Source organism: Dipteris shenzhenensis, chromosome 19 (genome assembly GCF_047967505.1).
Source record: "Dipteris shenzhenensis isolate YYH24624 ecotype China chromosome 19, Dip_SZ_1.0, whole genome shotgun sequence".
Lineage (NCBI taxonomy): Eukaryota > Viridiplantae > Streptophyta > Polypodiopsida > Gleicheniales > Dipteridaceae > Dipteris > Dipteris shenzhenensis.
The window spans coordinates 35,760,396-35,832,484 of NC_141614.1; the positions used below are offsets into that span (position 1 = coordinate 35,760,396).

General features: G+C 39.6%; 4 protein-coding genes across 4 annotated transcripts; 2 read left to right on the plus strand and 2 right to left on the minus strand.

Annotated features, from left to right (window-relative positions):
• Positions 1-8,376: 8,376 nt before the first annotated feature.
• Positions 8,377-8,946, plus strand: LOC147890402 (dirigent protein 5-like). The gene has a single exon (XM_087390282.1). The coding sequence runs from the start codon at positions 8,377-8,379 to the stop codon at positions 8,944-8,946; it is 570 nt and encodes a 189-aa protein (XP_087246408.1).
• Positions 8,947-34,199: 25,253 nt separating this feature from the next.
• On the minus strand, positions 34,200-34,709 carry LOC147890403 (dirigent protein 22-like). Its single transcript, XM_087390283.1, has one exon. The coding sequence runs from the start codon at positions 34,707-34,709 to the stop codon at positions 34,200-34,202; it is 510 nt and encodes a 169-aa protein (XP_087246409.1).
• Positions 34,710-49,574: 14,865 nt separating this feature from the next.
• Positions 49,575-49,916, minus strand: LOC147890404 (linamarin synthase 1-like). Its single transcript, XM_087390285.1, has one exon. The coding sequence runs from the start codon at positions 49,914-49,916 to the stop codon at positions 49,575-49,577; it is 342 nt and encodes a 113-aa protein (XP_087246411.1).
• A 9,932-nt stretch (positions 49,917-59,848) lies between these two features.
• LOC147890405 (dirigent protein 22-like) lies at positions 59,849-60,361 on the plus strand. Its single transcript, XM_087390286.1, has one exon. The coding sequence runs from the start codon at positions 59,849-59,851 to the stop codon at positions 60,359-60,361; it is 513 nt and encodes a 170-aa protein (XP_087246412.1).
• Positions 60,362-72,089: the final 11,728 nt, after the last annotated feature.

Consider the following 72,089-nt stretch of genomic DNA (forward strand, 5'->3'; position numbering starts at 1 on the left):
AAGAGGATGAAAGGAGCTAAAGAATAGGTTGCAAGAGTTGGATAAGATCTATTACAGACATGGAATACCTAGAGCAAGGAGGAAACTTGTTTGTGTGGGGTTCTTGGGAAGTAATGGAGTTGGAAAGGACTTTGATTGGGATCGAATAGGACTTGGGCTAGTGGGTGGACTAAAGTGTGAGGAAAAGAAAAAATTATTTTTCTTTCTTTGATTAGTTTACCTCATTAACAAGATAATTGTAAGCAAGTTTCTTAGCTCTCAAAGTGCAATTTGAACTGCTGGTGAAGATAGAACTAAAATATATAATCCAATCTATTACAAGGCTTGTGCCAAATGATGTCGGGAATATCCAAGAGGCTTTACAAGTCTTTAAAGTTAAATGATTTGGACAATGTGGAAAAATAGCCAAATAGGATTTACAATGATGGCATGTGTGTGTAAAATCAAGTCATGTGCTATCTACCCTCTAATCAATCAATCAATGCCTATGAACACTCTGAAGTATACTCACTAAACTATGGAATGTCGGGTTTCAGGAAATGTGATGATGCGATACTGCATGTGAGCAAAGGGATTGACTCTAAGTAGGTAATATTTGGGTATTTTTGGGCATGGCTTCAATTGGCTTCTTTGTAGTTCTCTTCGCTATGGATGATCTGATGTACTCTGATCTAGATCTAGACCAACTGTTGAGCAATGAAAAAGAAGCAAATAATTCATTTTCTTTATTCATTTTAGGTGCTGGGTCAGATGCATTGATGTAGAGGCCGATGTGCATGCAAGAAGTGTATTTGCCACCGAGGCTCAAAAGTGTGTGATACATGGGATGAAATATGCTTGCAATGTGATGAGTGCATAGAGCATGTCAAATCGAGATTTCTTTCTTTTTGGAGCACCCTCAAATTCTTCCCAAATCAAGAGATATGGCTTGATCTAGGTGGAGGGGAGAAAAAGGGGTACAAATGATGATGTAACACTTAGAGTCACATGTAGAGGTGTGCCTGCTAAGAGGTGTGCCTTTGGACACTGCTAAGGTGTTAAGAGGGTGCACATGTAGCATGCACAGTGTGCCTACAAAGGGGTTGTGTGCTTGACAAGGGATTGCCAGATGGCAGTGCTGTGGTGGCACGACATGTCATAATGATGACATGGACTCTTTTGAGTTGGTAGGTGGATTGGGCCTATTGATGTGGAAACTAACGTGACAGGTACTGAATAGGTAGTGATGATGTGAAGCCTTGGTGGGATTTGTCGATGTGGAAGCATGCCACATGTCAAATAACATGGTGATGTGGATATGGTGATGTTTTAGCAGGGCCGCCCCTACTGACATGGGAAGATAAGGCTCTATGGGGCTGCCACGTGTTAGATGTGGCACCACAAACACCTTTGGAGATAAGGCATGATGTGGACACCGGATCAAATGCCATGTTTTGGAGTGTAAGAGTCGGTGAAATATTTAGAGATTCCTTTTTATATTCCATAAGAATCTTCAAAGATTCCAATGGTGGTTACATGGAGGAGTTGATTGCCTTACTGGAAGGAGGAGTGTCACATAGGAGCCACTGTTGTATGTAGTCAATGTACATGTGCTTGTGGCCATTGCAACAGTGTAACATCTAATTCAGGTATGTAACATCGATACCCGTTTTAAGATTCCCTAAGAAATTCATTACTTTCTCAAAAACACGTCATATTTTGCGTAGTGAAATTTTTAAAACTTTTAAAATCCTATCAATTTTGGTACATAATTCTCGCAAATTATGAAGGACCTTGACTATAGAACACAATATCAATGTATTTAAAAAAATCAAGAAGTCTATAGTTTCTTCCTTCCTTTGACCTTTTATTTTTAATAGAAAAACTACATGATACAACTTTCATTCCTGCATGTAGTAACAAACCTTACCAAAATTCTTAAGTTAAACTTTGTAGTATCACATAAAGTACTGAAAGAATAAGAAATTATCATCAAATTAATGGGAAAAAGTAAATGCCTCCTTCTTCAAAACATTCAATGCATATGGATTCTGAAATGTCTTAAGAACACTTGTCTATTGAAACAATTCAAAATCACAAAATTGTCAATATAATTCCATAATTGGAGTCTACTCAATTCTCCCATATGTGTCATCTACATTATCTTCATAACCATCCCCAACAACAAATTAATGGGAAAAAACTAAATGTTCAAAACATTCAAAGCATATGGATTCTAAAATATCTTAAGAACACTTGTCTATTGAAACCATTCAAATTCAAAAAACTGTCAATACAATTCCATAACTAGAGTCTATTCAATTCTCAACACCTATTTCATTAATTAAAAAAAAAGAGGCTCTTATAAAACAAAACATTGAATAAAAAAGGAACATAAAAAAAAATCAAATTAGAAAAAATGAGGTGACATGTTATTAAAACTAGAGTACATTAAAAAAAGAGGACATCACATTGTTAAAAGAGACAAAAGGTAAGATTTAAAAAATCAAATTAGAAAAAATGACGTGACATGTTATTAGAACTAGAGTACATTTAAAAAAGATCACATCACATTTTTTAAAGAAGTAGATCATATAACTCAAAGCCATATGGTGTCCAAAAACACCTTACATTAGCTCAACCCTACATGGCTTCTTGCAAAACTAGAGTACATTTAAAAAAGAGCACATCACATTTTTTAAAGAAGTAGATCATATAACTCAAAGCCATATGGTGTCAAAAAACACCTTACATTAGCTCGGCCCTACATGGCTTCTTGTAGAGAATACAAGATAATCTATTTTACAAACTGTATTAGCAATGCAGAGAAAAGTCTAGAAGATCTCATCTTGGTCTCTCTTATCTTCTCAATAACCCAAAATCTAGAAGATCTCATCATTGGTCTTTCTTATCTTCTCAATAACCCAATCTTCCACTACCCAAACTCTAGAAGATCTCATCATTGGTCTCTCTTATCTTCTCAATAACCCAATCTTCCATTGCCTTCCAAAGTCTTTGTGGAACTGTAGTTCCATTTCTTGTCTATTACAACTTTAGAAAACACATAAGTCTCTGTGGAATTAAATTTCCATCACTTGACTATTACACCATTAGAGAGAGCATATGTCCTTGAAAGTGCCTACTATGGCATTGGCTTCGTGAAAACAAGCGAACTTTAAAGCCGCATGCCATGCGTAACCAGGGCTGGCATTGCTCTTGCGGAGCATTGGGAATGTTGTACTTTAAGTGAGTGGAGCATTGGGAATTGATACGTTGAAGTGAAATATTACAAATAATTATTATGTTCTTCTCATCACACATTTAATTCCAAATAATCACATCATCACACATTCATATCATAATTCTCATCACACATTTAATAGTTCCAAATAATCACATCATCACACATTCATATCATAAAATTGTGTGCATGAAATAAATATATAAATATCATGAATAAATGCCCCTTAAGTAATAAGTCACAAATTGGTATATAATCAACAAAAACAACATCATGATTCAATACATTGCAACAAATAAATTTCAACCATAATACTCATGGAATAAACAACATCATGAGAAGTTGCTCCTCATGCATGTATACAAAAACAACATCATACAAGCATCACAACTTTTCTGATGCTTCTAGTGGAGGCTGTGGCAACTCCAATGGACGCTGTGGTGCTCTAGGTGTGCTCTACATTTAGAACAGCACGAGCCTTCTTCAATATATTTTTGGTACTGAGGGGTTTTATAGTAGTGAAGAGCTGCCCAGAGTTCATCCATTAAGGAATCCATCTCTCGTAGCAAGTCACGAGGTCTACGAGGAATAATCTTCCATGTAGCCTCATCCTCCATCTCAATAAACTCTCAATAAAGAAATAGTCCATCAATGGCATTTGATTGCTTTGATGGCCTTCTATAGGAATAGCGAACTAGGTGTGAAGAGCAACGAATGAGGAAAGATAACGAAGAGGGTGAAGGGGAAATCGAGGTAAACAGAGCAAGGGTGAGAGTTTTATAAAGGTGAGAATCCCAAAAGCCTAATGCTTTGGCCGAATCAGAAAAAAATAGTGAAGCGTTGTGCGATGATCTCAAAAGCCACAGTCCCCTTAACACCAGGCTCACATCGCCCATCTTCTACGAAGTAATCCATGCAACACATGCGTGTCCATGCTGTTGTGCTAATACCTCGAAGAAGAAAGTGCTCCTAGCGCATCAATAGAGATGATCAAAATAGGGCGTTTCGACGAGATGCTGGAAAGCGTTGCTTTTTATACCCAATCCTTGTGTTTAGCCCAAACAAGGAAATCAAAGCTGTGCTCTGGTAGATCATCAGAAAAGCATCGCAAATCGTAATAATCAGCAGTGAATTACTCCTTCGTCCCAATTCATAAGCCCAATCCAGCCCTAGATAATCGCACCCAGCTTCTCCAATCCTATACGGCTTAATCCTCCCCTTTTATGATCCCATGGCAAGAGCTTACCTAGCGCTCATGCAATTGCATCATCCATCAACCTGATCGAATCTCCTATGTTAGGTACCTTCCTCAAACAACTAGCTAATCAACAATTCCAAATTCTCATACAATAATCCCAACTAGTCAAATTCCTTCTCTAAAGGCGAACACAAAGGAATCCCAACTAGTCATAGAAATCCAATGATTTCACTAGTTACCAGTGCAACTGCCAACCCCATATGTTCGTCTTGAACAAAAGAGAATATGGAAAATCCTATCAACCGTACCTAGAAATCTCCTACGCTACTTCACCTCTGTACCTGTCTTGAAAGGGCGGCTCTGATACCAAATGACATGACCCCGCAAGATCTTACCCTAGCACTAACCTAGAAACTCGACCTCAATCCAACCAGAATTATAGCGTAGGAATCCTCCCCACCACCCTTGAGCACGTGGGTTACAACTCGCCTCATCCATAGGCCCGTATTTAACCCTAGCGTCCCATACTACCTGAGCCCCGGAGCTTCCATACACCCCCTATGATCTGCCATGTAGATGGCCAGACTCTTGGCCTGAGTCGAAGCCCCATCCATTAGTTGAGGAGCACTCAACTGATCTACACAATAGCACTGGCCCTCCCTCTCTCTATATAGAAGGAAACCTGCTATAGATAGCACGATGCTATGAATAGCTCCCTCCATATAAAGAGAGCACTATATATGAATCAATCTCTATATATAGCAACCCTAACTAGATATAGCCATCCAGCCCTATGCTAACCCGTAACCCATGTTCACTTGCTATCCAACCCTAGGTACACCATGCACATGACACAAAGGCAAGATCTATTACAACATTAAAAGTCTTGTAGGGTTTTGAATGCATAAGGCAATGTTTATGGGTTTATGAGAATCTTGGAAACCTATAATTCTTGTTAAACATTCCTCAAATTTTATTTCTAATCCACCAAGACTATAAATACCAAGTGCAACTTTTTTGGGGAAAAAAAAAACCAAGTGCAACTATTTATCTCCATAATGAATGCGCTTCTTCCATTTTCTTAGTATCTTATGGATGTCCATGCCTTTCACATATTTCTGATTGCTTTCTAATTTAACAGCGAGTTATGAAAAACGACAACGAGTCACAAGTTGTCGTTTGCAATAGGCTATTATAGTTTTTCACTAGTCTTAAATATTGATGAATTTTACAATCTTTCGGAGACATTAATGAGAACTATTTTCATAACTTTTACAAAATAAGCATAGTTTTAAACTTCTTTTAAAAAATGTACATATTGCTAATTGAAAGATGAAAAAGTTTCTACTTTTCACATCAAATGAGAAATTGAAAAAAACAAGATCAATGATACGATCTAATATTCTTGGAAACTACTAATAATTCATGCATGTCTACATAAAGTATAATACATTACTTACTTAGAATTATAAAAATGTGCTTTTTCTTCTACAAAAACTTCATCCCAATCATTGAAGTTCATCCTTATCATTGAATTAGAGAATATATGTAGTGTTAAGATAAGTAGGTATATGTCATCCATAGATAAAGAAGAGCCTTGTTGAAAGAAAATATTTCGATAGATGTAGAAAGAAAATCAAATATTTGAATGGTTGAATTTTAGACAATTGTGAGTAGTACAATTTAGTGGTTTACTTTATTTTGATCTAAATATGAATCATGAAGATGAAAACTATTGTCCTTTTAAAAAATGATATAAATCTACATTCTGGAATCCACTTTGTTGTGATAAAGTTGAATGGATAAAAATTTCCGTTAATGAAACAAAATTTTCATTCGAAAAAAGGAAATTTTCTAACATGAGTGAATGCAAATGTCATTCTTGTATTAGGAAAAACATTTCATCACGTAAAACTTTCATCGACGGAAATTTTCCATCAACAAAAATTTTATGGAAAAAAATTTTCACCGATGAAAAATTTTCGTCAATGAAAGTTTTACGTGACGAAGTTTTTTGAACGATATTTTTGTTCATTCATAAAGTGAAATTCATCTTTTTTCATATGAAAATTTTATTCTATTGACAAAACTTTACTTTTTTTCGGACAAAAAAGTAATTACGTTCACGCTTGTCAACATAGTGGATTCCAAAATCGAAAACTTTATGAATTTTTCAAAAAGACAATTGCTAGCATACTCATGCTTGCAAATCTAGCCTTTTTAAACTAAAAGCTAGATTTTTGCAAAGGCTAGAGCTCCGAATCGAACCAATAGACCGAAACACAGTAAATGATAAATTGTACAAATCAGGACCATTTACAATTTGACCATTGGGCTTTTATCTAAATCTAGAGACAAGCTTGCTTTGAATAAACCTCTTCTATGATCGTGGACTCCATATATACCTACCCATCTTAATGTCAAAACCTATTAAAATTCAACCATTTGATCAACTGTGTATAAAAAAGAATAGTTGTTTTGTTAGACAATGCACTAAAAGTGTTTCATCTAATTGTATTAGATCTTAAAGTCACATCATTTTACGAATTATCAATTTGTGGATAGCAAGCTATGTACAACAAGTATTCTAAAAATGTATACTTATCCATGAGGACAATGTTGTTACTTATGTGGAAGTCAATTCATAAAAAATTCTTTCAACCAATGGACTTTAGGGAACATATCATCTAGAGGTGCTTAAACAATGCGATAAAAGAAAAAAAAAATAGAATTCATCGATGTGTGGACATGCTTGATTTATAGGATGTAGAAATCCTTGTATATGGATTTGAGTTAAAAATATATGGGCACTTGCACAAACAACAATTGGTATTTTAAAGCAAAAGCTCTAACGACTCTCTTAGTTGAATGAAGGAGTTTCTTCTTCTTTGTAATTTGTCGTGTTTTTCAAATTAAAGAAGCGAACACTTTTTTCAATTGATAATACTAGACATTTTTGGGTTCTGGAGTAAAATGTAAGAAATATTTTATGCATTCTTTCTTCATAAAAGTACTAGTTTTTTAAAATGTTTGACATGAAGTGTATATTTCGTCCCTCTACTTTTGACAAAATGCACATTTTTTGGGAATTTTTCCAAAAATGGAGTTGACTTGTTGTTTGCATGATTTTGTTGTCATTTTTTATGACTCACTGTTATTTGCAGAAGAAGCAAAATACTCTTTTATAAGAAAGGGAGGTGGAAAGCCGTGAAAATACAATGCATCTTAGTTCCTTGGAGCAAGTTCATGGAGAACCCCTCGCGGGAGTCTAGGAAAAAGTCTTTGAAAGGCTATACATTTCTTTAGCAACAATAATGACCCCTAATTCAGGGTCAAACATGAAAATCTATCTATCGCCATTTTCTTAGGCACAAGTAGTGAGACAATCTACATGGTTGCCAACATGTGTGTGTCATGATGTAGATTCAAAGCCCATAGTACGAGAGAATTTTTTCCACAACTCAATCTCACTAAATTATTATGTTTTGCCTTTGTGAGATTGAGTTGTGGAGGATTCCCTGTTCATGTACTCATCTCATCCAACGAAGGGTTTAAGACGTGTGGAAAACAACGAGGAAAGATATTCTTTCCCGAATTCCTATGCTGTGAGGCTCCAAGAAGAGAACAAAGAATTCGTCGTATTGTTTTGGACACTTACAAGAGGGCATCATGTACATTGCAAATCTTTTAATTTTTCGTGAAACCCTTGACCTGGTCTTGCGTGCCAGCAGGATACGAGACTAGGTTGCAAGCTGCAACTCCATGCAAGGTGCTAGGTCAACCCAAGCATTGAGTATAACTCTATATATAGCAACTTTCACTTTCTTTCCTATTCAAGATCTGTTGTTTATCACATCCATAGCAGTCTCTGTGCTTCTACAACAGCGTGCTCATCTCCAGCATTCTGTCCTACAACAACAGCTTGCTTCATCTCGCACTCGTCTGCTCTATCAAACCTATGGCCACGCCGCGATCACTTCTCTGGCAGCTTGCTTTTTTCCTCGCTCTCGTCCTTGCCTTCTCGAGCTTACTTGCCCCCGTCGTTTCCGCGTCTCATCACAAGCGCCCCAAGCATTTCACCTTCTACCTCCACAACACCATCTTTAACGCCACCCTCAACAATACGGACTACTTCAACTCCGTCTTCAGTACCCAACCCTCCGGCTTCGGCCCCAACCCTTGGTCCTTCGGCGTGCTGGCCACTTTTGAAGACCCGCTCACCGTCTCTCCCTCCAACACCTCCACGCAGCTTGGTGTCGGTCAGGGATTCTATCTCTATGACAGCCAGAAAGGTTATGTGCTCTTCCAGGCCTTCACCGCTACCATCGATACCGGCAGGTACAAGGGCACTATCGACATCTTCGGACAAATTAAGGAGGTCTTGCCCAAGCGCATCCTCTCCGTCATCGGTGGCACTGGCGATTTCTTCCTCGCTAGAGGGCTCGCTACATGTCGGCTCTTAGATTTGTATACAGGCCCCGGGCCGGCGAGATGGACTCTCGCTTTCGATCTCGAGCTCCACTACTAGACCACTGTCCGGTGGAATACTGCTTCCCGCAGGTAGTGTCTTCGTATCAATGCTCATGGGACTTGTAGTAAACAGCTCCTATTCCGCTGCAGATCTCCATGTAACTTGTAATAAGCAGCTTCCATTCTGATGCGGATTCTGACCGTCTGTCCGACTCATTCCTAATCCTTTTCCTGTTCCTCCCGCCTTCATTCCGAGGAGCAGGCTACATGACCTTCTACGTAGACATGTCTGTTACGCAAATAAACAAGGGCGCACTAATGCTCGAGTGCACTCCTTCTATGGATAAAGGATATATGGTTCAATGAACTTCATGAATTTAATAACAAGGTGAATTACATTCAATAAGCCTCCCAAATGTGGTGGAAGGTTATGAAAGCCTCCCAAATGTGGGTGGAAGGTTATGTTATTTGACCACACTGTGTAATGTGTTCTTATGAGACCGTTATCTTTGAATGTATTTGTCCATATTTGATCTAATGTGGCTAATGTGGAGACATTGATTGTAGTGGGTTGTTGAATTAGTTGTTCCATATTGTGATGTTTCATGTGCATGTTGAGTTTTTGGCTTGCCCTCTGGGTAGCCTTAGCAACGCTTCAAATTTGGCAAAGCAGAAATTAGGCATTTAAAAGTTTTTCGGAAGTGCATTTTTCCTATTGGATAATGTGTTGACTCTTCTTCATTGGACTTGAATGCGGACTTTAAAGTGCTTGACTCTCTCTCTCTCTCTCTCTCTCTCTCTCTTTCTCTCTCTCTCTCTCTCTCATCTCTCTCCCCCTTCTTTATCTTCTCAAGTCTTCTTGCACACCATCTCAACCTTTTCTCCCCTCCCCCCCCCTCCGCTTCTCTCTCTCTCTCTCTCTCTCTCTCTCTCTCTCTCTCTCTTTCTCTCTCTCTCTCTCTCTCCCCCCCCCCCCCCTTTTACCTCCTAAAGTCTTCCTCCTGACCATTTTCGTTTTGTTTGCTTTTTTTATCTTGGACAGGCCTTATGAATGATTAAATGTCATTCACCTTGTTGCATATTTGACGTTTTGAAGTCTTCCAAGATGTATGTAGGAATGTTTGAATTGAAGTTGTTTAGTATGCTATCCAGCAAAGCAAGTAGTGTATTAGTTTGTGATTTTGGTTCTTGTTGAATGTCAGAGATTGCAGAATTACCACCAAGCACTCAATGCCATCATGGAAGTAGTACTCTCGGGGGGTTCACCTCAAAAAATTTAGTGTAGCACGTGTATTCAAAAGGAGGGGTATTTTAATCCCACTTATGCAAAAAATTTAACAAAATTACAATAACAAGAGCCCGGGGGATTCACTCTTCATGAAAGGGGGACGCCACCTGCGTGCATGAACTTCAAGAAAACCCCCTATTTAAGATCCATGTAGGATGATAAAACACCCCTATTTAAGCTTATAAGATACCACCAAAATTCTATTATGTCCCCCCTTTCCTTAAATCTACATTCTTTCTCAAGCATTGAGATCACACAATAAGCAAATTTAGATTACTTTCCCTATGACAATTTAAAACCATACACAAAACCAAACTTGTTTGGACTAGTCACCCAACACAACAACACAAAGCAATTATAGACGCGCTTGGTAGACGCGCAAAATAGCGGGCGTGTCTATAGGCGTTGCTCTAGTAGAGAAATTACGGACGCGTCTATAGGCGCGGCTAAACGCTCGTCTATTTGCGCGTGAATCACCGCGTTTATTTGCGCGTCTATTTGCACGTGTATTTGCGCGTATATTTGCGCGTTTACACTGAGAATCAGACGCGCATTTAGACGCGTAAATAGACGCGCTCCAGAGAATACAGAAAGTGAGATTTTGGTGTACATCATTGCTTTCCAAACATTGCCCATGATTACCAAAGCACATAATTTTTTGCAAGCCCACATATACAAGAATTAAGGGAAATGAGGAGAATGAGACAATATGTAAAATAGTTTTGCCAATATCAATTGTGGGGCTACGGTTCAATCTCATCCTCAATGAGATCAACCCTTGCTAAACTATCTACTTCAAAATCCAAACAAGTGTTTAGATCTACAAATACATTCAACCCACTACTACTTGTGCTACTCATGTGCTCATCAAAATCAAGATCTCCAATGGTAGGCTCGTCCTCACGGGTAATGCCGGCCTCAATATCTATATCTCCTATCTCATGATCATCCTCCTCTCTTGTATCACGGTCATCATCACGTCCATGGCCATGATCATCCTCCATACGCTCCATATTAGTAAATGTACTATACATCACTTTGGAACGTGGCATAATAGGTATGACATGCCACCACCTATTATTATCCACCATTGGTTGATAGACAACCTAATCCAAACAAGTGTTTAGATCTACAAATACATTCAACCCACTACTACTTGTGCTACTCATGTGCTCATCAAAATCAAGATCTCCAATGGTAGGCTCGTCCTCACGGGTAATGCCGGCCTCAATATCTATATCTCCTATCTCATGATCATCCTCCTCTCTTGTATCACGGTCATCATCACGTCCATGGCCATGATCATCCTCCATACGCTCCATATTAGTAAATGTACTATACATCACTTTGGAACGTGGCATAATAGGTATGACATGCCACCACCTATTATTATCCACCATTGGTTGATAGACAACCTAATTCAAACACAAATACAATCATGTTACTTTTCTTGCATCAAATATTTAAAAGCGAGTATTTTTATGTGTGTGCACAGTACCTGTTCACATTGTTGCGGTAGTATTAGTGTGTCCTTCCTACTTTGCCAAAACTTTGTGGAGTCAATAGTTACAAAGCCACTTGCATGGCGTTTGATTGTTGCATTAGGGCCTCTTTCCACCACGTCCTTAAACCACTTTACATCCTTAAACCACTTTACATCCAAAACATACACAAAGAAGCGTCGAAAGTCAAGCATAATGATATCTTGGATTATGCCACAATAATCATCCATGGCTCCATTGGCTCCCTCAAATCTAGCAATGACGCTGCAATCTTGTGTGTTTCTCTTATCATCAATCCGTTGTGTTCGAAAATGCCTGCCCTAACACCATATAGCATTGAACATAGTGCACTACACCAAGAAAAAATCAATTAAATAAGCAATCTAAATTATAAAAAGCTCCTAACTTATGCATAACATTCTATATACCGACCTTGCTCATGCATCCCCTAGCATACTCCCATTCTTCCATTGTGATATGCATCCCCTCGTCTTTCTCTGCTTTCTCCATTTCATCAAGTAGCCAATCCACATGAATATCCTTTGGAAGTGCTCTTAGACGCTGAGGGTATGGCACACGAGATCCGTGGTGTGTACGAAAGAGGGCCCTTTCTTCTTGTCTTCTTGCCTTTGCATCCTCGTATCTTGTCACCCATCTTTTCATCACATCACTATTAAGCACGCAAAAGAGGTTGATACTATTACGCAACTCCGTGTCTATTACTTTGTTGCGTCCTTTTCCTTGAGGCACAATAGAGGTCATCCTTAGGTCTTCATCATCTCTCCATAGTCGTGGGAGAGAGCTATCCACATCAACAAGAAACTCAGAAATATATACAAGTGACTCTTGTACCAACCAACCCTCGGCCATGCTACCTTCGGGTCTTGCATTTTGTCTCACGAAGCCCTTCAACGTCTTCATGAAGCGCTCGAGGAAGAACAACCATCCTCGTATCTTGTCACCCATCTTTTCATCACATCACTATTAAGCACGCAAAAGAGGTTGATACTATTACGCAACTCCGTGTCTATTACTTTGTTGCGTCCTTTTCCTTGAGGCACAATAGAGGTCATCCTTAGGTCTTGATCATCTCTCCATAGTCGTGGGAGAGAGCTATCCACATCAACAAGAAACTCAGAAATATATACAAGTGACTCTTGTACCAACCAACCCTCGGCCATGCTACCTTCGGGTCTTGCATTTTGTCTCACGAAGCCCTTCAACGTCTTCATGAAGCGCTCGAGGAAGAACAACCATTGTGCATGTATAGTACCGCATATAGCAATCTCATCCACCAAATGTACTATGAGATGTAGTTGGCTTGTGAGAATAGAACGTGGAAATGTCTCCTCCACTAAACAAACCGCCTCCACTGACATAACTCGAGCATTCTCAAGCGTGGTGGGATCTATTTCCTTTGAGCTCACATACCTCACAAGCTCGCCCATCTTGTAAATACAATCTTTCACGTCCTTCGATGCACTACGTGAAATGCTAGTAGGTAGTATGAAGTGAACCCGCGAGGAGGTGGTTGTTTAGTTGCTTGTAGCTATTCACTCACAAATTTGAAAGGAAAAAGATATTATGCATATAAAATACTTACTTGGAGCATCTTGTGCCAATCATGAGATTTCAAGCCATATAATTGCTCTACACCTCTTTTCTTGCTCTTTGTAAAGGCTCCCTTCAAACACCTCATGCATCCAGTGGGAGTACGAATTGTAGTAATAGCGTGCTTCACCGTCGCCATCTCTAGCTTTGATAACATCCACGGTGCACGAGGTAAGAAAACATGCCCATTTGGTCTCTCTTGAGGCCAAGCTTCACGCATCCTCCCTGTGGTACGTAGATCCTCCCTTATGCCTGCCGAATCTCGTGTCCCATTCAAATGCTCGCAAATGGTAGATGCCACATTCTTGAAGATATGCATGGGATCGAGCAGGTGATTGATCTTGAGGTGGGATCAATATGGTAAACGATAAAAGATGGAGTATCTAAACAAAATAAAGTGTTAGCGTGCAATCTTCACTTTCAACCAATATAGCGAATCTTTACTTCCAGCCAATAGTTACAAATCCTTACCGGCTCATGCCAAGTGGTGGAGTCGTCGTGGAACCGTCCCAAATTCTCATCCAATCTCCCGCGGTGAGTGATTGTGGGAGGACTTCATTCCAAGGGGCAACATATCTAGGATGATCAGGTGGGAGAAATCGATGGTGATTCTCATAGATGACCTTATTCAATGTGTCTGTCCGTGAGGCAACTAGCGAAGGACCACAAACAGGACATGCATGGTAACCCGATGTAGTGAGACCTGAAACAATAGATGCAATTAAGAGTGGAAGGTGGGTTTAGGGTGCCACGTCCTTTGCCTATTCATAATTAAAAAATGCAATGCTTACCTGAACACTCGCCATAGCCTGGGAATTCATGCATCGTCCACATCAAGACTGCTTTGCAGTTGAAGTCTCGTGACGAGGGAGGCCTGCTCACATCATGCACCTCGATACCTCTCCAAAGTATCTCTAGCTCATCAATCAAAGGCTCCAAATAAACATCAGGGTTTTTGACTTTATGTTTCCCTGGAATTAGAAGGGACAGCATGACATGTCCTTTCTTAATAGCCATAGAGGGTGGAAGATTGTAATTCACCCCAATACCACTGGCCATACACTGTAAGACGTGCTTTTGAGACCAAATGGGTTCACACCGTCCATACCCAATCCAAGTCTCAAGCTCCTAGGTTCTTCCTTGAAGCTTGGCCATATGTCTTCAATATGCTTCCACGCAGGAGAGTCCGCGGGAGTTCTCCACTTGCCATCGGTTGATCGATGGGAGGAATGCCATGACATGAGCTCTGCAATGGATTTGCACTTGAACATATGTTGGATGCGAGGGATTATGGGAAAATGTCGCAATACCTTACGAGGCACGTCCAAGGTTTTGAGATCTGCTCTATATCTTGCCTCTCCACAAGTAGGACACTCTCTTGCATCCTTATGTAGTCCACGAAACAAAACGCAATCGTTGACATATGCATGGATGCGCTTGTAATCTAATCCTCCAAGAGAGGTCACATGTTGCCTTGCCATATCTCTTGAGGTCTGTAATTTATTCTCCCTTGGAAGCATTTTACACAATAGCCTGCACGTGAAGACCATAAATGAGGAAAAGCATTCGAGTAATTGACCCACTAGCATAATTCACCATGTTTGCAAAATCGACTTTAAAGCTTACTTGAGTAATGCATTCAAACTTGCATTGCTCCATCCATAGATGGTTTGCAAGTTTAGTAACTCAAGGGAGGCACATAGAACAGAGAATGTGCACCCCTCAAACAGTGGAGTCGATGCTGCGGTAAAAAGATCATCCTGCTCCATGCTATTATCCCTCCCTTGATGGACAGCACACCATATCATCAAACACCTCCTCCTCCACGGCTTCATGAGGTAATGGTGGAGCCCGCTACTATCACCATCACTCCATGCATCCGTAACGGTCCCTCCTGAAGATCCCACCTCATATCGCCGACGCTTCGCCTCCTCACGACGGGCATAGGGTAACATGTGCGGGTGTGGCACTGCATCCTGTATCAAATTAAAACGGGATCATTATAACTCAAACATATGAACACCCATAGGTATCTCAATCAACCTTAACTTACAAACCCTTACCCTGTTTACGGTCACATCCCATTCTCCATACTTTGAGATATGATTGAGCGTAATCCTGCGTGCACGATACATGTTTCCTCGACATCGATCACACAGACATTTGATTTTTTGCTCCAACCACATTTCGCGATGGTGGATACGGAGGGATTCATCCTCACTGGAGCTGCTTGTTGAAGATGGAGACATCCTACAAACAAACAACCCACCAAATTTGCTCTTCTTCAAATGCTTAACTTAAAAACTTTGTGTTGCGTCTATCGCTGCGTCTATCATCGCGTCTAATGTCGCGTCTAATTGCGCGTCTACACGCGTGTCTACTCTGTGTATTTAGACATGACTATAGACGCGCTAATAGACGCGACTATAGACGCATCTACTCTGTGTATTCAGACGCGACTATAGACGCGCTAATAGACGCGACTATAGACGCGACTTTTAAACCTGCTTTTCGACGCGCCGCTCGCTTTGCTTTTCTTTTGACTACTTAAACTTCGCGAGCGGCTTTCTTCCTTCTTTATTAGTAGTTCTATAGATTCGAAGCTTAAGAGCTCTAGAGCCTCCCATACACAGTTCCAAGCTTTCACTCAAGACAAAGGGACCGTACCTACACTTGCTTCCAAGCCTAAAGAAGAGGAGGAGTACGAACAAGGAGAAGAAACAAGTTTGGAAAAGAAAGATCCTTCCATACCTTTTTCCAAGTAAGTCCTTTTGAAGTTGTTCTTGCTTGCTCTTTCCAGTTTTGTACTTTCTCGCATCCACGAAACGCAGCAAGCATCTAGGTATGAGCGACACGTTCTTTTGTCGGGCGAAACGTCCTTTTCGACTTTTTAGTATTCTCGCCTGTCGGAGCGCGTGTATAGAGGCGTCTGAGGGCGCGTCTAAACGCGCGTCTATTTGCGCGTCTGGCTTGTTACAGACACACACAGACGCGTATGTAGACGCTCTGTTAAACGGAGTTTTAAACGAATGGTTAGACGCGCTTTTAGACGTGTTGTTAGACGGATGTTTAGACGGACTGTTAGACGCGCTGGTAGACGCGCTTGTAAATGCACTGTTAGACGGATTGATGAACGGACTGTTAAACGCGCTTTTACTTGAATTGTTAAACGCTCTGTTAGACGCATTTATAGACGCGAAGATTAGACGGGTCATAGACGCGCTCTGACAAAGCCTCTTTTTTTTTCCCCTTTTTTTTCCCCTTTCTTCTCAGCTCCCAAAGTAATAGATTTGTTTCCTTTTTTCCAGTTTAACATGTGGGGAGGAAGTGCTTCTAGCTCACCTGATCCGCGGGAATCGATATGGAAGGATTTATATAACATTTTAGGGCACCCTCCTAGTCCTGCAGAGTTATACGGGCACATGACGGGTACCCTTAACACTCCCCAGGAGTCGGCACTACAGACTCCGAGCCACCCCACACCGTCGCCTGAGATCACCCTAGCGGAGTCTGCACAGCCGTCTTATGCCCCTTCCCCCGTACCGTCTTATGCCCCTTCCCCCATGTCGTCTTATGTCCCTTCTGCCATCCCGTCTTATGCCCCTTCCCCCATGCCGTCAAGAGGTCCTTCTGTCTCGGCGAGCCGTCGACGTACTCCCCAGTCGTCGAGACTCGGTTCTCCAGCTACGAGTGATCAGCGTAGTCTCGTGCAGTCCCCAGCTACGAGTGGCCAGCGTACGAGCTCGACACGACAGGGTAGCAGGCGTAGTAGCAGGGAGAGCGGTGGTGGATGCATGGCACAGTGCTTTGGGCCATGTGGCGGTGAGGAGGAGGATGATTCAGATGATTTAGATGTGCCTCTGGGTGATGGTACGATTTATTATGACATCACTCAGACAGGAGGCATCTTGATGGATGCGCGGGGGAAGGACATCATGGCCTTCATGCGCTCTGTAATTGCTAACAATTACAGAGATTGCTTTATCCACTATAAAGACCACCCAAAGAGGTTGGCTGATGAGACCCTCGCTACTGTTCGCTCTAGGTATCCTAACCCCCCCAATCGCCAGTTCACAGATAAATGGGGGAAGTCAAAGATTGTTACGATAGTTAGCAATAAAAGATCTTCCCTTAAGAGGCAGGCACTAGCGGAGCTTGCCAGACAGGTCAACCTCCAAGGGGCCCGCCCCACACCGCTCAGAAGCGTGAGTGGAAGAAGGCAATGAAGTCAGCGAGGGAGGAGCCCAGTCTACAGCACGTGGAGGCACGGAGGATCCAGATGGAGGAATATGGGAGCGCGCATTTTGGAGCAGGGGATGTTGAATCATGGGAGGCCCAATTTGTAAGTATCGATCTCAAATTATATTGCTTATGTAGTTTATTAGGAGGTTGGTTGTTTCTTTGTACTAATCCCTCCACAAAGTGTATCGCGGTCATGCAGCTTGAGATCGTGGGCAGATACCCTACTCCAGTGGAGACAGCCTACCACCGCCACCATCGCAGAGGAGATACATGGAGGCACTTCTATGATGACGGGTTGATTACTGAGGAGCAGTATACCCGAGCTACTGGACAGGCCCCCCAGGTATTTGAAAGTAATTAAATAATGCCAAAATTATAAGTAAAGATTTGATTTTTCATACATTGATATATGTTGTCCCTTGTTTACAGGCCGCCCCTGCACAAGACGACGAGGAAGACGAGGAAGGAGGTACAGAAGGGAGCGCAGAAGGCAGCGCAGAAGGGAGCGTGGAAGGCAGCGAGGATTAGTCGTAGAAGTAGTGCTACTATTCTTTTTTGTACTTAAAGCCATTGGCTTGGCTTCGTGCCTCTTGTATATAGACTCCTCTTATTTTTTGTACTTGAAGCCACATGACATGGCTTAGCTTCCTTATTTTTTGTACTTGGAGCCACATGACGTGGCTTAGCTTCGTGCTATATGTATATACAAGCACTTTTTGAGCTTTCAATTTTATTGCGTTTTGGAGTTGTAATATTTTATTTGGAATTGTAATTAAAATGCGGTTGGCTGTAAGAATTGAATTACAGAATGTGGATATGGGATTCTTGTAACTATATAGCATACACAACATACACAGTATTCTGTAAAATTTATAAAAAAAAAAAGGCGCGTCTATCAGTGCGTTTAAAAACGCGTTTATATTCGCGTCTGTCTGTTCGACTTGCGTCTATACATGCGTCTATGAAAGCGTTAATAAGCGCGTCTATTTACGCGTGTGTGTGCACGTCTATACGCGCGTAAGTCTGATATATAGACGCGCAATTAGACGCGGGTCTCCTGACGCGCAAATAGACGCGTAAATAAACGCGCCCGTAAGTTTTTTATTTAGTTCATGAAACGCGTCTGTGCGCGCGTCTATGGGTGCTTTGTCTTGTTGTGCAAGGTAGCCTATACTATGTCCCCCCCTCTTAAATATGGCATGGCCCCCCTAACTTAAATTCAATATTGGGAAAAAATAAAAGGCCCCCCACCCCTAATGTATAAGCTTATGCCTCATTAAAAAAAACCCCCCTATTGTACACTCACATAATATCATAAGTTTCCTCTTGTGAATCCCCCGGGAACAAGAGGGGTTTTTTAATTTGATTTTAGGAAAATATCCATTAGTTCATAGAGGGGTGGGTTTATTGAGGAAAAAAATTTACTTGAGGGGTTTTTTAAATACCCTTTGAACGCACGTGATACCTAGGATTTCTTAGTAGTGCACCCCCCGAGGTAGTAATGTGTGTGGATGAGGTCTACTTCTGCCTTGTAGTAAGTCAAAATTGCATGGCCTTTTGTTCCAATAATCTGTTTGAAGCTCGGGATGTTTGTGTCATCGAAAGGTTGAGGGTGTATTTAATCTTGAAGGCAAAGAATTTGCGAGGCAAGGATATTATATGTCTTCTTTGTGCTTTTGGAATGTCCTATTCAAGGATTGTAGAAATTGGTGGTTTGTGCATTGTTGTGCAAGGTTTATGAAGTCGAACTTTCAGACAATGCTATGTAAGCTACACCATGCGGCTTAATGCCTGTAGGATAGAATGCCAAGTAGTCCATCGAAAGGCCTTGCAACCAATGAATTGTGCGAGTAGCTGCAGCAGGTTGTAATATAGAAATTGTTGTCTACAAATTGTGTTAAGAAGGTTTTTCCCTATTTGAAATTCATGAGTGACTTGGAAGATTGGAATCCATGATGGACTAGTTTTATTCATGTAGAACTTTGTGTTATCTGCTCAAGTCTTCTTGCCAATTTGATTCTTTATAAAACTTTACCCATACAACGAATGGTTTGTTCTCCATAGAGTCCATGAAAGTGGCATCTGCTCCATTAACAAGCCCATCAGCAATATTCAAATTTCCTAAACAAAGCTCAACGTTGGTCACCAGCAAAACCCTTAAGGAATAGCTCAGCGTGTAGCCTTCTTGTGTTCTTGGGGCTTGCTTGGCACAATTCACTACAAAGGAGTACGTCCACACCTCCAAAGGGTTGCGAATGATTGTGCTTTATTTCACGCATACGCAAGTCCACTAAAATAAAAGTGTTTTGCCCAATTAGGGAAACCTCATAAAAAACTATCAAGTCTAAGTTTTTGTAGAGTGCTGAAAGTGTTTGAAGCATTTCCGATGAAAGGGATTTGCCTGCAGAGGTCATGGGCAACAAGTGGAGCATTGAGTGTATGGTAGTTCCATCAAAATTGAATGCAGCTTTGCCAGTGTATGCAAGCACAGTAGAGTAGCCTCCCTAGTGTCATTGTGATAGTAATGGCTTAGCAATGCTTGGATCAGCACTAGTAAAATAAATGTATTGCCAATGCTTGCATTTCCAATTAGAAATATGTGCAACGAGATTGCTTGTTGTGGTAGGCAGTTCCTCAGCAAAATGTCCTCCACGATTGCATGTTGTTCACAATTTAAAGCGCGGATTGAGGCATGGTAGTGATTGTTTGGCTGTGCTTTGTATGCAAGGTGACCATTTTGAAGGAAATGATTTTGCTTAGGAGCTTTGGGGAACTCTACTCGCAAGTCAAACTCATTTTCTTTATCATGTTTAGAACATGATGTTGAGAGAGAAGTTGAAATATTGGACGTAGAATTTGAAGATTTGAAGGAAAGTAGCTTATTAAAGTGTGCTCTATTTATTTCAATTGAGGTCTTATTTATTACATAAAGATCATGCCAAGGTGGAATCTTTGTACTTAGGGAATGCTCATGTGTGAGAAAAGGTAAGTCAAACAAGCATAGCTCTCTGTAATTAATTTCAGGGTCCTTCGTTTGGTTGTAGTTGTTGAAGTGTACAATCTTGTTTCGCTTGTGTTTCTTTGTAGTGTTTTGGTTGCTCTCGTACTCGTTGACAAATGAATCTAAGTAAACATCAACCATGGTCTCAATTTAGGTTGAGCGTACTTAGTCATGACATCCACAAAAAATATGTCATTGCTCTCAGGGTCAAGCTTATCTAGCTAGTGGGCATCGTTTGAGCAAGAACGTTCTTTCTTCAAAGGGACTAAAGTTAATGTATGAGAATTTTGTAGTGCTTGATGTAAGATATAGACAGAGGCACAAGTACATAGCTTGCTGCACGCTTATATGTTGTGTATTTAGGATTGCATTGCCAACCTTTCATATGCGTTCATTTGGGGGGGCGTTCAAGCCTATGCATTTAAAAAACGCTTTTGTAATGGCACCAATTGTCTCCTTGTATACTTTTGTCATGTACGATGTGCAATACGATGCTGCTCCATGTGGATTAAGAATGAATTGAAGGTTTGTGTTGGCTTGCCACACAACCTTGACAAAGCTAGGTTGCAATTATTAGTGAATATATCCTTAGATTGGCGTTTTAAGAAAATTATTGGTTGGCTTATACTTTAGTGCAATGTCAAAATGTATTCTTCTTCAGTAAGCTTTTAATTAGTGGTGTGAAGTATTCATCAAATGTTAGATGAGGTGAACATTGTTGGTTTAGCTAGAAGTGCACATTTACATTTCATTTGCTCTTTCCACGTAGTGTTTGTTTCTTCTTTATTCAGAGGGGCTAAGAGCATTGTTGCATCCTTTGCTAAGAGCTCTCTAATGCATCCTTTGCTTTCAACTTACGCCCATGCAATTACGCTTTGCGTATATGCACCCATGTAGAGGAGAGAAATTGGCGCACTGGGAATTTTATTGTTAAAAAAAAAAAGGTTTTCTATTAGAGTACTCATTTGTGTGGGGCAATGGTATGTTGAGGTGGAGGGATGGCATGCATATAGAGATCCCCTATTGGCTATTCCTCTTACATTGGGGACCAACCAAACCATCCTCCCCCCCCTTAACCCATGCTTGACCCTCCTCCAATGTGCACTAATTAACTACCAACCCGGTGGAATCTTAGCCACGATAGATGTGGCTGATGAGAGCCACTGTGACACAAAACTGGGGGTTTGGTTTTGGTCACGTCTCAACCCACAAATTGAAGAAGAGAGAAGAGATTTGGGCATTAGATGAAGCTTAAAGAGACACTCACTCTATCTTCTCAGATCAAAACAAAGATATAGATGTCAAAGGTGAGGTTGTACTCTAGCATTGGAAATAAGAAAGGCTGAGGGGAAGCATTGATTTGAGCTAATCGGTCAGCCCCAAAAGTAAGGGCGAGCCATTGTTGTTGGAAGAACATCTTTTGACTCAACACAATGTGAACTGATGTGAAAGGCGTGAATTGATAGGGCTGATTTGGCTGAATGGACGAAACATAGATCTCAAAAAGACAAAGATTCTAATATCAGATTCATTCAAAATGGAGCTTGGAACAGAAAGTTATGATGGTTTTACGAAAGGTTCTCAAAACTGCTCCAAACAACAGACCCGACAACTCAGACAACAATAATCACCTATTTCATTAATTTTGGACTAGTGCACTGTCCAAATTCGTTTTGTGAGATAATTTTGGATAAAGCATTTAAAAAAAAGAGGCTCTTATAAAACAAAACTTTGAGTCAAAAAGTAAGATTTTAAAAAATCAAATTAGAAAAAATGACGTGACATATTATTAAAACTAGAGTACATTAAAAAAAGAGGACTTCATGTTGTTAAAAGAGACAAAAAGTAAGATTTTAAAAAATCAAATTAAAAAAAAAACTAGAGTACATTTAAAAAACTAGAGTACATCAAAAAAAAAGCATGACACATTTGTACAAGAAGTAGATCATATAACTCAAAGCCATATGGTGTTTAAAAACATCTTCCATTAGCTCAGCCTAGAAGATGTCATCTTTGTCTCTCTTGTCTATTACAACTTTACATTAGAGAACTAAAAAGTCTTTGTGGAACTGTAGTTTCATTTCTTGTCTATTACAGTTACTTTAGAAAACACATAAGTCTATGGAATTAAATTTCACAGTTACTTTAAATTTCTATGGAATTAAATTTCCATCACTTGACTATTAAGTCATTAGAGAGAGCATATGTCCTCGAAAGTGCCTACTATGGCATTGGCTTCATGAAAACAAGCAGACTTTAAACTTGCAGGCCATGCGTAACCAGGGCTGGCATCGCAAATCTCCTCACAGACTCTCTTCACAACTTGTTTCGAATCTTCCGCCGACTTGTAAACATTCAACAACTCTTCTTTGGCCAAATCTTTTCAAAGCACTAGGGTTTGGGGAGATTTGCGTGCAGTCAAATCTTGCTAGCTTCTTTCTAATCACGAGGGTCTCTTGGCGTTCCTCATCTTCACCATTTTTTTCAATACAGCTTCTAGCCAACGCCATATCCTGTACGAAAATTTAACTCATTCGCATAAGAAGTACGTGATTAAAAGAAGCGAAAAAGAAAGCTAAGGATATTCACCTCTTCTGCTGAGTTCAAATCAAGCAGCCATGTGCGTAACATATCCTCCTCGAATGATTTTCCCTTCATTGGTCCATACAAAAGAGATCTAGGACAGAATTTGAGTTCAGTAAATGAAGTCGGGTAGTAACTAGTCATTGTCTTAGAGGGAAAGTGGGAGAAGGAGAGTGAGGGAGCGATAGCGAGGGATGCACAGTGAGCTGCCCCTCCTTCAAGAGTGATAGAAAGTGAGGGAAGACATAAAGTGAAAGACGAATACAAGTTAATCAGAAGGACTAGGATGTAAGAAATAAGAGAGTGTTTGTGGAAGGACTACGATGGAAGAATACAAGTGCACTAAGGCATAATGTGTTCGCTATGATAAGGATAAGGGTTGGAATAAAGTGAGAGAAGCATTGGAAATGATCTACTTTAAGTGAGTGGAGACTGTCCAACTGAATAAAATTTTGCAGAGCATTGGGAATGCTGTACTTAAGTGAGTGGAGCATTGGGAATTGATACTTTGCCATGAAATATATTACAAATATTACATCATCACATATTCATATCAAAATTCTCATCACAGAAGGTTATATTTCCTAATAATCACATCATCACACATTCATATCATAAAATTGTGTGCATGAAATAAATATATAAATATCATGACTAAATGCCACTTAAGTAATAAGTCAGAAATTGGTGTATAATCAACAAAAACTACATCATGATTCATACATTGCAACAAATAAATGTCAACCATAATAAATTCATGGAGTAAACAACATCATGAGAATATGCTCCTCATGCATATATACAAACACAACATCATACATGCATCACAACTCTTTTGATGCTTCTAGTGGAGACTGTGGCGACTCTTCTGATGCTTCCAATGGAGGCTGTGGTGCTCTAGATGTACACTCAGTCTCTATTTCTTCTGTAGTATGTAGTGTTTTCGGAGTAGACTCAGTATCCTCTTCCTTAAATGCAAGCGGAGGCTGTGGTAACTCTTCTGATGCTTCCAGTGGAGGCTGTGGTGCTGTAGGTGTACACTGAGTCTCTACTTCTTCTGTAGTGTGCAGTGCTTTCACAGTAGACTCAGTCTCCTCTTCCTTAAATGCAAGCTCTGATATTGCTTCAGTTGCACGTTGTATTCTAATGGCAGCAATTAGGTCTCGAATGATTTCAGCCCTAAACAATTGTATATCCTCCTCTGAATACTCGGGGGGGTCACTCATCATATGTAACCCTATCACGTGAGTTCAACAGAAGGATTTTTATAATTTCCAAAATTTACAGAAATAAATATACATAAGGGACTATTTAAAATAGTTTTGAAAAATAAATATGCATAAGGGACTATTTAAAATAGTTTTGAAAAAAATTTACAGATTTGTATAGAAAAGGGGTACATTTTATTAATGAAAAATTTACAGATAAGGGATTTTAGAAATAGGCCTTGAACGCACGTGATATAGAGGGTTTATACATAGTGACCCCCCCGAGTCTGAATATTTGAGCTCCAAAGAGTCTTCCGATGAGATCTGTGGCTTAAGTGAGAAAATTTCTTTGAAAATCAACATGCAGTTGTACGCAACTCTCCACCCACAACTATGCCCATCTTCCTGCTCTACTACTAGATGCTTTTGGAAGTCTAGCGAGTCTTTGTACTGTCCTGTTTCTCTGATAGCAGATACCAACTTCTCAATGGACCTGCTCATCATGACATATTAAAAAAACTTAGTGTGTCTATTACATAAGGTACATAATATAGAAGTAACAATAGATTAATAGAATACTTACGTTTGCACTGAGCCATGAAAGCCTGCAATCGAGTTAACAAACCAACAATAGTTGTCTTCAAGGTCCCAAACCACCAGACTCCAATGTTCCCTACATGAATAATTAAGAAACATTATTATTTAACACAATGTTGCCAGTATAAGATGAAAATAAAGGTTGCCATGATACTTACATCTCATGATATGCCATAAATAGGACTCGCACGCCATGTAAATGTAAAGGCTGTAACCATTTACAAACATCGGCTATCATCTTTCTGCTATCGCTAAGTATAGGAGAAAGGAGGGAATCCAACATATACACACGGTTTTGTACGGCTCTACCAAATCGTGAGATAACTATACTGCACCAACAAATAAATGAATATTAGCTTATTAGATTTAATCAAAATATTGAATTATCAAGCAGAGAAAAAGTTTGTATCAAACCTGAGAATGGCCATCATAACGTTGTTATTGACCTCATTTGAAGCTCTAGAGAGGATTGAAATCTCCTCTCCCCCAAATAAAAGATACTGAGGTCTATGTTGAATCATAACCCTAACATTAAAAGAGCTTCCCAATTCTTCCAATGAAGCCATGTTTGTAGAGTTGAGGTCTTCTATCCCCTTTGACTCTTTGACGACATTCATTTCGCACTCCTCTGAGCCATTATCTATTTGCCTTGTGGGAGGGTCCATAATGTCGCCCTTAATGATTGCTCGAATGGTACATGTTATAAATGCATAGAGATGCAAATTCGTATATGTTGACAGTGTGGTGTCATTTTGTATCTCAAAAATTTGACCAAGTACCAAAAAGCAATTGTTGCCCACCCTCCATCCACAATTATAGATGTGGCTATTCTCTTGATGTGATACCTGACATGTTATATACTCTATTTGTTGTGCCAAGTCACATTGCCACATTACTGTGTCGATAGCACCTAATAACTTTCGAGCTGATTTGCACATCAAAACATATAACAACAGTGAATATGTGCATTGCATATCAATCTACATGTCAAGAAGTGATAACAAGTGTAGTCTATACTTACTCTAACACAGTGCCATGGACGGATGTCATTGAGTTGGCAAAGAAGCACTTCTTCGCAAAGATGTCCACGACTACCAGACTCCAATGTGAGCTGCATTATCAATAAAGAATAATTACTGTGTTTGAGACAATTCTAGCAATGCAATAGAAAAAACAATTAGGGTTTGATGCTTACTTCTCATAATATGCTGTAAAAATAACTCGTGCGTCATTCATAGGAACGTGCTTCAACCACTTGCAAAGATCCTCTATGGTTTCTTCTTTGTTGCTAAGCACTTCTGAAATACGAGGATCGAGCATATATGAAACGCTTTGTATATTTTGAGAAAAATTTGCTATAACATTACTATATTAAAAAAAAAAGTATTAGCTTCTTGGGTTTAATTAAAATAAGCAAAGTATAAAGCCAAGGAAAAGGCTGTATCAAACCTGAGGATGGTTGTAATGACTTTGACATTAACCTCTTTCTTAGGATTCAAGAGGATTGAAATCTCTTCTTCACCTAATTCAAAAAAATGAGGTTGTTGTCGAATTAACAACATAGCGGTGAATGAACTTCCAATCTGCTCCAATAGATTCATATTTTCATGACTCATCTTATTGAGTGAGTAGTCTACATCGTATTCTTCTTCCCTTGCTATGTCTTCTACATCCTCCTTCTGCTATAAAAATATAAAAAAGTTATGCGATGTACACATCCCAAATAAAGGCTTAATCAATCAGATAAGGTTTCATACATGCTTAGGTGGCTGCTCGCTCGGTATAAGTCTACTCCCACTTGTAATCTCACTTTTGAAATTGTTTTATTCTTTAAGTTCCAATCTAATTTTCAATTAATATGGTTTCCCTCTTACGATGTAAGGTTGAATGTCCCATCAGTGGAGGTGAGCAGTGATGACAAGGAGGCAGGTCTCGAGGGATTTGGCTTACACGGCTTTGAAATTGGTTTGGGAAAAAAGTTCAAAACAAGAGAAAAAGTCCAAAATTTCTATATACTGCGTTGTTGGTTCTGGTTCTCCTCAATCTTTTTGGGGGATCCCTCCTCACAATGCTTATCACACCTGCAATTACAAGCATGCCACACATACAAAACTCAACAGGCCTAGACGTTTGCTGGTGACTATGCTTAAAAGTTTTAAAACAACTGATTAACATGTAAGGGTCTTCCAAAATTCTTGTCACAAGTTCAGGAAAATATGGGTTCGGGATCAAAAGATTGTATCAATAATTTGCATCCAATATTCATACAAATCATATTTAGAGATACTGCATGGATCTTTGTCCAGGCCTCTTATGCATGTTAAAGCATCAGGGAATTCGAGCCCAAATTTGTTTAGATCCATCATTCCTGCAAGAGCATGGTTTTCTTTAGGCAGTGGGAATAGTTTCTCATATATTTCAAAATCCATAGCTTGGATGGGAAAAGCCACATTCATGAATATTTCGAGAGAGAGAGAGATACACATATGATAGATAATGTGAATTTCCTTTCTTGCAAAAAGAACAAGGTGACAAAGAAACCTTATATTTTAAAGTAATTTAAGACAATAAGTAGTAAGAAAGGCCTCGTAAGTTTCCTTTGATTACTATCCATAAAAAGAGATGGGAGGGAAGAGTGCCTATATTTCTTAATGAGACTATGTAGCTTGGAAGGTGAATGGATGAAGGGAGTTATGAAAGGAAACTTATGCAAAATTTCAACACAACATTGCTTAAACAATAGCAACACTTTTCCCTTCCATCTCTTATTATTGAAGATGAAGGGATGAGGGTAGTTATGAAAGGAAGCATAGGCAGAGTTTCAGTACAAGCTGTCCATGGTAAAGCGAGTCATCTTTAGGGAGTATCACATTCGAACTATTCTCGTATTATATTGAGGTTTTACTATTCAAAGATCAAGCATAGTCTTAGAAGGTTATAATCATGGCAAGAAAAGGAAGTTAGTTGGAGCAACTTGTTCTATTGAATTGGTGGCACATTCCTCACTTGCATGATGGGAATGTATGTGCGAGCAGTGATCATGACTTTTCTATCAAATTAGTGGCACATTTCTCCCTTGCATGATGGGAATTTCAATGCAAGGGGTGATCATGAGTCTGCTCAAGCGAGTTGGACATGCACAACTAGTGGCTTGTGGAATACATGGACCCTATCAAAGACATCAAGAGTCAAGGCAGGTGGTGCATCCCATTGGCAAGTTGAATCTAACAAGAATGTAGTCCCTAAAGTTTTCCAGTGAGACCTCATAGGCTTGATTAGCCATAAGTTATTGGGATGTGAGACCTTGCAAGCATTAGGGCAAAAGCTATCCAAGTAGCATTATTTTTGGAATTGGTGTAGTAGCCTATGAAGATGCACACTACCATCCTAATAAAATATTGCATTAAGATGCATGTGGTTAGGAAAGGGAGGCCAAGTACATCTTGATTGGTTTAGACTTGGCATCCATCCATATAGCAAATGGGTTTTTTAATAATAAAAACTTAAAAGGTTTACAAAAATATTGCTATTGTAGGGGTAGTGGGGTAAAAAGTTTGTATGGGAAAGCGGGTGATTTTAAAGCACTAATATGGGGCTTTTAATAAAACCCCTTATACGCACATATAGAGTAAGTGGCACATTGGTGTTCACATGTTTCCCTTGAGCTTAATTGTGTGCATTCGGGTGAGGGTGTGGACTTCCATTTTGGTTCATGCGAGGCTTTGATTGATGGGTGCGGTGGCGATTGTAGCATTTGAATGCCCAATCGAGTCCAACGATTTGTGTTGGACTCCTTTGCCTATCAGTGTAGAGTTTGTACGGGGCTCTCTGCTCACCCAATCCATGGCCTTCTCCCTCTGTTTCCTGTCCTAGTCTGTAGCATTTCATCCATCTGCATCTAGCTCAGCAGCGTGGGGCTTCCCACCCTAGATACATTCAAGCTCGAGCAAATGGGCATTGCATCCAAGTTTGTGAAAAGAGACCCTAGCCTCTAGGTTGAGGGTTTCGAGAGTGAACTTTGACCAACATGAAAGATTTGATTTTGCTAAGGTAGAGTCACCCAACGCGTCTAAAGTCAAAACTGCTAAAATTGTCCCTTCTGCATCGGCAGCGAGAGAAGTGGAAGATAGAAATGTCAATAGCATGCTTCGGGAAAATGTGATTCCTACTGTCCGCGACCTCAAGAGCATTGATGGGAGCATTGGATTCATGAACGGCGTTACGTAAACGTAAAGGAGCAGACGGCTCTCATTGAAACGGATGCTTGTTGTAACTTGGAAGTATATGACGAGAGAAAATCGTAGAGAGTCTGGTCCAAGGTCTTGAGTGAAGCGGGGGTGGAGACTGGCGTCTGGAGAGGCTACATCACAGGGGAAGGTGTGCAGAATCAATGACCACGCGTTTTTCTTAGAAGAGAACTGCAGCCTCGGTCTTCGGAGACCTGTTCTCGGGGGGGTCACTCATCATATGTAACCCTATCACGTGAGTTCAACAGAAGGATTTTTTTTATTTCTAAAATTTACAGAAATAAATATACATAAGGGACTATTTAAAATAGTTTTGGAAAAAATTTACAGATTTTTATAGAAAAGGGGTACATTTTATTAAAGAAATTTTTTACAGATCAGGGACTTTAAATATAGGCCTTGAACGCACATGATATAGAGGGTTTATACATAGTGACCCCCCCGAGGACCTGTTCTCGTCTACCGACATCTTTAAAGATAGACATTTTGGAATATTTAATAGCACTCCCTCCGCCTGTAGAGATGAGTGGGTGAAGCAAAGGAAGACTGTATGATACCTGCTTAAGAAAGGCACCTTTACCAAATTCAAACTAACAAGGTGGCAAAACGGTCTCAAATACAGAAATCAAATTCACTGTAATGCAGATAGAGAAAGGCTATGCTTTTTCGGAGAATTAAAAGTTTGTCATGCTGAACCTAGACTTGGAGAAAGCTTACGATAGACTGAGCTAGCAATTCATTTTATTGACCATGCAAAGGCTTTTATTGGAGAAGGGTTTGGCAAGATGACTCGCCTGCTTTTGAGTAATGCTTCGATAATTTGAATGGCTATTCATATCAGGAATTTACATTTCATAGATCAATTCGGCAAGGGTGCCCTCTGGCTTCCCTTTTATTTGCAATCACAACAGAGGTGCTAGTGTGTCAACTTGATATAGATCTAGAGATCCACACAGAGATCTAGAGGTAAGCAGCATAGAGATCTACATGAAGACTTAGAGTTACCTGAAGTAGAAAGGTTTTAACCACTATCTTCTAGATAGATCAGAGCTATCCCCTATCACCTTGGAGCAAAGAAGCAAACCAAGATAAGCCAAGGCTACAACATCACCATCGCCATCACCAATAAGGAGCAATCATTCTCGAGGGTCCTCTACAATGGAGCAGCAGCCAAGAGGTAAGAAACTTGTTTGAGTTTTCAAAAATGTGCTTTGTAAGAGAGCAATTTGGCTTGTTGTTAGGGAGAGATGTCGCTTGTTGCGGAGGCTTTCAATAGAAAAGTGCTTAAGTAAGCGATTTGGGGTGTTGAAAACCTCCCCAATAAGCTAAATCATTTTCTTAAGTACAATTTTTAGTAAGTATATTAATCGAGATTGTATAAGAGGCTTGAAACTTCCATTCGCTCACAGTTTTTTGCAAGTAATAATTACAGTTAGTTTTCTTGCAACCTTTGAGAGAAATATCAAGCAGTTTCTTAAAATTATTGGTGCCTTAGTTGTGTGTCAAATTCCAAGGTTAATGCTCTCAAAATTGCTATAATAATGCTTGGTTGGGAGGACCCACCTAAGTGGACGAGCGGGTTTTTCTTTAGATGGATGAAACTAGGGCAAATTCTCAAATACTTGCATTGTCTCGGGGGGGTCACTGATCATATGTAACCCTATCACGTGAGTTCAACAGAAGGATATTTTTTATTTCTAAAATTTACAGAAATAAATATACATAAGGGACTATTTTAAATAGTTTTGGAAAAAATTTACAGATTTGTATAGAAAAGGGGTACATTTTATTAATGAAAAATTTACAGATAAGGGATTTTAGAAATATGCCTTGCACGCACGTGGTATAGAGGGTTTATACATAGTGACCCCCCTGAGTGCATTGTCTCTCGTAGGGGTTGGTGTATCATAGAGAGACAACTTTGAGGAGTGTGCTTCGAAAGTTATTAATAAGAAATTATCTCTGCTTGGCAGAATTATTATTATCAAGCACATAATGGTCTCTTTCACGATCTATGTTTTAACAGTTTTTACTTTCTCTAGACTCTAACCATACTCTGCATAGGTTGGATAAAGTAATGTGTGAGTTTATTTGGAGAAAGCAATGGCATTCTTGTTTGTGGGACTTATTGAGTACTTTATCGAAATCTCAAGAGGGCATGGGACGTGAGAAGAGGAAAGATAAATGTTAGGTCCTCTACATTGAATTTCTGTTGAGAATGAGATGGGACCAGTCACTGGGCTATCCTAGCTTGGAATTGGATTTGTAAGAATGGGCCTTGTGGCATAGGCATGCCTTGGCAAGATCTCTTGCTTGCAAACACATCTTTAAAAATCCCACAATCTAAGATACTTAACAATCTAATTAAAAATTTAAAAATCTAGATTGAGAGGTTGTCAGTGGGAAGATATGAGATCTTTATATGGTGATGAATCCTTAGACAGTTCATTGTGGTTATCAGGTTGGGCATTTACTAATAGATAGGCTTGTTAGAGCTATATATAGCTTGTCCTAACTCAGCCTAAGTACTCAACTATATATATGCCTATGATCTATGAATAGAATCACTTCCTTAGGAGCAACTCATGTGTTCGTTTCTCTCCTCTTTCTCTTCCTCGCAACATGGTATCAGAGCTCTTTGGTTGAAGGACGTTCTATGAATGTTGAGTAGCAAAGCACTTACACAAAGACTCAGCAAGTGATTCAGAGCTAAATAAGAAGCTGGTTAGTAAAGGATGCACTAAATAAAAACTAGCTTAATATATGTGAAGCATCATTGGCTTTTACTTTTGCAAAAGCAGCATGAAACGACAAGTGCTGAAGCGCTGAACTCTTGTTTTCACTAATGACCTAATAGAAATAAAAAATTGCTTCCATATGGTAGATAACCATTTGTCCAAGAGATTTTCTCAATCAACTTTTTGGTTTGTTGAACGTACATAATTATTACTGCAAAAGCATGTAGATTGGGTTGCTTTACTCTTAACGACAAGATTGAGACTCTACTTGGCATCGATTAGATAAGATCTTGATCCCTAAAGATTGACTAACAATGATCCTGTGCTCTTGGTTTTTATGGATATGACTGATGGGTGTTGGGTCTCCTCTTCATCTAAATTTTGTGGAGTCCTATAGATAAAGAAGTTTGCTTTATGTGATCGAGCATCTTATTTCTCCATGTGGGAATGTAAAAGCATGATATGCCAGTGTGTTAAATCCAAGGGAATGCAAATACTAAGTGCAAGATGGTGTGATCAACTGGTGGAGACTGAAAGCAAGAGGGCAACACCATATCAGGAAGCTTCTTATCATTAAGTTCCTTTTTTTCATTGCTTTTGCTTTTGCTTCAAATATTGTTGATTTAGTCAAAAGTATGAACCTTTTCCCTCCTCATGTCTAGATCAAGTCCTCTCTGGTTATGGGTGTTCTTGTCCAAACACTCTTCTACTAGTTTATTGATAGTGGGAAAAAAAAGAAATAACTGTAACTTTCTTACTTGAAATCGGAATATAGTGATCCAACTAGACAAAATAACCTTGCTTGACTTGCTCGTCATGTATTCAATACTAGCTTCTGCTACATGCACTCATCCTGTTCCTCTTCCTGCCTTAACCTCCATCAAAGCCTACAGGCTTCTTTAGCCTGCTCCATGGATTTAGCAATATGCTAATTCTCTGTGGCATATAAGGAAGCCCCTCTCATGGTGGCGGAAGAATCTTGGGATGTTATGGAAGTGTAAAATGCCATTGAAACAAAGACTTTTTCTTTGGAGATGTATGACAAGCACATTGTCAGTGGGTGCCGCACTTGCTAAACATCGCATTGCACCATCCACATGTTTAAGATGTCAGGCTCCTTCAGAGACTGTTCTTCATTTGCTTTGGCACTGCCCGTGTTCTAGGATCCTCCTCAGGAGAATTTCAGATAATCTTCAGCTCCGTTTCCCGAGTCACAGATTTGGGAAACATTTCTGGCTCTTTGGCAGATTTATGAGGTCTTTGTCGCAATACTCACTATTTCTCTCTTGGGTGAGATATTGGGCTCTTTGGACAATCTGGAGTGAGCATAATTTGGCATACTTGGGTCGGCAGATTCATAGGTCATATGAATCTTTCCGAGCCTCATTGCGGCAATCCTTATATGATGCCTGCCATGAGGGTGAGGGTGCTTGAAAGCACCCTGAGCTGCTGTAAATGGTACCTCCCATTTGAGAGGTGTTGATTGTGGCATCACTCACAGGGTGGGCAGAGGAGAGCAAAATTGAACAGCAAGTCGCCAGCTAGTCATTATTTTGTCAAGGAGAGACCCGGTATAAACTTTCGAAATTGCAGCTGGGCTCGTGGGCACAGGCTTTTAGACTAGATTATGGTTTAATTTCGCTTGACTAACTTTCACCTAAGCAACAACTCAAGGAGAATCCAACTCTCGAATTCTCCAGTACAGCACTCGGTGTAAGGAGGCAGTGCTATTTAGGACCGACCAAAACTTCGAAGAGAAACATCTTACAGGAAGCGGCGTGACGACCTACAGCGACCACAAACACTCAGCTGACGAGCTTGACGTCCTCCCGTAATCTTCCCAGTAAAGTCATAAGCACAATAAGACAAAACTCACTTTTTTGCAGTCGGATTCACACAGCTAGTACTCCAGCGTTCATGCGCTAAACAAGAACGCGGTTTCTCCCACGGTTTCCACGTAAAGTGCAACGTGAACTTTTATCTCGTCACGAAATCAGAATGGACGAACTAGTTAATCGAGCTATGTACTTTTAAGAAGAGAATCTGAACGCAGCAAGGCAATGTTGCGTTTATTCGCAAGAACTGATCAATTACATATAGAAGAGTTCTGAGGCTCTCTCGAATCATATAGATACGCCTGAAAAGCAACTCCATCAAGTCGGAAATCCTTGAAATCAAGAATATTGGCAGCGAGAAGAACGGAAAATGATTTAATGTACTTGTCTCGAGGTAAGAAAGAAAGGTCGAAGCACTTAGTGTTGGGTGCTCCAACAAGATACAGCAATGGCTAGAGCCTAGAGGAAGTGAATCGTATGACTATACGTGATGTAAGGTAGACTGATTGCCGCTTGTTGTATAATCACGTAACCTCTCGCCCCTCTGAAGCTTCCAGTGCCTCCAATCAAAGCCAGTTCTGGCGACTGCACAGTACTGATTCCTTGATAGTGAATGGTTCCGTTGTAGTATCCATCATTGTAAGTAACGATCTCCAACTCGAAGCCCACAAATGCCGATGTATAACTGGCATCGATCACGATACCCATAGCTAACCCCAATTCAGATGAATTGCGTTCTACGTCCTTTGTGACGTTTAGTGCGAAGAGCACAGTATTTCCGAACGAATTCGTGACGTTGGGATTGGGGGCATGGATAATATAGTCGAGGTCAGGGACGCCTTGATAGACCTGGGCATAGTACATGAGAGTGGGTTTCTTGTAATGGGGAGGGCCAGAGTGTGCGAAAGCAGCAACGATGAGCGTGAGGAGGATAGGGAGGGAGCAAAGGCCATTGTTGAAGAGTGCCATGGTGGGTATGAATATTGTTGGAAGTTCATACGTAGTACATCGTTTTATAAGAGCCTAGAGGTGCCTGCTATTGGTGAATGCCCACAGAGATCGATTTGCTTAGAGTCTAGACTCTAGAGATCCGCCATTTCGTACGACGCAACTTCCGTATCTACGACTATTCCGTCCTTGAAGTTTTCCGCCCTAAAGTCGTGGACTATATTGAACTCGTTACTTCCTCGAATTTCCCAAAAGTCAAGTCAATGGCTGATTCATCTCTCTCAATACAACTGTAGCGATAAGCCACGAGAATTTGGACGATTCCGTTAATACAGAAAAATCCTAATTTGCCGGCAAGCGACCGGCTCTCTCTCTCACGTTGTGCACGATGGTCGGATTGATTGGAGTCTGGACATTTTCAAAGAGCGTCATTGGCGGTTTGACTTCAAGGAATGCATCTCCATCAGTGTTCATGGAAAATATTTTTCCCTTTAACGTCAAACTAGGGTGCGGTAGGCCGCCTAAGGTGAAAGAGAGCAATCTCGCACAACTATTAATGTCAAGTGTCTCATGTTCCTTTCTGAGCAATGCTGTGGTAGTGCATTGTAGAATGTATTTTTTGAAATATTGGAAAACTACCGTAAAAATATTACACTAGAATTAGAAATTGTTAATGCATAAATCGTAATGTTAGCTATAGAATAAATGAAAATCGTAAAGTGGATTTTGAAATTCTATATTTTCAAATATTTGATTTAATTTCATGTATATGAGTGCATAGACAAATTAAAACAACCAATAAAGAAGAAGAAGAATGATATGAATTGTATTCTGAATGTTTGGAAATGAAGTTAGACATATGACATTGTTGCTTAAATTAAATTGTGCCGCTTTAAGTAGTAATATTTATTCACGCTCGCAGGGTGTCCTTTTATATTATTGTAATCCTTTGAGCCCGATGTTGTGTCCATTCGAGCAATGTATTGACGTTCTAAGTTATTTGGTTCCACTATATTCAGAGTTGATGCCAAGACCTCCACGTTGAAGCTTTTTTCAAATGGTTTGTACGTGTAGACATCATCGATCATTTTAGATGGTGGGTCAGCTTTGTGTTGTTTCATTAAACGTGTTTCAATGTCTGTAGTTTGTCCAATATATTTTTTCCCATTCCGTAGACAAGTGATGCGATAGATAAATTAATTTGTTACAGATGTGGTATTGTTGTTTGACATGGTTGGTTCTTTATACTTCTTTGTGTTTCCTAATCGTGAAATTGAATAAAGTATGAGTGAAAGTTATATGTATTTTATGGAAATAGAAACATACTTCAAAAGGATGTTTTATATTGTCGGTAGGGTTTTACCTTGAGTAGGCTGCTTCTTGGGTTTTGGGAAGATTGCTACTAATGGCCCATAGTTTTTTTTTGCAAATTCTGGGTCAATTTTGTATGCTATCTTGTCAATGGTTACTGGCCATTCGCCTTGCTATAGATTGTACGCATCCTTGAATTGTTGTAATATGCTGTCAACTGCTTGGTTGTCAAGATCGGCAAGCTCCTCAAGTTTGACGTTGAAGGCAAAGTGTAGAATTGTTATGCAAAAGATTGATATTCCCTTGGTATGTTTATCAAGTATCACTTGTGCTTTTGTGCACGCCAACAACTCATCCATGGTCTCATGGCCATTGGATAGCTTTTGTATAATGTGCTTTATCAATCCATCTGCGAGCTCGTTGCTCCCTCTAGGTCTATCCTTTAGAATCTCTGTTACTTTTGCCATCAAGGGATGGTATTTCTTGTATGAATCAAATCCAAAGATATATTCTTATAGTCGTATGCCTGCCATGTTTGCTCTTCTCATCTATTTATCGTTGAAGAAAATCTTGCTTTCTTTTTTCTGTTTTTTTAAGGCGTGTTCTTCTTCTTCCATTTTTTCTATGGCTTTTCGTTTGAATAGTTGGAAAAGCTGAAAAATGAGAATAAATGTATGAATCAAAATGTAGATTGATGTTAAATAGAATGGTTAAATTCTCTAAGAAAATAGTTAGGAATGCATACGTACCTCTTTTGTGGTGGCCATTTTTTGAGAAAAAAAGAGGCGTCCCTTTTGTATGATCTACCAAAATAAATAGTAACTGAGTTATACAATAAAGGACTGTAGAATGTTTGATTAGCTTCAAAGCACAGGTTTGAGATTATATGTTGAACTATATATTTAGTGTTTCAGCTTTTAATTGATAAAAATGTCGTATCGATTAATGGATGGTGAATGGATATTACCTTTTTTAATTAGATTGTGGGTATACTATATGAGGCATGGGCATGAAGTCGGAAGGTTTTATGATATGCAAGATATGAAGATGTCGCCGGCTCATGACTCAAGATAGCATGACGTACGTCAATCCTGGAGCAAACGATTCACATATGACGATTAATATCTTTCCATGTAGTGTCAAGCCTTGTGACTTGTGTCCGGTTATTGCATATGTGAGTGTGATTGGAAATGTTGTCGTGTGGTACCAAGTCCCATTCAGGACCTTTCGCGTGTGCTTTGAGCGTCTGAATGTAATAAGCTCGCTTGTGGAAGAGATGATGGCATGAATCTTTGTCAACATGCCTATTGTTTCATGCCACTCTAGGTTGCAAATAGTTTCTATTGCCCCATTGGCAACTCCTATTGTCAAATTAATATTTTTTGTTAGCATGATCCTAGCACCAATTGCTACGTGGTGAAGCTCATGGAAATTCGGATCGATTATCCAATCTTGTAATTCTGGAATGTTATGTGCATTTGATACAACCTGTACTCGCATGATGTCAGTTATTGGAAATTGTGATCTCAGGATATTATCTTTATATCATTGTGCATCCTCTCTGTGCATGCACAAAACAGTGGTCTTTATGTCGATGAAGCTTTGTGCCTCCTCGTTTGTGATGATTGTCCCAGTGAGATATTGTTCGATCTAATCTTCTGTTGTTGTTGCAATGCGAATGATGTTTGAGAACCTGTTGAAATCTGGATCTTCTAAGTGCCAAATTGAGGCATGCATATGGGAAAATGTGGCGATTCTCCAGAAAGGTGAGTTGTTAATGTGACACTTATGACAATATTCCTTGGGAGCAACTCTGCATTTGCATACTAGGGAGAGCTGCTACATGTCACAAAAAAGAATTAGCTTTTTGGAGTGGAATCGATCTAGAGTATTGTTGTTGCAAATCTCACATAGCTATCGGACTAACATAATCATCATTTGACATGTCATCATGGCTATCTCATCGATGATAATGGTGTCTGTAGCAAGCAACGCAGAATAGCGATCGCCTCATTTGCAAAGTGTGCTATGAAACATCTCATTCTTCTTTGGAAGTGTGAATTGATGATGGACTGTTGTCACAAGGCGGCCCAAGCGTAGTGCTGCAGCACCAGTCATCGCTGATAGGACTATGGCCTTCTCGTGTAGGACATGATGATGAGTTATGTACTTGATCATGAACGTCTTTCCTGAACCAGGTGTGCCGCAAACAATATGCAACCCTGTTGGTGTCTCAAAAATGTTATTGTAAATAGCTCTTTGGTCTTCGGTCAAGGTCAAGGTTTGCATCTCCTTGAACTCATCTAGTAGCTGCAGGATTCTTATGCGACTGATTTCTAGTGTATTATCGCTTGCATCTTTGCAAATGGTGATCATGAGGGACTCTTCTACAATATCATGTTGGTCAATTGTTGTCGTTTTTCATCAACTAGTATATGAATCTTACAGGAAGCTGAGACGAGTGTCTCGATGTCCTGCTCCATTTGGACGATCCCACGAATGTGACATTCGAGAAAGTACAATCTTGTTCGATTGGATAGCGAGAGCAGTTCATGTTCATTTCTGAAATGGATCCTTTTAAGTAGCTGATTGAAGAAGAAGCCCTCAAAGTGGTAAGCTGGATGGTAGTCAGTGAAGCGAACGAACCTTATGCTCGGATATACATAGTTGTTGAATGAGTCTATCATTGTACCTTGTGTTGTATTGCGCCTTCGTTCTTTTTGGGGTGTGAATGACTTCCAATATTCATAAAACGTGAGCTACTCTAGTACAATTGGACGCCCACAATATGTATCGGTAGGATGGATTGTTGTGACACGATAGTTTCGTAAGTACCTTTGTCGAAGCTCGGGTGGTGAGGAGTCGACCGAGCATACAGCCTCGCTGCAATGAATAGTGGGTACTTGTAAACATGTCAATGTTGCCTCAGTTTGTGATGTTGGTTTGGATAGCACATATGCGGCAACCATCTTTAGCTTTAATGGATCATGTCTCAAGGCCCAATTGTTTTGCATCTTCAATATTCAAGTTTAGATTTCCTACAGGCTCCGTCTTCATGGCATACTTTAGCAAGTAGTATGAGAGGCCGGTGTTTGTGATTCTTTGAATGTTCATGTACCCTTACCATATTAGCAATACTGCAGCATGGTATGGGACCACATTCTAGTGTTGTTGGCTGGGTTGGTAGTACATCCATCGATGGTCTGCGGATCTACAAATGCCTTCGTCTCTGGATGGCTGTCGAAATGAAAACCATACTTGCACTTGGCAAACAGTCATGGATCGGTCTTACAAGCACTATTGCATCTATGCATCTGCTTTTTTTGGACAAGCTTGCGTAACTTCATTTCTAAACAATGGTGTGGAAGATGTGAAGCCTTGTCTTCTTCGAATGGGACATGAGCATCTATTTCATTCGTTACTCGCTCAACGTCATCGTCATGCAACCATAGCATAATGTGCGCATGGAGCGATCTGCGACTCTGCACTTCGTATTTGAGTAAGTAATGCTTTACCCTTCCCAATAAGCCATTGTCACTTAAGATGTTTTGCTGTAAAAACTTTTGGAGTCTCAGGTGGAAAATCGTTGCACACTCGATGGGACAGTCTTGCCAGGTGAATTGCAGTGGATTATATTACTTAACGAGTTCTTCAAGGTTGTCAAACTCTAACCATCGTTTGTCCGTAACCTCATTAGCTATCAACGTTAAGAATATGTGAGGTAGGCCCCACTCATCAACCATTGTCATTAGATCCTTCAAGTTCCTGTGATGCCAAGAGGGCGAGCACTTCCGATCGATATCCCTTTGTAAAATAGTAGTCTAAGTCCCATGCGCTATCGCAAATGCTTGGCGGACTTGGAACATGAGCAACAAATATGGTTTGTATAGTGTGAATAGCGAGAAGAATGTTGAAATTCTCATTTTTAAGTACTCATGAAAGAAGAGTTGGCCATCGTGTGCACCATGACCGAAAGGGAATATGAATGGAAAAAGCACGTTCTCAAGTGTCATCTCCTTGCCTTGTATCATGGCATTTTGTGTTGCAATCACTTCTCGTTCGATAAAATTTCCCTCTTTACGTATCATGATAGTTTCGACTTCTCTCGTCACTGGCCTGGAAAATTGTGACTTATTTGGAACGTGGTCAATTTGCTCTAAGACTGACAAATAGTTCCTATCATGAGCACCACCCATTGCCTCAAATGGAGAATCATCCGAATTTTTTTCTATTATTTCTACGATAACATCTGCTCTGACAACACTGATTCCTAGCCTCGGATGAGGCCTCTCAAGCATCGTCTTGTATCGTTGTAACAATGGGTTTGAGCTGAGATTTAGAGATAGGATATCTTTAGTATTTGATAAAAAATCTTTACTGCTTTGGCAAAATCACTCTTCGCAATTCCAACATATTAAAGGATTATCCAATAATGACCTTGATGTCAATTGTCCCACTGCCAAAGACCACATGACTCTTGTTATATTTAGGCTGATATCTAATAGTGACAACATTTGCACATGGAAGATGTAAAGGATCGATTGCATGTACTCAACTTCGTAAGGAGTAGAGTAGAGCTTCTAAAAAGGATGTGATACACATGCCTTGCAAGTCATGCATGTTGCTAGTTCTCCGTGAGACTTCTCAGCATGTATGTGTAGCAAGACATTGGAGAAGCAATAAGGAGGTACTATGTTGGATTGTCGTAGACTATTAGATTGTGTAAGTTTCTTGATTTTTTGAGTCCAAAGCTCGCATTTTCCACATCATGCACAGAATTGTAGCTTCTTAATGCGTTGCGAGCAGTCACTATTCCATTCACTTAGCAATCTGTCTAGAAACATCCAGGATATTGTTGAGGGCTGTAATTTCCTTTTCTTTTTTTCTAACGTCCTAATAAAGCTAGGCGTCATATCTTGATAATCCTGTCTGTTGCCATTATTCTAAATGTAGGTGTCATGCATCTATCGTAAGCAAGCAAGTACAGAATTAGTTTATGTGTTCTACAAATAATCCAACATTAACAAAGAACAAACTTGAAGTAGCGAGTTTTTTCTTTATGAACTTTGTAGAACTATGAAGGATTTCCTTTGTTGTAAAGTTTCCTTCTTTTTTTCTTGGAAATTCAAAAAAGAGAAATACTTGATTATAATATAAGCTAAGAATAGCAGGTCTGTCGAATCCACGTGTGTGGTTGAGGATTCCCTTCTTGCGAACACCTCGACACAGAAATAAAAAAAGAAGAATTTAGAATATGTAAAAGTGATTTATTAAAAAAAACATCAAATGGAAAACATATTGATATATATGTATATATAATTTATATAACCACACATAGTGTGGGCGGGGAGGCGGCGCACTTCCTTCCCCAAAGAGTTATAATCTGAGGGAATGGGCCCTCCCGACGCGCTGAAGTTAAAATGGCCAAGAGTATTAGCACTGAGATTGAGTATCGCGACTTATGTAGGAAACTAATATATTACCTAGATCTCAATGAGCGTATCTATACTCCGAGTTGAGCATCGTCCAAGTTCTTATACAAACCAACCATATACGTCTGCAATACGTTTGTAATAGAAACAATGTCAAAATATTGTATCATTCTACAATAAATTATTAATCTAGCTTGTAACGGGATTTCTTGGATCTTTTAGAAAAATTAGTTTGCACGGATCAGTCGCACACTTGAAATTAGTCAATCCACTATCTTGATTACTTAAATTACTCACATTAAGTTGATGGTACATTATGTTTAGTGTATTAGAACTTATTTATTGAAAACTCAGGAATTCGCAACTTCAAATCATAACTTTTTTTGCTTTTTAAATACTTATGAATTCAATGTAAACATAGAATATAGGATCAACCAGCATGGAATGACCTTGTATATTCGATTTGCCTTTATTACATTAAAAAAAATTTTGGGATCATATTGTATCCCATCTCTTGTAATGGTTGCATACATATATCAAGCTTGATTCTCCTCGATGAAAATAGATTGCATGAACTCTGTAGTGATATGCGGTCTCTTGAATATTGTTTAAGCATCCTTTTGAAAATGTATTGGACTAGTTTAACATCTCTTGACCATTGTGCTTGGTCTGTGAGAATCTGTAAACTGGGTACATATTTCGCTATGTAAAGGCTGATTTTACAAAGCTCTGAGAATATCCAACCAAGAGAGAAAATGTCCGAAGCGGATGTCCAAGGTTTTCATAGTACTTGTAAATGGGGATTAGCTTTCTTGAAATCAAGTTTACCCAAGATAGTTTCCTTCAATGTCATGAAAGACACAACATAATATTATCAGAAGAAAAGAGCTATAACACAAATGGGATCCAAATTGATAAGAAGCTATAGTAGTGATCAAGAGTATCATAGGTGGCATGTTCATAGGTATTGAGGACATTATAGTAACAGATGTTGATGTAGAAAAGGTTTCTTGTGTTACAAGTGACTCAAATATACTCACTGGTATAGAAGATTTGTCTTGTGTTGCAAGTGACTCGAATAGGCTCACTAGTATAGAAGACTTGTCCTATGTTGCAAGTGACTCAAATAGGCTCACTGGTATAGAAGACTTGTCCTGTGTTGCAAGTGACTCGAACAGGCTCATTGGTATAGAAGACTTATCTTGTGTTGCAAGTGACTCAAACATGCTTACTAATATAGAAGGCTTGTCTTGTGTTGAGGATAATAAGATGGGACCGCAAAGAAAAATACATGCAAAGATCGATGGGATAAGTGATGCAATAACAGGAATTGATGATATTAGTGACAATGATCATGATGTTACCACTTCAACATAGGGCAAAAGAGGCAGAGAATCTGAGACTTATCATGTTGTTCGTAATATTGTTGCTAGCATGCCAGAGAATATAGATGGGAGAATCTTGAGTTATGAAGGAGAAAGAGTTCAACCACAAAATTCAAGAGTCATTGGCAACAAATTGACATCAATGAGCATGTCTACCAGATTGCCATTTCCAAGATATTATAAGGTATCAAATAATTCTCAAGCCCACACAACATTTGATTATAGAGATGAAGATTCAAGGGAAATGGATTCAAGGTCTGATGGGCTTACAACTGGAAAACGCAAGACACTATTTACAAAAAGAAAGTATGTGAGTGTGAAGAGGTGAAGAACCATGGCATCAATTCCAGAATCAAAGAAACATGTAATGTTATTTGAGGAGAATATGGAAAGGATGCTTATGCGAGTTTGTTGCAAGAGACTTTGCATTAGAAAAGTTGGGAAAGATGATTGTGCAGCCATATGACTTGGTATTTGGAGTAAGACAGCGCCTAATAGACATAACTATCTTCTTCAAGAGTTTTCATGCTTTCTTCGTCAAGGCACTAATCAGGATTTGAGCACAAGACACTATAAACCTATATTAAAGCCCATGGTTAATGGGAGACCCATTTGCAATCGAGGATATCAATGGTTAACTGGACTATCACATGGCACATACTGGACCATTTGGGAAGAGGTGAAAGAAAAAGTGGTTCATACAATTCATGGAAATAACTACAAGCTTAAATGCCATGGAAGCACTATAAATGCAACCACAACATTAAAGCAAGTTCTCAAAGACCATGCATTACCACAGCCTCATGTTCAACAAACAATGGTAGATGGACGTGTCGAATGTCAACAACATCTTCCTTTGGAAATGACAAAGAAGGTTGTCCTAAAAACTGTCAATAAAACTTTACAAGACAGAGACGAGGGCATGATTTCACGGTCGACCTTGTACAAAATTTGGCGTAGAGATTTTTGCCATGTCAAGACACCATCAAAGCAAAGGATGTCAAAATGTAAGACATGTGATGAATTTAAAAATGCCATTGAACATAGTAAATGTGAACAGCAGCGAGGAAGATATATTAAATGGCGATCAATCCATTTACATCATGTGCAGGATGCTCAAAAGTTGTATGTTTCTTGGAGAGAGGAAGCTATTTCACATGTCGATAAGTCCATGTGCATCACCATTGATGGCATGGACCAGAATACAACGACTTTGCCACAATATAGACGTATCCCACCAGCATTGGAGGGCAAATGTGGACTAAAAACACACTTGTGTGGAGTATTAGTACATGGATACCGAATCTTTTGTGATGTATGGATTGATAGTTTGCATGACCACGATAGTAACCAAGTTGTTACATCAATCATGAAAGTAATAAAAAAGGTTAGAGATGCTCGCGGATGTTTACTTAACATATTGCGAATACAAGCTGATAATTGTTGGAGAGAGAACAAGAATAAATATATATTTTCTTTATGCTCTATGCTGGTTGGTTTGAAAATATTTGAAGAAGTGGAAGTTGGCTTTCTTCTTGTTGGCCATACACATGAAGACATAGATCAAATCTTCAGTGTTATGTCTGGTGAGTTGAAGTCAATGGGTGTTTTGACAATGGAGGATATGCTATTTCAAATTGGGAAAAAAATTGGAGGGTCTCGCAAGGAAGAATAAGAAGTGGCTATCCTAGAGAGAATGGTAGATTGGAGAGCATTCATACAGCCACATTTACAAGTAGGAGATGATACCCTAATAGGACACACAAATCCACACTACTTTCGGTTTCACATGCATAACAATATTCCAGTGATGCAATGGAAGCACTACTCAGTAGATGGAGATCATTTATGGAGTGAGTCATATGCTTTATTACAACGAATAATTCCATTGGAGGAAACTAGATTTGTTCTTGCAAAAAACAAATCACTTGACATAGATGAAATGAAAGGCTTGAAAGCCTTCATTAAACATCTTCAAAGTATGATGCAGAAAGAGTCTAGAGCAATCAACTAAGAATTTGGAGACAATTAAATCAACTGAAGCACTTATCCAATCTTTAGAAAAACAAGAAAACTTAATGAGCATTGAATATTGTGAATTCTTTTGGCCGAAACAAGCTAGGTCACCAAATTTTCCTTACCATCTAATGAGATTGAAGAGGGTCTATTTGTTGCAGTTTGGGCATTTGATCCAGGTTGAGTTGAATGACCAAGGTGGCCCAATTTGGGTTGCAAAGGTTGCTAAGATAGAAAGGAATGACAAGGGAACTCTTATAACATTCACAACTTTATGGTATGAACCAAAGCCATTGAAAATTCTCCCCAAAAGATATACAATAAAGCAACTCTATGAGGGATGCTTGCAAAAGAAAGATGAATGGATTCCAAATAATGAGGGATTAATAGAGGTGGAAGATAGTAGCATTATTCATTGCTGGAAATCGAGGACACGAAGTTTTAAAAAGAAGCATGGATACAACGTTGAAAAATGTATCACAATCCCTAATCCAAGTCATGTCCATATAAACATCATTTGGCAAGACTTGACCCATTAAGCGCAAATACATTACATGAATTTGATGATTCTGAACGAGATTTAGATACATAAGATAATGTTTTGTATGCTTTTTTCCATACAAATGGTGTATCTACACAATCCCAAATAAGATAATATATTGTATGCTTTGTTTTTCAAAAAAAGGGTGTATCTATACACCACTTATATATTGAATTCAAAAAACTCTCTTGTTTCAAAAAAATGGTTTATCTATACACCACTTATTTGTTGAATTCAACAAACCCTTTTCATATGGTGTCATATTTTCACTTTATCAGTATAGTGTTAAAATTGAAGTGGAGTTAGGAGACTACTATTATTATTATTATAGTTATTGGATGGGGGCACCATGCACAAGTTTGGGAATTACAGCTTCATTGAGCCATATTTTTTTAAATTAGAGGTCACCACTTGACTTTTTAGCTTAATAAGGCCATATATTATATAAATGACCCATTTAGTGCTCTAAAAAACCCAATTTTTGAGCTCACTACGTGAAGTTGAGTGGAGAGTATATGCTCCAAAAAAAATCCAAACCAGGGGAGAAAGTCCAAAAATTTTGAATAGTGTGTTATATGCTTTCTTTCCTTATCTCTTATGCTTATGCTCTTTTTCCCTCTTCCTTCTCTTATGCTTATGCTTATGCATGAGCATATGTCTCCTTCTCCTTCTCTTATGCTTATGCATGTCCTTCTCCTCCTATGCTTATGCTTATGCTTATGCTTATGCATGAGCATATGCTCATATGCTTATGCATAAGCATGCGCATAAGCATATGCTTTCTCAATGTATTCTCTTATGCTTTCTCAATGTATTCTCATATGCTTTCTCAATGTATTCTCTTGTTTTTTATTTTTTGTTTTCGTGTTTGTGTCTACGTTAGACATGGGATCACGTTGCATGTCCGACGAGTACAGAAACCCTCATAGGAGGAGACATCATGATCCCTATTCTCCACAGGGCTTTGATTCCCCTCAGGCGACAACTCAGGGACCTATACCCCTGCAACTACCCCTAGCCCACCCCTGGCCCGACTCCTCTCAGACGTAGCACTTCGACTACCCCTCGGGGAACTGCTTTGCTAGCAGCCCATGGCTTTGTCGGGAGTCTAGATGAGTTTATGGCATAGATGACCGATGAGGAGACAGTGAGATTCTTGTCTTTGCTATCCCAGAGGACCTCAACAATTCCCTCTCCTACACTGATGGTTGGACCTGTTGCCCAGTCATCCCCTCTAGCCCCTTCAACTGAGGGGTCATCACCTGGGCGTGCCCATCATAAGGGAAGAAAGAGTAGGAGGGGTCACTTATGTTGTGCTGACTCAGGAGATGTAGACAAATCAGCACACTCACATCCCTACAAGTCTCCACTTGGTCCCCAGACAAGAGGAGGGAGAATAGAAAAGAGGTCTAGTAGGCTGATCAAAGCACAAAAATGATAACATGTCTAAAGACTATCAAATTTCTCTTGATTTGATCATGCAATTTGTATGCTTTTGACTCTTCTAAGTATCCTATAAAATGAATGCATTTGATGGACTTCCCATCAAGCTTATTTCTACATTCATTTAGGATACAAACTATGCAAGGGATCAAAATACTCTCAAGTGATCAAATAAAGGATTAATTAGACTTGTGAATTCCTCTTCTAAATTCAAATCCTACAAAATAGTGATACAACTTCTATTGATCAAATGAGTCAGTAATTTAGAACATGTATGTACTACTCCATTATGATGTTGGAAATGATAACACTAGTGCTATGTTTCCACACAACATTTCCATGGAGCAAGCAACAGTACATAGACCTTTTTAAAAATTAGATCTATGAAAGGCCTTGCACCATTAGTTTGCTATTTCTCATAGAGACTAGGCTTTTGAAGTTAAGATTTGCAAATCTCTTGTGCGCCTAATGATGAGCAACAAGGATTTTCAAGGGATTTAAAGGGCTTGGTTTTACAAATCAATTTAATCATTTTGGAATATTATGAATCGTTAAATAATCTCCTAATAAAATTAGTTTTCCCTTGGTAATTATTTGATTAGTTAATGACTATCATAAAATAGTGTTTCTTATGAACATGGTGCTAGATACTATTTGTATACTTGTATATAGTATACATCATATAGTAGAATGAGATATTGAGAGGTGATCAACTAATTGTCATATTTTGGCTATAATCTAGGGATATTTAAGGAGTTAAATCATTTGAATGCATCTAAATGAATACAAATATATGTTTTAATATGAATTGTTTTATAAAACTCATAGTGAGAAACAACTCCTCTTTGATATATGGGAATTGTTGAAGAAAGCTTAAGCATTTAGCCACTAGATTGTCTTCAATTTGATTGAGATTGCATGACCAAAGAATTGACCAAAGCATTTTCTAAAGCCAAGTTGATTTAGTTTAACGTATCTTGATCATGCAAGGCATAAATGAAGGGATCTAATGTTTCCATGCCATACAAGAAGCTTGCATGTGGTAGATCAAACCCTTTCTTTGGTAAGGCAGAGACTACTTCAAGGGATGTGGGTGTATTCGAGATTTCTATACCCTATATTTTAAAGGAGAAATTGGAAGGGACCTCACTCCTCCTAGTATAGTAGATACTAAACTAAAAGGCACAATCTAGTGATTGAAAGTTTGGGCTAATATAAGATGGTGATAAATTTGGTCTAAGAAGAACATGTGAAAGTCTGTCATGAGAAGTTGGGGCACTTATTATTTGACAAAGCTAGCAGTTTCGAAATTGAAAGGAAAATATACAAGAGGAAACAATGTTGCACATGCCGCTAGATATGTTTCCCAATATGGAGAATAATATATGCTTCAATGTTCACATAAACCCAGGTTTAATCTAATGTGACCTCCAATTTTTCGATTTTAAGTGCATATTTTTAAAAGGGAGGTTTTTTAATTTGCGCATTTTGAGGACATTTTAAATATACGTTAGTGAAAAAACCTCCATTAAAAACCCTGTATAATCTTGCAAAAATTCTATATAATTACGGTACGCAGCCTAAAGGGATGTTTGGCTTTTAAGAGTTCTCATGAAGCCACTTGCCTCAATTTTATACGTTGATTTTGTCAAGATCTCATGGTGTGGATTGAGGAGCGCTTTGCTTTGTGCTTTTGTGCTTTCTGAGTAAACAAAACTCTTGGTAAAAGCATATGAAACTTAAAAACCATACACATGCTTTTCATGATAAATCTATATAAATGTTCCAACTTTGAAGCTAGAGCTCGTTCTGATTGAGGCATTGTGAAGAATACCGTAAGAAGAATACTCGTTCCAAACTCCGCTTCCTCAGAAATTCCAAGACCAAAGGCTCTGTCGAAACACATGCACGCTCAGGTACGTGTCTTTTCTGCTATTTGCATTGATTTTTCTGTCGTTTCCATTGCTTTGCGACCTTCTCTTTTCTGTCGTTTGCATGGATGGGGGAGGAGCGAGGGGAGAGGGAGGGCAAGTGGACGAGGGGGGAGGCTTGATACGTTCTTTCTCGCTCCCCCTCTTGCTTTCTCTGTGAGAGAACCTTCTCTGCTTCGTAAGGAGACCACAATTCCCTCAAGCTTCTCCAATCACATATCCGTCCCTCGAATGCCCATTTGTTTGATGGCGCCCGAACGACCTCCAAAAGCGCAATGCTGCTAGTAAGAATGGATAGCCACAACAAGTGCCAGAGATCAATCCCTCGTGTGTCCTACCCTCCCAGACTCCTCCTTTCCCATCGCTTTATTCTTCTTGCTCCCCGGCCACTTTGTTAAGCCTCCACGCTGAAACAAAGTTCCAAGCTTAGCGTACTCTGCAGTTAAGTACCACTAGCTCTGCAGTTAAGTACCCTTGGCCTTCAGTCAGTACTGGCGATCAAGTTCTGTGGTTTGGAAGAAAACGTAGCCAATGCTCCGACCTTCACGGAGGTTGCAGATGAGATACATCGCTCCCCTCACAGCCAGCCGACCATTCCTCTCTGTCACCCTCAGCTCCTCCTCCACCATGTGTGATCACCCTTGCCCCATGAACCAAAAAGAACAAAAAAAAAAGGGAATTCGAGGCAGCTAATCCCTCGAGTCTAAAGCGAGAATGGCAGAGTGGCCACCCACAAGAAGGCCCGAATGGAGTACCCATAGTAATGGCACTCCGCTTGCCTCTAGACCGAAAGCGAATTCTTGAATCTCTTCCAGGGATAGTACAGTTTATATGCTTCCGAAGGAAACGTATAGAACCAAAGACGGTGCACGTGCATTTAGCCATTTGAGGCAGTCGTAATCTTCCGGCCACAGGGGATACGTGCCAATCCTAGACTTGAGCAATCCATTGAAGTAATCAGAAGGGGGGAGGGTTCCGATCGTATAAATGTCTTGCTGATGCTCGTTGCGAAGCACATCAACCGCAGGCCGCCGTTCCAATTCATCAAAGGTATTTGCAACCACCCAATTCGCCTCATCAAGGCGGAGGAAAGGCTCGGTGACGAAGTTGAACATGAAGTCGGAGGAATCATAGGTTTGTAGATAATCTGACATGTCTTGCAAGCGCATCCTAACTGGCTTTCCTGAGGGGTAGTTCCTCATTTGCTAATGGTATTGGTTAGATGTTTGATTCAATCAAATGGCTACAAACTTCTATCGTCAATTCAGAACAATGCTCTACGCTTGACGATAATGGCCATGTAGATTCGCTCAACGCTTAACGCTAATGCCCATCTAGATTCGTATACAGTCAAAATAGTGCCTTTCACAAGGTAAGCTCTTGTAATCGCAGTTCCCAGACCCCTCCATACTGTAGAGAATCGTTTGTTCTGAAGACTTATTTTCAAACAGTCAAAACATTTGCAGCCTTCACTTAACAACATCGAATGGAACAGAGAGAGGTACCCTCAAGCTTGTGGCTGAAACCTTGGCAAGCCAAAATGCCCTTGTAGACCAAATTTTGGTTCGAACGACTTATGGGAGGCTTCATCGCACATTACCTTTTTTCCACATGATAAAATTTTTGAATTTATAAAACTCATTGTACGATATCAACTTTTTAGCTTGGGGTATTTTCGCAAGGATCTGCTTATATGGTATATTGTTTGATTTTGTCTTAATTACCTTAAAACCCAAAATAAAAAAGATTACATATGCATGATAATGTTTTTATACATGCTATCAACTTTGTACCTTGGAGTATTTCCGTAAGGTTTTGCTCAAATGGTATATTGTACATACGAGATCAAGTAAAATGCATATTCAAAGATGTAACTTGGTCAGAAGAATTGGAAAAGCGTGTGACAACCATCATAGGAAACATCACATATCATGCACAATATGTAGATAAATCGCTATCTTCGAATAAGAATTGTTTGGCTTGGAATAGTATGTGGAAACAAAGGAAAGCCCGTGGTATATGAGCAAATTTGTATGCGCTAGCTAAGAAGAAGATTGGTCCAAATTCAGACAATGCTTCTACGTTGCAAGATGTGGACAGTACTGCTATGACTTTTCCTACAGCAACCTATACTGCCTGGCTGCAAGATCATGCATATGAAATATATAAGGATAAAAAAATCGGTGCTGGGACTGAAGGGCAACTTTTCCTAGCAAGAATCAAAGGAGTATCAGGCATCAATCCAATTGCTTATTATGTAGCGAAGAGTTTTAAAGGCAATCCAGAGAAAAGGGAGTCTACTTTTATGAAGGAATCAACAATGCAAGTTAAGCATAGCATCCTAGTTCGGACAATTGCTATGTCAATAAGTGCACCACACTGGATTTTCACACCATATTTTAATGGAGGGACACTGTACACATTTTTCAAAGAAACCAAAAAAAGGTTCATGCATTCCAAGCCTGAGTTAGAGACAAAGCAAGTCTCTACAAATAACATAGAACAGGTTGTGACTCTGCTACCAGAACTTTGTTTTGCTCTTTGCCTTGGACTTCAGAAGTTGCACGAACAAGGCTGGATCCACAATGATTTGCATAATGGAAATGTCCTTCTGGACTATGCCGCTATATGCAAGTGCGAATTGGTATTTGTGACTGGGGACACACTACATATGTAATAAATTCAAAGGAGAACTTGTTAGCTAGAGATTCTAGCGAATTGAGCTCGAAAGAGAGAGACTTGGCAAGATGGGTTGGCTAGCTCCTGAGCTATGTGATGGTACTACAAAAAAACCTTGGACATCTACTTCGGACATTTTCTCTCTAGGTTGGATATTCTCTTGTAAAATTAGCCTTTACATAGCGAAATATGTACTCAGTTTACAGATTCTCACAGACCAAGCACAATGGTCAAGAGATGTTAAACTAGTCCAATACATTTCCAAAAGGATGCTTAAACAACATTCACAAGACGGCATATCACTACAGAGTTCATGCAATCTATTTTCATCGAGGAGAATCAAGCCTCATATATATATGCGACCATTACAAGAGATGGGATACGATATGATCCCAAACTATTTTTTTCATGTAATAAAGGCAAATCGAATATACAAGGTCATTCCATGCTGATTGATCCTATATTCTATGTTTACATTGAATTCATAAGTATTTAAAAAGCAAAAAAAGTTATGATCTGAAGTTACGAATTCTCAGGTTTTCAATAAATAAGTTCTAATACACTAAACATAATGTACCATCAACTTCTCAGTAATTTAAGTCAGATAGTGGATTGACTAATTTCAAGTGTGTGACTGATCCGTGCAAACTACTTTTTTTAAAAGATCCGAGAAATCCCGTTACAAGCTAGATTAATCATTTATTGTCGAATGATACCATATTTTTACATTGTTTCTATTTCAAACGTATTGCAGACGCATATGGTTGGTTTGTACAAGAACTTGGATGATGCTCGACTTGGAGTACAGATATACTCATTGAGATCTAGGTAATATATTAGTTTCCTACATAAGTCGCGATACTCAATCTTAGTGCTAATACTCTCAGTGATTTTAACTTCAATGCACAAGGAAGGGCCCATTCCCTCAAATTATAACTCTTTGGGGAAGGAAGCACGCCGCCTCCCCGCCCACACTATGTGTGGTTATATAAATTATATATACATATATATAAAAATATGTTTTCCATTTGATGTTTTTTTAAATAAATAGCTTTGCATATTCTAAATTCTTCTTTTTTTGTTTCTGTGTCGAGGTGTTTGCAAGAAGGGAACGCTCAACCACACACATGGATTCGACGGACCTGCTATTCTCAGCTTAAATTATAATCAGGTATTTCTCTTTTTTAATTTCTGAGAAAAAAAGAAGGAAACTTTACAACAAAAGAAATCCTTCATAGTTCTACAAAGTTCATAAAGAAGAAACTCGCTACTTCAAGTTTGTTCTTTGTTAATGTTGGATTATTTGTAAAACACATAAACTAATTTTGTACTTGCTTGCTTACGATAGATGCATGACACCTACATTTAGAATAATGACAAGAGACAGGATTATCAAGAAACGACGCCTAGCTTTAACTAGGACGTTAGAAAAAAAGAAAAGGAAATTACAGCCCTCAACAATATCCTGGATGTTTCTAGATAGATTGCTAAGTGAATGGAATAGTGACTGCTCACAACACATTAAGAAGATACAATTCTGTGCATCATGTGGAAAATGCGAGCTTTGGACTTGAAAAAGCAAGAAACTCACACAATCTAATAGTCTACGACAATCCAACATAGTACCTCCTTATTGCTTCTCCAATGTCTTGCTACACATACATGCTAAGAAGTCTCATGGAGAACTAGCAACATGCATGACTTGCAAGGCATGTGTATCACATTCTTTTCAAAAGTTCTACTCTGTTCCTTATGAAGCCGATTACATGCAATCGATCCTTTGAGCAAACGTCTTCCATGTGCAGATGTGGTCATTATTAGATGTCAGCCTAAATATAACAAGAGTCATGTGGTCTTTGGTAGTGGGACAATTGACATCGTCATTATTAGATAATCCTTTAATATGTTGGAATCGCGAAGAGAGATTTTGCCAAAGCACTAAAGATTTTTTATCAGATACTAAAGACATCCTATCTCTAAATCTCAGCTCAAACCCACAACGATACAAGACAATGGTTGAGAGGCCTCATCCGAGGCTAGGAATCAGTGTGGGCATAGCAGATGTTATCGTAAATATAATAGAAAAACATTCGGCTGATTCTCCATTTGAGGCAATGGGTAGTGCTCATGATAGGAACTATTTGTCAGTCTTAGAGCGAATTGACCACGTTCCAAATAAGTCATAATTTTCCAGGCCAGCGACGCGAGAAGTCGGAACTATCATGATACATATAGAGGGAAATTTGATCGAACGAGAAGTGATTGCAACACAAAATGCCATGATACAAGGCGAGGAGCTGACACTTGAGAACATGATTTTTCCATTCGTATTTCCTTCTAGTCATGGTGCACACGATGGCCGACTCTTCTTTCATGAGTACTTAAAAATGAGAATTTCAACATTCTTCTCACTATTCACACTATACAAACCATATTTGTTTCTCATGTACCAAGTCCGCCAAGCATTTGTGATAGCGCATGGGACACAGACTGCTATTTTACAAAGAGATATCGATCGAAAGTGCCGTGAAAGACCAAACGTGACAAACAATGAGATAATGAGAGACATTTTAAAGTTTGAAATCCCGGTGACATTGCCCTCTTGGCATCACAGGAACTTGAAGGATCTAATGACAATGGTTGATGAGTGGGGCCTACCTCACATATTCTTAATGTTAATAGCTGATGAGGTTACAAACACACGATGGTTAGAGTTTGACGACCTTGAAGAACTCGTCAAGCAATATAATCCGCAATTCACCTGGCAAGGCTGTCCCGTCGAGTGTGCAATGATTTTCCACCTGAGACTCCAAAAGTTTTTATAGCAATACATCTTAAGTGACAACGGCTTATTGGGAAGGGTAAAGCATTACTTAGTCAGATATGAAGTGCAGAGTTGCGGATCACTCCATGCGCACATTATGCTATGGTTACATGACAATGACGTTAACTGGCGAGTAACGAATGAAATATATGCTCATGTTCCATTCAAAGAAGACAAGGCTTCACAGCTTCCACACCATTCTTTAGAAATGAAGTTACACAAGCTTGTCCAAAGAAAGCAGATGCATAGATGCAACAGCGCTTGTAAGACTGATCCATGACCGTTTGCCATGTGCAAGTATGGTTTTCCTTTCAACAACCATCTAGAGACAAAGTCATCTGTAGATCTGTAAACACATCAATGGATGTACTACCAACCTAGCCAACAACACCAGAATGTTGTCCCATACCATGCTGCAGCATTGCTATTATGGCAAGGGTACATGAACATTTAGAGAATCACAAACACCCTCAGGGGGGTCACTATGTATAAACCCTCTATATCACGTGCGTTCAAGGCCTATATTTAAAATCCCTTATCTGTAAATTTTTTCATTAATAAAACGTACCCCTTTTCTATACAAATCAATAAATTTTTTCCAAAACTATTTTAAATAGTCTCTTATGTATATTTATTTCTGTAAATTTTAGAAATAAAAAATATCCTTCTGTTGAACTCACGTGATAGGGTTACATATGATGAGTGACCCCCCCGAGCAAACACCGGCCTCTTATACTACTTGCTAAAGCATGCCATGAAGATGGAGCCTGTAGGAAATCTAAACTTGAATATTGAAGGTGCAAAACGATTGGGCCTTGAGACACCTGATCCATTAAAGCTAAAGATGGTTGCTGCATACGTACTATCCAAACCAACATCACCAATCAAGGCAACATTGATGTGTTTACAAGTACCCACTATTCATCGCAGCGAGGCTGTACACTTAGTCGACTCCTCACCGCCCGAGCTTCGACAAAGGTACTTGCAAAACTACTCTCAGGGGGGTCACTATGTATAAACCCTCTATATCACGTGCGTTTAAGGCCTATTTGTAAAATCCCTTATCTGTAAATTTTTCATTAATAAAATGTACCCCTTTTCTATACAAATCTGTAAATTTTTCCCAAAACTATTTTAAATAGTCCCTTATGTATATTTATTTCTATAAATTTTGGAAATAAAAAATATCCTTTTGTTGAACTCACGTGATAGGATTACATATGATGAGTGACCCCCCCGAGAAACTACTATGTCATAATAATCCATCCTATCGATACATATTATGGGCGTCCAATCGTACTAGAGCAACTCACGTTTTATGAATATTGGAAGTCATTCACACCCCAAAAAGAACGAAGGCACAATACAACACCGGGTACAAAGATAGACTCATTCAACAACTATGTATATCCGAGCGCACGGCTCGTCTGCTTCACTGACTACCATCCAGCTCACCACTTTGAGGGCTTCTTCTTCAATCAGTTGCTTCAAAGGATCCATTTTAGAAATGAACATGAACTGCTCTCTCCATCCAATCGAGCAGGATCGTACTTTCTCGAATGTCACATTCGTGGGATCGTCCAAACGGAGCAGGACATCGAGATGCTCATCTCAGCTTACTATATAAGATTCATATACTACTTGATGAAAAACGACAACAATTGACCAACTTGATATTGTAAAAGAGTCCTTTACGAGCACTTGACGATACTTCCCTCACCATTTGCGAAGATGCAAGTGACAATACACTAGAAATCAGTCGCATAAGAATCTTGCAGCTACTAGACAAGTTCAAGGAGATGCAGACCTCGACCTTGACCGAAGTTCAAAGAGCTATTTGCAATAACATTTTTGAGATATCAACAAGGTTGCATATTGTTTGCGGCACACCTAGGTCAGGAAAGACGTTCATGATCAAGTACATAACTTATCATCATGTCCTACACGAGAAGGCCATAGTCCTATCAGTGACGACTGGTGCTACAGTACTATGCTTGGGCCGCCTTGCGACAACAGTCGATTATCAATTTAGATTTCCAAAGAAGAATGAGATGTTTCATAGCACACTTTCCAAATCAGACGATCGCTATTCTATGTTGCTCGCTATAGACACCATCATCATCGATGAGATATCCATGATGACATGTCAAATGATGAATATGTTAGTCTGACAGCTGTGTGAGATTTGCAACAGCAATACTCTAGATCCATTCCACTCCAAAAAGCTAATTCTTTTTGGTGACATGTAGCAGCTCCCCCCAGTATGCAAATGCAGAGTTGCTCCCAAGGAATATTGTCAAAAGTGTCACATTAGCAACTCACCATTCTGGAGAATCGCCACATTTCACCATATGCATGCCTCAATCCGGCACTTAGAAGATCCAAATTTCAATAGCTTCTTAAGCATCATTCGCACTGCAATACCAATAGAAGATCAAATCGAACAATACTTCACTGGGACAATCATCACAAACGAGGAGGCACAAAGCTTCATCAACACAGAGACCACTGTTTTGTGCATGCACAGAGAGGATGCACAACAATATAATGATAATATCTTGAGATCGCAATTTTCAATAACTGACATCATGCGAGTACAAGTCGTATCGAATGTAGATAACACTCTACAATTACAAGATTGGATAATCGATCCAGATTTCCACGAGCTTCACCACATAGCGATTGGTGTTAGGATCATGCTAACATAAAATATTGATTTGACAATAGGAGCTGCCAATGGGGCAATAGCAACTATTCACAACCTAGAGTGGCATGATGTAATAGGCATGTTGACAAAGATTCATGCCATCATATCTTCCACAAGCGAGCCTATTACACTCAGACGCTCGAAGGACACGTGAAAGGTCCTAAATGGGACTTGATACCACAAGACAGCATTTCCAATCATGCTCGCATATGCAATAACCGGACACAAGTCACAAGGCTTGACACTACATGGAAAGATATTAATCGTAATACGTCAATCGTTTACTCCAGGATTGACATACGTCATGCTGTCTTGACTCACGAGCCAACGACATCTTCGTATCTTGCATAGCATTCCGACTTCGTGTCCATGCCTCATATAGTATACCCACAATCTAATTAAAAAAGGTCATATCCATTCACCATCCATTAATCGATACGACATTTTTATCAATTAAAAGCTGAAACACTAAATATACAGTTCAACATATAATCTCAGACCTGTGCTTTAAAGCCAATCAAACATTCTACAGTCCTTCATTGTATAACTCAGTCACTATTTATTTCAGCAGATCGTATAAAAGGGACGCCTTTTTTTTCTCTCAAAAAATGGCTACCACGAAAGAGGTATGTATGCATTCCTAACTATTTTCTTTGAGAAAACCATTCTATTTAACATCAATCTACATTTTTATTCATACATTTAATCTCATTTTTTAGCTTTTCCAACTGTTCAAACGAAAAGCCATAGAAAAAAAGGAAGAAGAAGAACGCGCCTTAAAAAAACAGAAAAAAGAAAGCAAGATTTTCTTCAATGATAAACAAATGAGAAGAGCAAACGTGGCAGGCATACGATTACAAGAATATATCTTTGGATTTAATTCATACGAGAAATACCATCCCTTGATGGCAAAAGTAACAGAGATTCTGAGGGATAGACCTGGAGGGAGCAACGAGCTCACAGATGGATTGATAAAACACATTATACAAAAGCTATCCAATGGTTAGGAGACCATGGATGAGTTGTTGCCGCGCACAAAAGCACAAGTGATACTTAATTAACATACCAAGGGAATATCAATCTTTTGCATAATAATTCTACACTTTGCCTTCAATGTCGAAGTTGAGGAGCTTGCCGATCTTGACAACCAAGCAGTTGACAGCATATTACAACAATTCAAGGATGCGTACAATCTATAGCAGGGCGAATGGCCAGTAACCATTGTCAAGATAGCATACAAAATTAACCCAGAATTTGCAGAAAAAAACTATGGGCCATTAGCAGCAATCTTCCCAGGACCCAAGAAGCAACCTAATCAAGGTAAAACCCTACCGACAATATAAAACATCCTTTTGAAGTATGTTTTTGTTTCCATATAATACATTTAACTTTCACTCATACTTTATTCAGTTTCATGATCAAGAAACACAAAGAAGAAACCAACCATGTCAAACAACAATACCACATCTGTAACAAAATTTATCTATTGCATCACTTGTCTACGGGCCATTAGCAACAAAAAAAACTATGGGCCATTAGCAGCAATCTTCCCAGGACCCAAGAAGCAACCTAATCAAGGTGAAACCCTACCGACAATATAAAACATCCTTTTGAAGTATGTTTTTGTTTCCATATAATACATTTAACTTTCACTCATACTTTATTCAGTTTCACGATCAAGAAACACAAAGAAGAAACCAACCATGTCAAACAACAATACCACATCTGTAACAAAATTTATCTATTGCATCACTTGTCTACGGAATGGGAAAAAATATATTGGACAAACTACAGACATTAAAACACGATTGAAATAACACAAAGCTAATCCACCATCTAAAATGATCGATGATGTCCACAGGTACAAACCATTTGAAAAAAACTTCAATGTGGAGGTCTTGGCATCAAATTAGAAGCGAATAACTTAGAACGTCAATACAATGCTCGAATGGACACAACATCGGGCTCAAAGGCTTACAATAATATAAAAGGACACCCTGCGAGCGCGAATAAATACTACTACTTAAAGCGGCGCAATTTAATTTAAGCAACAATGTCATATGTCTAACTTCATTTCCAAACATTCAGAATATAATTCATATCATTCTTCTTCTTCTTTATTCATTGTTTTAATTTGTCTACGCACTCATATATATGAAATTAAATCAAATATTCGTAAATATAGAATTTCAAATTCCACTTTACAATTTTCATTTATTCTACAGTTAACATTACGATTTATGCATTAACAATTTCTAATTCTAGTTTAATATTTTACGGTAGTTTTCCATTATTTCAAAAAATACTTTCTACAATGCACTGCCACAGCATTGCTCCGAAAGGAACATGAGACACTTGACATTAACACTTGTGCGAGATTGCTCTCTTTCACCCCTTAGGCCTACGGCACCCTAGTTTGACGTTAAAGGAAAAATATTTTCCATGAACACTTATGGAGATGCATTCCTTGAAGTCAAACCGCCAATGACGCTCTTTGAAAATGTCCAGACTCCAATCAATCCGACCAACGTGCAAAACGTGAGAGAAAGAGCCGGTCGCTTGCCGGCAAATTAGGATTTTTCTGTATTAGCGGAATCGTCCAAATTCTCGTGGCTTATCGCTACAGTTGTATTGAGAGAGATGAATCAGCCATTGACTTGACTTTGGGAAATTCGAGGAAGTAACGAGTTCAATATAGTCCACGACTTTAGGGCGGAAAACTTCAAGGACGGAATAGTCGTAGATACGGAAGTTGCGTCGTACGAAATGGCGGATCTCTAGAGTCTAGACTCTAAGCAAATCGATCTCTGTGGGCATTCACCAATAGCAGGCACCTCTAGGCTCTTATAAAACGATGTACTACGTATGAACTTCCAACATTCATACCCACCATGGCGCTCTTCAACAATGTCCTTTGCTCCCTCCCTATATTCCTCCTCACGCTCATCGTTGCTGCTTTCGCACAGTCTGGCCCTCCCCATTACAAGAAACCCACTCTCATGTACTATGCCCAGGTCTATCAAGGCGTCCCTGACCTCGACTATATTATCCATGCCCCCAATCCCAACGTCACGAATTCGTTCGGAAATACTGTGCTCTTCGCACTAAACGTCACAAAGGACGTAGAACGCAATTCATCTGAATTGGGGTTAGCTATGGGTATCGTGATCGATGCCAGTTATACATCGGCATTTGTGGGCTTCGAGTTGGAGATCGTTACTTACAATGATGGATACTACAACGGAACCATTCACTATCAAGGAATCAGTACTGTGCAGTCGCCAGAACTGGCTTTGATTGGAGGCACTGGAAGCTTCAGAGGGGCGAGAGGTTACGTGATTATACAACAAGCGGCAATCAGTCTACCTTACATCACGTATAGTCATACGATTCACTTCCTCTAGGCTCTAGCCATTGCTGTATCTTGTTGGAGCACCCAACACTAAGTGCTTCCTTTCATTCTTACCTCGAGACAAGTACATTAAATCATTTTCCCTTCTTCTCGCTGCCAATATTCTTGATTTCAAGGATTTCCGACTTGGTGGAGTTGCTTTTCAGGCGTATCTATATGATTCGAGAGAGCCTCAGAACTATCTATATGTAATTGATCAGTTCTTGCGAATAAACACAACATTGCCTTGCTGCGTTCAGATTCTCTTCTTAAAAGTACATAGCTCGATTAACTAGTTCGTCCATTCTGATTTCGTGACGAGATAAAAGTCCACGTTGCACTTTACGTGGAAACCGTGGGAGAAACCGCGTTCTTGTTTAGCGCATGAACGCTGGAGTACTAGCTGTGTGAATCCGACTGCAAAAAAGTGAGTTTTGTCTTATTGTGTTTATGACTTTACTGGGAAGATTACGGGAGGACGTCAAGCTCGTCGAGTGTTTGTGGTCGCTGTAGGTCGTCACGCCGCTTCCTGTAAGATGTTTCTCTTCGAAGTTTTGGTCGGTCCTAAATAGCACTGCCTCCTTACACCGAGTGTTGTACTGGAGAATTCGAGAGTTGGATTCTCCTTGAGTTGTTGCTTAGGTGAAAGTTAGTCAAGCGAAATTAAACCATAATCTAGTCTAAAAGCCTGTGCCCACGAGCCCAAAAGTACGACGCTCGAGATGCAAAGGCTGTGCACTAGCTGCAATTTCGAAAGTTTTTACCGGGTCTCACCTTGACAAAATAATGACTAGCTGGCGACTTGCTGTTCAATTTTGCTCTCCTCTGCCCACCCTGTGAGTGATGCCACGATCAACACCTCTCAAATGTGAGGTACCATTTCGAGCACCTCAGGGTGCTTTCAAGCACCCTCACCATTGTGTGCGTGGCCCAAATGGCAACGCCACCAGCTATGGATCATTTGGAGCATGTGCACAAGGTACCTAAGGTATGTCTTCCCAGGCAGTATCCATGTGTACTTGTTGATAAGAGTGGTAAAAAAGATAGTATGATAGATGGAGATTGTAATCCTCATCAAAGCATATGTCTTTCATCCACACCACTTTCCATGTTTGATCACTCATCCATGCTAAATAAAGACAATGAATTGGGAGCCTATATGCTTTTTCCAACCTTTATAAGCAGATGGTGTAGGCTATGTGCACCTGGCTTTATAGGTGCTAGATTTATATCCCATTTGCATTCTACTATTTACTGAGGAAGAGGTCATACTATTTATTTTTCCTATGGAGTGATATGTAAAATCTTGTTTTTTACAAAGGGATAAGAGGTATGATTAAAATCGTGGTTCAGAGGTGACAAAAGATCCATCAAGACCCTATCCTCCATGTAAATATCAAGGGTATTGCTTTTATTTTTGAGTTAATGATGACCAAAGAATGATGCTTTGTGAGGATTAAAACCTAGCAAATACATGAATAAGAGCATCGGCCCCAGGAGCTTGTAAGTTTTCTCTTTCATGACATGAACATCACAGTTATACAATTTGTAAGATATTGTGACCTAGATTACACAAGCATTCATGTTATTTTCCTTCAAACTTTGCCTTGTAATTAAGAACATGCATAAAAAGAGAGGGCTTGTTAGTTTCATCAATCTATTGAAATACAAACAAAATGCATGTGTTATTCCCCCCAATCTCAGATGCAAGCATATAACCATGCAAAAAGAATTTGCATGTCAACTTGGTGATCATCAACAAATTGCCCCTATAAGCAATGTGATGTGGCATGCCACATCAACTTGTCGACCATTGGTAAGGTTTATTTTGGAGAATTTGCTGACCATCAATTTTAATTTCCTTGTTTTTCAAGGGAAGGGGGCAAGAGGAGATATGCCCTCTACATATCCATAAAGTCAAATTGACACGCATTTCCATACAAAGAAGGAATACTCCCATGTATGCTCAATTGGATACTCGATTTTCAAATAGAACTTCCATTGCCTCTACCTCTCCTTCATGAATTAATGAGAAACCCTTTGCTTGCACGTCAATGTTGTCCAAGGGCAAAGGTGCCAAGGAACCAACTACTGTCTACCCATGGCACAATTTGAAACTGTACAATAACGTGAATAATATAGTTTAGTACATAGAATAGCTCAATGAGAGATGGACCAAGAACATGAGGAGGATCTAAAAGTTTGGGTGAAACAAGAAATGAGAAGGCTGAGTTCAAAGTACTTTCATCCTATTAAGGTACAAATGAGAGATACTAAGAAAATATGTACTACACTTGTTGATGAGGAGGATGGCCTACCCTTGGACTATCCAAGAACTAGTATTCTATCTAAAAGGTCTTCTGAACTCACTCATACAAGAATTGGAGGACAAGAAGAGGGACGATTTGAATTATGCTTCCATGTGGTTGTTCAACTTGTAGTAGGTAGAGAGGCTAAATATTCCCTTGCGTTTTCAATGGATCTAATAGCTTGGTCTACTTATCATTTTCCTTCCCATGGAAGAATCTTGAAAGGTTTTTTATCATGAAGACGTAGACAAGGAAGATGAGTCCCATATAGGGGAGTTACTTTGGCAGGAAAAGGAGTAGGAGAATAGTAAGATGTTAGCTTAAAGATTTTGTGATGAGATTTGAGTAGTGTAGGAGACGGTCTACAGATTTGATGAACCCTTGTTATAGAGAAGTTGATGGAATAGTGGGTAGTTTGGAGGAATCATGAGCTTCGAGAATATGTGGGATGATGTACTGCAACACTTGTACAAAGTAAGGTCTACTAATATGAATATGCAATTTTCACTTTACTCGACACATAAGGGAGGAAACTCTAAACTTAAGAGACTCGCAACACATAGAAGGGAAGAAATATTGATGAATTGAAAGTAATCATTCAACATCCTTTTATTCGAAATTGGACCTATGTCTCAAGGAGTGCACTAGTAAGAAACCCTATGTATCATGGGGTACATAAAAAATCACTCAATGAAACTTTTTGCCACAATAAAAACAAACCTCTTTACTTATGAACGTCTAAGTGATTTGAAATCGAAAACCCCTCCTGTTATTGTAATTCCATTAAAATTTTTCAAGAAATTGAATTAAAACACCCATCATTTGTAATGCACATGGTACAATAAAATTGTGTGATCTTAACTCCTCAAGACCTATGTTCAGTAGACACCCAAACACATGAATAGTCTAGCACATACCTTATATCATAAGTATACCCATGAACACTTATAAATAAACCCCTCTCAAAAATAGGCCACATATGGCTTGTCAATCTAAGGCTTTTCCTTTTGAAACTTGAATAACAAGCTCCTTGAATTCTTTTTAATTCTTATTGTAGTTTTCATTAGCTCAACATATGCCTTACATTTGGAATAGGAAGATTCTCAAGCATTAAAGACTAAAGAAGAAAGGTCTTACAAGGGGAGAGAATTTAAGGGAGTTCTAGAAGCCCAAACATGCATTACCTCTAAATTGAGGTAATGTATCAGGTTAATCTCGTAGACGTGGTAGAGCATTTTTTTGGGTTCTTGTGCCCTATCCCTTCATGCTATGTAAGGTCTCCCATGCTTCCCTTATTTCCAAAACTAGGGACTTAGTGGAACTTGGATCAGTCTAGGATTGTCTCTTTGACGCCTCATGAGGCCCGGTCATCAGCTATGGAGTTGGGTGTTGCTCAGTTGGTAGATCAAGTGCTGGTGGCCTGCCTTATGTACTCCTTCTGGTCAATGTCCTAGTTTGTGGTGGGACCTTCTTAGAATTTACCACTGGTCCTAGTTGAGACCAAGAGTCTACATTGGCATCCAATGAGTCAGGCATCTTGGCAAACATTGTCAAATAGTGACCTGGTCTGGGAGTCATCTTTAGTGTGTCCCTACCATCAACAACACCAATTGCACCATTTTTCGTTTACTAGATTGTATTTTCCTCAGATACCCCATTACTTAAAGACCTCGTTGACCTTATCATTTAGCTTCTCTTTCTTCGAGGAGGCATCCTCATTGTTGATGTTTTGGTTCACTCACCCGTGGACCAACTTGAAGGTGCTCATCCTTGTGTAGTGCTCCACAAAGATGCCCACTCTTGCAATCTTAAGTACAATGTGCTTCGATGATAAAAAAATGTCGACATTAACACTTAGAGTTTGGAGTAAGTTATTTGCAAGAGAACCATATTGTGATGGGAGCATTACGAGTTACCCACCACACACTTAAGAAAAATACCTATTTCATTAATTTTGGACTAGTGCAGTGTCCAAATTCGTATTGTGAGATAGTTTTGGATAAAACATGAAACAAAAAGAGTAAGATTTAAAATTTTCAAATTAGAAAATATAACGTGACATGTTATTAACATTTCTGAAAGAAGTTTATCATACAACTCAAACCCATGTGGTGACATGTCATTAAAACTAGAGTACATTTAAAAAAGAGGTCATCACATTTCTGAAAGAAGTTATTTAGATAACTCAAAGCCATATGGTGTCAGAAAACACCTTATAGCCCTGCCATCAAATTGGCCATCTCTATCTCATTGATTACACCATTCTCTGTGTCACTTTTTTCATCTAAAGCGATGTAATTACTATATGCAAAGATACACAAAGATTCAAAGAGTATTTCTTTCAATTCTTATTGTTTATTTCTAATACTCCCAGCAGCGCCTATTATAAATCCCCCACCATGAGTGCCTCGATAAGACATTTGTTCAAACAGATGTGCAAGCTCTTCTCTTGCTGAAGAGTACTTTTGTAGCTCTTCTCTACAATGCCTTATCTTCTTGTTCTCTTCCCAAGTTTCTTTCTGCTTCTGCAATGCAAACTCATCTTTGTCATCTTTGGTCAATGGTCCTTGCCTCTTCTGCTCATCTCAATTTCTTTTATTATCTACAATCCATAATAATTTGGCATTGATTGAAACCTCAATGGAATGGATAATTGCAAGAACTTGTTCCATTTGAAACAAGAGAGGAGAAACGAGGAGATACGAGAGTAGAGGAGAACTAAGTATGCAAGGAGATAGATAGGAGATGAGAATTGAGCTGATAGTGAGGAGATAGTAGAGGAGATGAACAAACATAGAACAGATATCGAGGAGATAGAACAAATACGAGAGTAAGAGAAGGCAAGATGGATAAAGGTTCGGAGAGAAGGCAAGCTGAAATAAGTCAAGATGGTAGAAGAAATGAGAGAGGAAGCATGCGTAAAAGTAAGGAGGGTGCGAGTATGGCATACTGGATAGTGGAAAGTGGAATAAAGTGAGTGGGGAAGCTTTAAGGTGAGTAGCTGGGATTTTTTTAGTATGTTTTTTAAAGAAAAGAACGTGTTTTTCGGATTAAAAATGCTTGTGGATGTTTAAAATGCAAAAAAATGTGTTTTTAATAAGCGGCCAATGTACATCGGTTGATTGGCTATATATCACCTGGTGTATCCCAACACCGACGAGTATTTTCCTAAAAATACCTGATGGTGTTAAGATACACCAGGCGATGAAAAAAATAGCGGTCCGTGAATTACTACATCGATCGGCATCCAATATACCGATCGGTGAAACCCTACACTGGTCAGTGTATTGGGATTACACTAGTCGATGTAGTGCTACACCAGTCGGTGTGCACAAACAGAACACGTGGCGTGCATGTATTGGCCACAAACACTGATTGGTGTGGAGACATACTGACCGGTGTGGAGACATACCAGCCGGTATGTGGAATTGGGTTCTATAAAAGGGCGCCTTCGCGGCATTTTTTTTCAGCTTCCATCGAAATTCATCGTTTATTTTCGTTGTTTCCCACATCCCACTACTTGCCACCTTTTACTTCAGCCTTTTGACGAGCTTCTAGCCTCACTGTTGTTTTTAATTAGGGCCAAGTGGTGATGGCTCGCTTTGGCCAGTTGGATTCACCTCACCTTAGCTAAGAAATAAAAGATAGAAATATGTGATATGTTTGTGCTTGCTTGCTTCTGTGTGTAGGCTTGCATGATGTGTATCACTTAGGGCAAGATGATGACTTTCTTCGATCGGTTGGATTCATCTCGCCTCGAGTGACGTTATGATTAAGGCCGTGTGATGGCTCGCTTCAGCCTGCTGGATTCAGCTCACCCCAATTGAGAGAGAAAAAGAGAGAGAGGAATATGTGTGGGAAGTAGCAAGCTAAGGGTGTCCACTTTTTGTTCGCTTCCCAATCCTTAGGAGGTGGAAAAACAAGCTTTTTAGCACACAAAAATGCAAATCTCACCTACTTCCCTATGGATCTAGTCTTTGAAGTCTTCAGACACAACATCAACATAAGCTGCCCTTCCTACTCTTCTTTCCCTTATGAGAGGCACGCATAGGTGATGACCCCTCGGTCGAAGGGGCATGAGGGGACGGCTGAGTAGTACGTCTAGCCATCAGTGTAAGGGAGGGAAAAGCCGAGGTCCTTTGAGATAGCAGAGAGAAGAATGTCGCTGCCTCCTCATCGCTCATTAGTCGAACCAAGGGTAGTCGTAGTGCTAGGTCCAAGAGGAGTCAGACCAGGGGTAGTCCTCAGGGTAGTCACCTGAGAGGAATCAAAGTCCTCTGGAGCATATAGATCATGAGCTCTCCTCCTATGAGGCTGTCCGTACTCGTCAGATGAGCGACTTGATCCCATGTCTAACATAGACATAAACATGAAAACAAAAAACAAAAAGACAAGCATAAGCATAGGCATAGGCAAAGAGGGAGAGAAGAGGAAGAAGAGGAAGAGGAAGATGAATCTAAAGAAGAGGGAGAGAAGAGGGAAAAGAGAAAGTGGAGGAGAAGAGGAAGAAGAGGGAAAGGAAAGAGGGAAAGAAGAGGAAGAAGAGGGAAAAGAGTAAGTGGACGAGAAGAGGAAGAAGAGGGAAAGGAAAGAGGGAAAGAAGAGGAAGAAGAGAGGAAGAAGAGAGAAAGAAGAGAGAAAGAAGAGAGAAAGAAGAGGAAGAAGAAAAGAGGGAAAACAGAGGAAGAGGAGGGAAAAGAGGAGCATATGTCTACTTCTCTTATGCTCATGCTTAAGCATAAGCATGAGCATATGTCTTCTTATCTTATGCTCATGCTTATGCTTATGCATGAGCATAAGAACATGAGCATGAAAGAGGGAAAGGAGAGAGGAAAAGAGGAGGAGAGAAGAAGAGGGAAAGGAGAAAGAGGAAAAAAAGAGGGGAAAAGAGGAGAAGAGAGAAAAAAAGGGAAAGGAAAGAGGGAAAAGAGGGGGAAAAGCGGGGGAAAAGACGGAGACATATGCTCATGCTTATGCTTATGCATGAGGATAAGAACATGAGCATAAAAGAGGGAAAAGAGGGGGAAAAGAGGAGAAAAGAGAAGAAGAGGGAAAGGAGAAAGTGGAAAAAAAGAGAGAAGAAGAGGAAAAAAGAGAGAAGAAGAGGAAAACGAAAGAGGAAAGAGAGATTGGAAAAGAGGAAAGAGGGAAAGAGAGAAGAAGAGGGAAAGGAGAAAGAGAAAAAGAGAGATTGGAAAAGAGGAAAGAGGGAAAGAGAGAAGAAGAGGGAAAGGAGAAAGAGGAAAAAAAGAGAGAAGAAGAGGGAAAAAGAGAGAAGAAGAGGAAAAGGAAAGAGGGAAAAAGAGACATATGCTCATGCTTATGCATGAGCATATGTCTACTTGTCTTATGCTCATGCATAAGCATAAGCATGAGCATATGTCTCCTTCTCTTATGCTCATGCTTATGCTTATGCATGAGCATAAGAGAAGGGGAAAAGAGAGAATAAGAGGGAAAGGAAAGAGGGAAAAGAGGGGGAAAAGAGGAGAAGAGAGAAGAAGAGGGAAAGGAAGGAGAGATTGGAAAAGAGGAAAGAGGGAGAGAAAGAGAGAAGAAGAGGGAAAGAGAAAAGAGGAAAAAAGAGACATATGTCTACTTCTCTTATGCTTATGCATAAGCATAAGCATGAGCATATGTCTCTGTCTCTTATGCTCATGCTTATGCTTATGCATGAGCATAAGTACATGAGCATGAAAGAGGGAAAAGAGGGGGGAAAGAGGAGAAGAGAGAAGAAGAGGGAAAGGAAGGACAGATTGGAAAAGAGGAAAGAGGGAGACAAAGAGAGAAGAAGAGGGAAAGAGAAAAGAGGAAAAAAGAGACATATGCTCATGCTTATGCATGAGTATATGTCTACTTCTCTTATGCTCATGCATAAGCATAAGCATGAGCATATGTCTCCTTCTCTTATGCTCATGCTTATGCTTAAGCATAAGCATAAGCATATGCTCATGCTTATGCTTATGCATGAGCATAAGAGAAGGGGGAAAGAGAGAATAACAGGGAAAGGAAAGAGGGAAAAGAGGGGAAAAAGAGGAGAAGAGAGAAGAAGAGGGAAAGGAAGGAGAGATTGGAAAAGAGGAAAGAGGGAGAGAAAGAGAGAAGAAGAGGGAAAGAGAAAAGAGGAAAAAAGAGACATATGCTCATGCTTATGCATGAGCATATGTCTACTTCTCTTATGCTCATGCATAATCATAAGCATGAGCATATGTCTCCTGCTCTTATGCTCATGCTTATGCTCATGCTTATGTTTATGCATGAGCATAAGAGAAGGGGGAAAGAGAGAAGAAGAGGGAAAGGAAAGAGAGAAAAAGAGGGAAAGAAAGAGAGAAGAAGAGGAAAAGGAAAGAGGGAAAAAGAGGAGGAAAGAGATTGAAGGAGAGAAGAAGGAAAGGAGGGAAAGAAGGGGAGAGAAGAGGGAAAGAAGAGCAAAGAGAGGGGAAGAGAGGGTTCCTATGCCCATCACTGCAGCTAGCACTTAAGGCACTAGCTGCAGGCCAATGCAAATTCTTCCTCTTCTTCCTCTTCTCTCCCTCTTTGCCTATGACTATGCCTATGCCTATGCTTATGTTTGTTCTTTTGTTTTTTGTTTTCGTGTTTGTGTCTATGTTAGACATGGGATCACGTCGCTCATCCGACGAGTACGGACAGCCTTGCAGGAGGAGAGCTCACGATCTATATGCTCCAAAGGACTTTGATTCCTCTCAGGCGACTACCTCGAGGACTACCCCTAGTCCGACTCCTCTTGGACCTAGCACTACGACTACCCCTAGTCCGACTCCTCTTCCATGTAGCACTGCAACTACCCCTCAGGGAACTCCTTTGCTAGCCGTGCATGGTTTTGTCGGGAGTCCCGACGACTTTGTAGCGCAGATGAGCGATGAGGAGGCAGCGAGATTCTTCTCTCTATACTCTCAGAGGACCTCAGTAATTCCCTCCCCTACACCGACGGCTGGACGTACTGCCCAGCCATCCGTGCCCCTTCGACCGAGGGGTCATCACCTGCGCATGCCTCTCGTAAGGGAAGGAAGAGTAGGAAGGGCAACTTATGTTGTGCTGACTCGGGAGATGTAGACGAGTCATCACACTCACGTTCCTACAGGTCTCCACTTGGTCCGGAGACATAGTATCAGTTAGGTCCCTTGCCCTCTCCTACTCCCACTACTACTGCTCACTCCGGAAGCGCTCGCACAGCTTCCACTCCTTCTGACTCTGCTACCATCAGTCCTTCTTACTCATCAGGGGATCTCTCCCATCAAATCACAGCTGCAGGATCACAGCTGCAGGAGAGATAATAGAAGATAGAAAGGACAAAGAAGTGATGGCCACCATGAGGCAGTTGATGAGCCATCACTTCAAGAGCGGCATTGCTATCGATTGGCGATATCAAGATGACCAAAAGAAGTAGGTGGTCATCGATGAATTAAAACAAAAATACCCTAACCCGCCAAATTGGGAGTTTAATGAGAATTATATGCGAGAGCGCATGGGTTTGGTCTTGAAGCATCGTAGATCAACCTTGCATACTTCCATCACAAAGGGGTTAGCTAAACCCAGCTGGGCAGACAAAGTTGATTGGAAGTTCTTCAAGAAGCAGAATAGGGACAATCCCGAATTGTTCGAGGGTCAGAGGAGGGCTGCGAAGAGACGGCTTGACGTCGTAGGTACTTCGCACTTTGGTGCAGGCAGACGGTTGGCATTCGAGGCAATCGTGGTAAGTCTACTTCTTCTCATTTAATGTATTGTTCTATTTGTTTTACTACATATTACATGCACTTTAGCTAACTCTAACTCTCGTAAATTGGATCCACAGCAAGCTGCGATGGGTCATCTTCCTACAGATGTAGAGATGCGACGCGCATTTTGGATAGGAACAAAGCCGTGGTTTATTGAGCAAGAGGCAATGGGAGTGACGGTTGATTGGGCTGAGGTGGTTGCTCACACGGTATAAGTCTACTCCTACTTGTAATCTCACTTTTTAAATTGTTTTATTCTTTAAGTTCCAATCTAATTCTCGATTTATATGGTTCACTCTTAGGGTCAAAGCTCAAGCGTCCCATCATCGAAGGCGAGCGATCACCAGGGCCAGGGATCAGATGCACGTGACGAGGATCAGGGAGAAGGCGCAGCTCACGAGGACCAAAGAACAGGCCTACAAGACAAGGACGATTCAGATTCAGATGAGTAGTAGTAGTAGTAGTGGTAGTAGCAGTTTGCATTTTCTTCGCCCTGTATGTCATTTTGTATATCCGCTCGTTTGAGCAATTTTGTATCACCCTTTCGAAAGGGTAATTTTGTAACAAACAATGTTGTATATGTTCGACATGTATATGCTTTTGTTGCTCAATCATTTCATTTGAGCGATTTTGTATCACCCTTTTCGCAAGGGAAATTTTGTTATAAAAAAACTTTGTTTTGTAATTACAAAAAAAAAAAAGGATTAGTGGGGATAAACAGGGCCATAGCAAGCCCTGTTTAGCCCCACTAATCCTTTTTTTTAGTTCTGTTCATCGTCGCTATATAGCGGCGTTTACCAGTGTCGCTATATAGCGATGATTATCATCATCGCTATATAGTGACGTTTATCATCATCACTATATAGCGGCACTTCTTTTCCGATGCTTTTAGCAACTTTTATAGCGACGTTTGCGCCCGTGAAAAAAAAAATTTAATGTAAAAAGCATCGGCATTTTCATCGAAAAATGACCTATGCCTTGTAGTGATGTACTTGAGCATAATTTCATATATATAATTGACGACATTTGGCACCCATCTTCAATATAGGTGGTTTTTCATCCAAAGTTGAGATATATGGAAGGGATAGAGTTGATATACAATTATTGTATTCCCATCATTGCACATTTAATACAATTCAGAAAGTTATAAAGTCGCAATCATTTTTTATGCTGCTATACTATATATGAAACATCATGAGAACATGCTCCTAATTTATTCAGACAATAAGTTCAAAAAATAATATGTACCATAGATGAAACATCATGAGAACGTGCAGGTAATTTATTTAGACATTTAATAAGATTAAGAAATAATATGATGACACGTTTCATAAAAGCATGGGAACCCATTCTATTACATTGATACCGTATATGAAACATCATGAGAACATGCTATTAAATTGTTTTTTCATTGCCACCTCTACTAACTTTGTAAGAATCATTATATCTTTTCTATGGAGAAAGTCATGTGTCATGCTTCTCTTACATATTGTGATGCTATGGGTGTAGATGATAGAATCTCTTCCTTCGTTGGAGGTTGTAATCTAGTTTATGTAGACTGCATCTCCTCTTCTTTCATTGGAGGCTGTGTTGCTCTAGACTCCATCTCCTCTTCTTTCGTTGGATGTTGTATGCTATTGGTGTAGACAGGATCTCTCTTCCTCCGTTGGACATTGTAATACAGTTGGTATAGACATCT

Bases quoted from the DNA above. Each gene is read 5' to 3' on its own strand.
- LOC147890402 (XM_087390282.1), top strand. From the start codon at position 8,377: ATGGCCACGCCGCGATCACTTCTCTGGCAGCTTGCTTTTTTCCTCGCT.
- LOC147890403 (XM_087390283.1), bottom strand. From the start codon at position 34,709: ATGGCACTCTTCAACAATGGCCTTTGCTCCCTCCCTATCCTCCTCACG.
- LOC147890404 (XM_087390285.1), bottom strand. From the start codon at position 49,916: ATGCGCTTGCAAGACATGTCAGATTATCTACAAACCTATGATTCCTCC.
- LOC147890405 (XM_087390286.1), top strand. From the start codon at position 59,849: ATGGCGCTCTTCAACAATGTCCTTTGCTCCCTCCCTATATTCCTCCTC.